Source organism: Vicia villosa, linkage group LG6 (genome assembly GCF_029867415.1).
Source record: "Vicia villosa cultivar HV-30 ecotype Madison, WI linkage group LG6, Vvil1.0, whole genome shotgun sequence".
NCBI lineage: Eukaryota > Viridiplantae > Streptophyta > Magnoliopsida > Fabales > Fabaceae > Vicia > Vicia villosa.
Window position 1 is genome coordinate 71,770,205 of NC_081185.1, and position 72,089 is coordinate 71,842,293.

A 72,089-nucleotide genomic window follows, 5' to 3' on the forward strand; every position below is an offset into this window, starting at 1 on the left:
ATCAGTGAGATACTCAGATTACGCCATCTGTTGACCAGTCCATTACTTATTGGAGTCTATGTATCGGTTTCATGTGAATAGGATTCGCATATGACATTGCGGTTAGACCCGAGACCCTTCAAAAACCATATACAAAAACCCTTACTCATGTGCTTTTGTTTTTACAAATAACATTATTTATATCATGTTGCAATACAAACATATTGATGAAAAACGGAAAATGATTTAACAGATAACATGTGATAGTTTGCATACCACATGTAAATATATGCATTCTACCCTTCTTATCTTGTACTTTGAAGGAAAAGTATAGGGCATCCTTGCAGACGAATAAGGAACCGATTTCCCTATCTCTCCTCCATTAGAACCTATTTTGAAGGAGTTCTTACTGAAATATAATAAATAATGTGTGAGTAGATTAAACATATTTCTGACCTGCACCGAGTAAACACGTATCAGTCTAAGCAGCAAGGTAATAGAAAAACAGTTTCACACACTAAGGAAGATCCGTACCTCAAAGCCAAATGAAATACATAGTTATACCTATACATCATGTTCAATCCGAGAGGAAATCACTTCAGAACCTACATTCGGGTCATGCAGTTCAGAATAGCACAATCTGCTTGCGCCAGCTCCGTACCAAACGTTCATCTTCAAATGTCCGAGGCCATCAAACCAGATCCACCAAAACAGCCTGTTGTACATATAACAACCTGCAAAATCATGTTCATTATATATCAGTTCTACAAATTCAGATCCATACAAATACACAATTAACCCTCCATACATTCCACTTCACGTTGCTAAAAATATTGAAGCTTGCAGCATTTAACAAATGGAACCCATAATTGTCCAAAGCCAGTTAACATTATGCATTTAAACCAACCTGTGCATAAAAACCATAAATCAATCCCCTAGCAGCAAATCAATACAGCCATACATCCGACCGACTAATCCGATTTCAGAACATCATACAGAGGTTAATTTGGCAAAAAAAAATCACAACCATCGTTGACAAAATCAACACATCTTCCCTAAATCCAGCAGTGTCATACGATAGCTACACTCCTACAAACAAAACACACAAACATCACAACTGTAACGGAATAAACGATATCGTTTTACAAGCTAGTTGAATGAGAATGACGAACCTTGAGGATTCACGAAGCGTGAAGAAGATTCCAGACAAAATTTTGAACTCAGGTCCAGAGGCAATTGGAACTTGGCTTGAGCTTGGATCCTGTTTGGTATTCCCTTGCGAATTGTATTTTTGAATTTCTTTCGAGCCGGTTTGTTGGCCTGAATTTATATTTGTCCATGTGTTGCTATATTTTTACGAATGGAGTCTGAGTTCTGCTACAATATTGATGTAGGTACCATATGTTTTTTTGACATGGTTTGTAGATGTTTGGATTTGTGATGGAGTCAACGTGAAGATTAGAATTTTTCCATTTGACTGGTGCTGGTGCATTATTATGCAGGTGGGTTCAATGAACATGTAGGTCTCAAGTATGGTTTAAAGCAATGAGAAGAAGTGAAGATGAATATCCATGATGAAGAATCTTGAAGATTAGAGCCAGACAGGTCCAGGATAAGATTGAGTCAAAGTCAGACTTTAGGACCAATGTATAGTTTTCAATGCCCTTGTGTTGTATTGTATTCTTGGGTATCTCGTAGTGTAGCTTGACCATTGTAATGAATGTTGGAACTCTTAGTTTGTGATGTAACTTGAAATGTAATGGATACATAATGATGGAATTTGAATAGTTTGACTTTTCAGATTTATGTGGACTTTCGAATATTTGGCTCTTTGTACTTGAAATTTGTGGTTGAATGATAAACATGATTCAAACCACTTTTGCAAATAACCTTGACTTCAAGATGAACTTATAATGATGACGGTATTTGAAGGTATTTGCAAGACATGTTGAACCTTGAATTTTTTACGAATGTGAACTAGATGCCTTTGATGCCATTTGAACACCTTATGCCTAGGGAAACAAACCCTAGGTCAAGAAATCCTTGTAGATAGGAACTATATGATCAAGTTTCTTTCAAAATGTCATACCCTAATTTTGACCCTCCTGAGATGTCACATCTCCAGATATTTTATCAACTCAAGACAAGTACCCAGAGCAATCACTTGTTCACCAAAAACTCAAACTAGGATTTGAAGGCCTATCAAGGACTAAAAATCAAGGCCCACATCTGGGGAAACCTAAAGAGATTCATGACATCACTCAAAGGGCCTAATCATCTTCAAATGATCCCTATGTCAATATCCAATGGAAATTGTACTCCAACTCAGAGGCCCCAATCTTCAATTTCATCTGGCCCACAATTAGGACTTTTGACCTAATTCACCTGGACAGTTGACTTTCAATCAGGACATGGTTCCATAACTCAAACCATGACTCAAGATCCTCTAAGACCTCAATATGATCCACTCGTATCATCCACTTAACGAGGATAGTTTGATTCACTTGAAATCTTCAGAATCACAATTCATCTGAAAAAGTCAAATGTACAACATCACCTTTGAATTTTTGAATTTTTGGTCAACCATGGGCTTTTGAAGATTAGAATCATCAATATATGATTATTGAAGTCATTTGACCAAGAAAAATCAAGAAAATCAATCAAGGATCAAAAAGTCAAAGTTTAACTTTTCATACTTAGAAATTTTTTCCAAGTGTTTTAAGGTTTTTTTTCAAACTTTGGAAGGGAATATCTCAAAATTTCAAGTACAAACTGGAAAAAAACTTCCAACATCAAAGTTGTAGATTTTGGTTCAATGAATAACTTTGTCACATATAATTATTTTGCAAAAGATCAACCATTGAAGAGATATGAAGCTTCAAAGTTGCTGCATGATGCAACAATGGTACAAACTGTTTTCACCAAAAGATCAACGCCACTTTTTCTTATTAGGGTTTTAAGTAGGCTAACAGTATTTGATGTATCAGTACGAACTACGTCGAGGGTGTATTTTGCTAGACTTTTGAGGTCTCCGCCGGCTTTCGGGGTGAGGAGATTTATACAAAATGAAGGGTTTTTGGCTTTCTGGCAAATGGCTTGAATATCAACAGCTGCATTGGAGGATGCAATGCAGATGACTAAGACAATAGCTAATATTGATGTACAACACATATTGTATTATTTGTATTATTTTTTGGTTTGATGGTTTTTTTTTACTCTTGAGGCTTTATATAGATTTCATCCAATGAAAATAACAAAATTAAGTAAGGTCATGCCCAGCCCACAATATAATTTAATTTTGTTTTTAAAAAGTGATAAATAATTTTAGGTAAGAAATGATGATTTCCATATATATTGTTATGCATTTTTACTCCCATATTTATAATCACTTAAATTGGATATTGTTTTTTACTTTGTTTGATCTTGATATATTTATTAAAATTTAAAATGAATCTTTGAATATTTGGTAAATTTCAATCTTGCAAATAGTTTGCATATTCAAAGCATTAGAGTTTTTTGTTTTGTTTTTTTTAAAATAATTTTTATACTATTAGATAATTTTGTTTAAAAAAATTTATAGTTTTTTTAGAAAAAACTTTAAATAATAAATTAATATAAATAGTTTTTTTTAAATATTAGTACTTCAAGTCCCCGTAACACTGTCATCCAATGAGAATCCATACATCAATCATGCTACACAACTAACTTAAAAATAACATGTTGACTTGGCAGAATACATGGGATAATTGATTGATAGTGTAAAATATCAGTGCATATCTTTTTTTCATAGTTTAAAATTTTTATTTTATTTTTTGTTATTAAATTTTATATATATATATATATATATATATATATATATATATATATATATATATATATATATATATATATATATATATATATATATATATATGTGTGTGTGTGTGTGTGACAGGTATCGCATGAGAATGACATTTTTAATGTGAGAACGTGAGAATAAATCTGAACCATTAAATTTTAAAATAAAAGATTGAGATTATATGTCATACGTTTTTTCTCTTTCCTCTCAAGCTCTCAAGTCCGAATTCTACTAGATACAAATAATTCAGGTGTTAGACAAATGTTCATTATGATCATTTATGTAATTTAATGGTTAGAGTTTATTTCTCTTATTTCTTATTTTAAAAATCGTTCTACTTAAATTGTATGAAATGTTTACAAAATTTAAGTTTATTTTAATATATAATATTGTCTCTTTATTTTAATCCAAATCCAAATGACTATATTTATTCATTTAACTATAATAAATATATTATAATATTAGATCAAATTATAATAAATATCAATATATTTTTTTTATTAATATTAGATCAAATTTATCTTTTAATAAGATATTTTTTAATCTCGATACTTAGAGATTCAAATTAAATCACAATTTTACTAATTTGAAAGTTATAAATATATTATTTTTAATACTATTCTAATATATTTTTCTTGAAAATATTCTATATATATATATATATATATATATATATATATATATATATATATATATATATATATATATATATATATATATATATATATATATATATATATATATATATATATATATATATATTGATTTGGAGGTGGTCTTTTTGTGGGGAAATTACTAACTCCAATTGATTTGGAGGTTATATATATATATATATATATATATATATATATATATATATATATATATATATATATATATATATATATATATATATATATATATATATATATATTCAAATTTTATATTTTTATGAAAGATAACATTTTATCATTAATTTTCAAAAATTCTTAGAAAACAATGTTTATAGAACGATTGACTATAGTAAAATATGTTTTTAATATAGAAAGAATTTAAAATTAACTCAAAATTAAACAAAATATGTATGGAAGAAAGACAAAATAGTATATACTATTTTTAGTAGAAAAAAACTAATATGGTGGAAAGTAGTTTTTAATTAAAAATTTGTTAGTTTAAAAATTTAAATAAAAAATACTTTGGAAAACAAATAATTTATTTGAAAAAAAAAGAAATAATTAAAATTCAAAATTCAAGAAAATTGCTGGATATATAGTGAAAATTTATATACACTTTATTTAGAAATTTATGCCACGCATAAATAATATAATGAATAATATAATTGTAGAATATTATCCTTTATTCAATCCACAATAAAATTACAAAATATAATAATTTATTATTGTTTGTTATAGTATTATTGCTATTGTAGTAAATATTTTATAGATGGATATTTTCATAAATTTTTTGAGATAGTAGTAAAATAATATTACCATTAGTTAAAAAGAAATATTTTATTACTATACATAAGTAGAAAGAACTTTTATTTAGGGGTAATAAAAAAAAATTATTTGTGGATATCATATATGTATGTAAAATTTGTCACGGACACCACAACAAAATGGAGTTAGAAGTCAGATATGCAAAACGAGATAAATGCTAAGATTGTAAAAGTCAGAAGTGATCATGATGGGGAGTTTGAAAATAAGTATTTTGAAAAACTCTTTGATGAAAATGACATTTTCCATGATATCTCTTGCCCTAGAGCTCTACAATAAAATGGATTTGTAGAGAGGAAGAATAGAACTCTACGGGAGATGGCCAGAACCATGATCAATGAGACTAACATGGCAAAGCACTCCTAGGTTGAGGCAGTAAACACAACATGTTATATTCAGAACATGATCTCTATAAGACCTATTCTAGGTAAGACTCTTTATGAATTGTGGAAGAATAGAAAATTCAACATTTCATATTTTCATCCTTTTGGATGTGATTGTTTTATTCTGAACACTAAGGACAATCTAAACAAGTTTGATTCTAAAGCACAAAAGTGTTTGATTATGGATATTCTGAATGCTCAAAAGGCTACATAGTATATAACACTGAAACACAAATTGTTGAAGAATTAATTCATGACAAATTTGATGATAAGCTTGACTCTGAAAATTAAAAGCTAGTTGAGAAATTTGCAGATCTGAAGATTACTTACTCAGTTCTGAAGAGAGGGAAGATGCTGCAAAAGATTCTAAGACCAACGACTCTGCAGTTATTCAAATTGAAGTTGTTGAAGCTCAAACTCCTATGAGAAGACAAAGACGAAGATCCTTTTATTATGAAGAATTGATTCTGGGAGACAATACTAATTCAAACCTTCTGAATAGACGCTTCTGGGTTTGGTGTCCTTGATAGAGCCTGCATCTATTGATAAAGCACTTTTGGACAATGAGTGGATTTTGGCTATGCAAGACGAACTTAATCAATTCTCCATAAACAATATTTGGGATCTTGTGCCTATACCCAAAGGAATTCATGTCATAGGAACCAAATGGGTCTTCAGTGACAAGCTCAATGAAAAATGAGAAGTTGCAAGGAACAAGGCTCTTCTTGTAGTAAAAGGTTATAGTCATCAAGAGGGGATTGACTATACAGAAACATTTGCACCAATTGCCAGGGTAGAATATATTTGTCTCCTAATTTTATTTCAGTTAATCATAACATCATCTTGTATCAGATGGATGTTAAAAGTGTATTTATGAATGGTTACAAAACTGAAGAAATGTATGTACATCAATCTCCTGGTTTTGAAAATTATAAGTTTCCAGAAAATATTTTCAAACTTAAGAAATCATTGTACGGTCTGAAACAAGCTCCCATAACATGGTATGAAAGACTAATCAATTTTTTTCTTAGAAAATGATTTCACTAGAGGAAAGGTTGATCAACTTTGTTTTGTAAGACATTCAAAAATGATATTCTTATAGTATAGATTTATTGTTGATGGTATTATGTTTGGTTCTTCTAATGCTAATTTGTGCAAGGAATTTTCTAAGTCTATACAAGAAGAATTCAAGATAAGTCTGATGGGAGAACTCAAGTTATTTATGGGAATCCAAATAAATTAATGTCCAAAAAGGACATTTATCCATCATAGCAAGTACGCCAGAGAACTTCTAAAGAAATTTGATATGTTGGAGTGCAAGGAATCAAAGACTCATATGCATCCTACATGAATTCTGGAGAAGGGTGAGGTAAGTGGCAAAGTAGATTAGAAGGTATGCAGAGGTATGATAGGTTCTCTCTTATACCTGACTGCTAATAGGCCTGATATCTTGTTCAGTGTTTGCTTATGTGCTCGCTTCCAATCAGATACTAGAGAATCACATTTAACATTTGTTAAGAGGATTTTTAGGTATCTGAAAGGTACTACTAACCTTGGTTTGTGTTATAGAAAATCCAATGAAAACAAATTAGTAGGTTATTTTGACGCCGATTATGCTGGAGATAAACTTGAAAGGAAAGATACTTTTGGGAGCTGCTAGTTTCTGGGAGACAATCTTATCTCATGGTCCAGCAAAAGACATCCAACAATAGTGCTTTCCATAATAAACTCTGAATGCATATCTGCTTCTGGATGTAGCACTCATATCCTCTAGATAAAGGGTAAGCTAGAAAATTTTCATATATTTTAGAGTAGCATTCCTATCTTCAGTTATAATACTTCTGCTATTTATCTCCCTAAGAATCCCATTCTAAATTCAAGAGCTAAACATATTGAGATTAAACGTCACTTCATACGATACTATATTCATAAGGGAATTTCAAACTTAAAATCCATTGATACAAACCATCAATGGGCTGATATATTTACAAAACCTCTTGCTAAAGATAGATTTGTTCTCATTCAGAAGTACTTATAGAATGATTATGTCTGAGAATGATATATGAGACTCTGAGAGTTTGCATGCTTCTAAACAAAGAGACTTCTAAAGTGTGGAGTGCTCATGTGTCATAATGTACGGTACATTAATTGTTGTCAAGCAAGAGAAAAGGTATGTGGTTCAAATTAAGACAACTGTCTTTTATTGAAACACACTAAAACGCTTTAGTGACGTCTTGGGTACAGTGATTTTTATTGGGATTAGGTTAAACTTCATTTCACACCTCCTTGTCCTAAATCTTTGCACTATTCAAGTTTTTATCATCATTACATTAAAAAAAATTCATTTTAAATCAATTCACTCAAATTTCACACTTTTGTCTCCAACCCACATTTTCTCTCTAAGAAACCCCATTTGTGCTCTCTGTAAACCTAAATCCTATTTTCTTCACCATTTTTAACATGGATGCTCAACAATCTTCATCTTCTCAACAACAAACCATGGGTACTGAAACTTCAAACCAACTTGCTTCATCCCATCAAGCAACAACAACAACAATGGCAAACTCAGTAACAAGTGAAAGAAGGAATTCCTGAGACTTATTTATCTACTCATGCCTCTCAGTTGGAATTTTTATGTGAACTTCACGTGGATTTAAAAAATATCAAGGCAAATGGAATTGATTTGATCAAGGAAGTGATTTTTCAAAACTGGGAAACTTTCTTTCCTCGTGAAGCAATTTTGGATTTTAGCTAAATCAAATGTAAAACATGTTTCAATAAATGTTCTAGGAATGGAAATCTGCATCACTAAAATTCATATCACCCATATGTTCAATCTCGATGAAGAAGGTAGAAGTTGTCTCAGTCTTTTTGGAAGTGGTAGTAAGAAAAGGATGAACCAAATCTCTGCAAATATTTTTCAATCCAAGGAGAATTATAATTATATCAAGGATCTTCACCTATACCTTAATTTACAACTTCTCTCCTAAATCCTACCTTGTACAACTTCTACCTAAAACCCTCTAGATATAATATCCCCCTCTCACTTCCTACAACCAATCACCTCAGTGATAAAATAGTCCCAATCCTGTGACTGTATTAAAATAGCAAAACCAAAAGATTACACTTCCAATACAAAATACTTAGCCTTGCTTAAAAGCTTCAACTAATAACAATACTCAACTCTTTGCTTAAAAGCTCATGAGTGAGAGCAATAACTTGAAAACCAATCAAGTAACAATTACTCTACCTCACTGTATCAAAAGATACATGGGTTACTTACAAAAATACAAGATGTAACGTCCATTTTATTTAAATTGTTTTCGTAATTTATTTGTGCGTTGATGTGTCTTATTAGCATTATTTAATTAAATTAAATTAGTTGAATATAGTTTAGCGGTGATATATATATATATATATATATATATATATATATATATATATATATATATATATATATATATATATATATATATATATATATATATATATTACGGGAATAATTAATTAAGTGGTAGAAAATTATTATTATTATTATATAGTAATAATAATTTAAATAGCATGAGAGTGGTGTAGAGATGAGGAGGGTTAGATTATAATCCTAAGTGGTTAAGTGAGGGCATAATAGGAAGTTCGTAATAAGGGCCATATTTGGGAAAACAAAAGGAAGAGGGAAACATAATTCTGAACAGAACGTGAAATTGAGGAGAGAAAGGAAGAAGAGGCTAGGGCCCAGAGAGGAAGAAGATAGTCAATAGAACACGAAGAAAACAGAATCTCCGCTAAAATTCCTAAGGTAAGTGTAGGGTTCTGACTTTTTAATGGGGGATATAATTGTAGGTATGTAGGGATTTATCATAGGTTAAGTTTTGATGAAATTGTTGTTAGAAGTTTGTTAATTGTGATTGAAATTGATGTAATGATGTTGTTGTGTGTTGGTAGATGTGTATGTGCAATTAACTGAAAAATGAGGATTTATCAATTATGTAGAGTGGCTGAGAGTTAGAGGGAATTGGGTTGGAAAGATGGTGTCAAAAACAGAGATTTTTGGTTCTGGTTACGCTGTAACCGGGTAGCAGCCCTGCTGTAACCGGTTACAGCGTTGTAAAATAGGCAAATTGGGCATTCTGGGATGTTGTAACCGGGTAGAAGCCCTGCTGTAACCGGTTACAGTTGAACGTAGAAAATAGCGAATACAATGATGGTGATGTGTAACCGGGTAACAACCCAGCTGTAACCGGTTACACCTGACAATTTTCAGAAAAGCTTAATTTTGTAAAACTCATAACTTTTGATCCGTAAGCCCGATTTAGGTGTCGTTTCGACCGTAGCGAAGCTAAAATTATTTCCTAACTGATGGAATTGAGTTAATAAACTTTTGAGAAATATTCTAAAAATGTATAGTTCCATGTTCGTTATAGACTAGTAATTAAGAATGCTGAAATGAGTGTTTGGCGTGGATTTTGTTGATTGGTGTGTGTGTGTGTGTAAACGATGAATGATTTTTTTGTTGCATTATGATATGATTTGTAATCCATAATGATTGGTGTTGTTGGCCGAATTGGCACTTTGTAGAGAGCTTATGCTCTGAGAATAATATATTTTATTGTTGCATTGTTGGAGTTACATGCATTCATTCGATGAAGGCTTATGCCTTATGTTGGCCTGATTGGCACTTTGTTGAGGGCTTATGCCCTGTTTGTTGAAGGCTTATGCCTTGTATTGCCTAGAATTGGCATTTTTGGAGAGGGCTTATGTCCTTATTGGTACCACATGCATTGGAGTCGAGTCAGTGTCATAACACGAAGGTGTTGCTGCACAATGACTGAATATACTTGTGTATGTGTTGTGTATGGAGATGAATGAGTATGATATAACTTGTTGACATATGATTCTTGAATTATACTTATGAGATATATGTTGCATAGTTACAATTATATAACTTATTAGATTGTTGTGATATCTAACCCCTTCTGTTTGAATGTTACCTCTACGTGGGTAACGTGCAGGTGACCAGGATTAGAGTAGCTGAGGTATAGAGTGTTGCCTAGTATCACGTAGATAGAGTCAGGTCATGCTCTGATACGAAACGCCGGGGATGAACACTTGTCTATTTAATTTATGCATTATTTACTTTGAAGATTTTGCATTTTGTTGAGTACTCTTTTGTCTTATTGGGAAGATACTAATTTAAATTGCATGAATGATGGTTTATTATGATTGAACTATTTATGTTGCATTAATAAAAAGGATTTGGATTTCTTTATGATTGTTATGTTGGTTCGTCTGAAATATGTGTGTTACGTATCCTTGAATAAAAAATGAGCAATATTTTTATGACGTATGATGTAGCATCCCATTTGTTAATGATCATTATATTATAAATTACTCTAATTTAATTATTTAATTACGTGTCGGGGAAACGGGGTGTTACACAAGAGACTCTCAAAACCTAAGACTTCAAACTTCCCATAATTTTACAATTTTGTAAAACTTAATTACATTAGGTTTAGGTTCCTCTTTAAATACTACTCAGCAATCCATAGATTTCGAAATCTCACCCAAATATTACTTGATCCACAAGCTGAGATTTGCACCAATTATGCATAAAAATATCCTTAAATCTTGGAACAAAACATTAAGTTTCCTAAATTGTCTCAATATCCAATTTTAGAAACTTATGTACAGTTAAAGATCAAATCACTTGTTCCAAATTAAATCTTATTGACCTGCGAAAATAAGTGAGATAGGAATCTCACAAAATCAAATCCGTCAAGAATTTAAACAATCTGTACTGATGTTCTGGTACAACATGTTTTAACATGTGTCCTTAATGAACCTGACCAGCACGTTAGAACAACTTTCATGACATCTTGATATGAACCATGTTTTAGAAAAATTGTTGTCAATCCTAAAACCATGGTACTAACATTCTACGTTGCCTCTGATGTTAAAATCAACTTTTCTACAATACTTTTTAAGTATTTAAGAGATAAAATTAAAGATTCCAGACATGACAAGTCAAATTTCATGTTTTGAATTCCTATAGGATGTCTTATCTTAGAGTTTCTAATTGAAAGAAATTTGGTAGAAGGCCTTATGCAACAGAATCTGGATCATAGTCTTAATGTTTATCTGATCACATCCTCTGGAAGATTCTTGATTGGAGAAGTTTAAAGAATATGTCTTTAATTTCTTCTATTATTGAACCTTCATATTTTTTGAACAACTGAAGATGATCAATTGTTCACAATTATTCATCCTCCAAAAACCTTGTTATCCTATCTTGAAATGTGCATAAAAGAAAGATCAAAACCTAGTGTATCATATAGAGATATTGTTAATCTCATTTATAATTTTCAAGACATTATCTCCCCACTGGTTCTTAGATACGTTTAGGCTAATGTTGTTTATTAAGGCTTTGTGGATGATCTTCCGGATGAGCTCTTTGAACCATGTGAAAAAGAAAGGAGAAATTTCTTTAGGAGTCTTGCTACAAATTCGTCTAGACCCTCAGCAAAGTTTGTAGGATCTTCTATATATTCAAGGACTCTAAAGGCTGTGAAAATCGAGGTTCCTGATGATCCTAGTGCTACGAATTCTGGTCCTCCTTCTGTAAGTCTGTCTTGCTCTAACACCTCTTATCAACATGAATTTGATAATTCATCCATTCCAACAGCTACATCTTTTGGACGTTTACCCTTTCTTAACCCAATTCACAAGACTTTTCATCTGAACCCGTTCCTCCCCAATCTTCTACCTCTGACACCCTTTTTGTTAAAATTCACCAAATGTCCAACAGAATAGACAACTTGATAAACCGAACCTTTAGTGATTCTTCAGATGCAATTCATAATATCTCATCTGATGATGAAGAGTTCTCTGATATTTCTACCCCTTCTTCCCCAAACCTTGTCAACACCTCTACCTTTGACATAAACATCCCTTTTATTTGTGAAGCCATTGACTTAACCTCTGATTCTGAATCAAGAGATGAAATCATTGCCATTCCTGATAGTCCATCCAAACCTTTTTCCACTCCCTATAACCCTATTATCCACCAAACTGATGTTTTCCCAACACCCGTGGATGAATTATTAAATCGTTTGGAGTGTGAGGTTGTTGACAGAATTCGTTCCTGTAACGCCCCGTTTTTAATCGCTTTATTTATTTAATTATGTGATTGGTAAATTTTTGTATTATTTGTGTGATTATATGTGAATTAAGTGATTACATGATTAATTGACTTTTTTTATGCTAATGTTGTTAGTAAATAACTTAAGTTAGTAAGACAATTGGCATTTGGGCCTAAGTTGGTGTTAGTAAGAGTGGGGTGTTAATTAGAGCCCATTAGTAATAATAAAATAGTAAGGGTTTAACAAAAATAGGGTTTTATGAGAAATAGAGGTTATTTGGGAAATAAGAGAAAGGGAGAAGAGAAAGGAGGAAAAGGAGAAACTAGGAGAACCCATTAAAGATTTAGAGGTTCCTTCAATCCAACCAAGGTAAGGGTGGGGTTCTTTCATTCTAAAGGGATGTATGATGATAGTTTATGGTGGGATTTAGGGGTTATATGTATTAAATCATTTTCTTGATAAATGTTAGGTTTTGAGTGAAATAAATTGGGTTTTTGTTATTTATTGTGTTGAATGATGTTATAATGATTGCCCATGAGTAGTTACATGCTAGGTATCACTAATATGTGCTGGATTTGGTCTGGAATGAGATTTTGGGTGTTTTTTTATTGGAACTCGTAGCTGTTAGTTGAACTGAAATTCTGATTTTTGTTTGGTTCGCCCCGCGAACAGCAACTTTTGATTCGTAGATCCGTTTTATATGCCGTTTGAACCTATGTGAATCTGAAATTAATTCCTATATGATGATATATAATTGAATAGCCCTTGACAACATTTTAAAAATTTTATTTCTTCCTTGATGGCTTTATGTGATGTGAAGTGATATTATTGTGCTTTGATATGACAAGTGACGTGATTGTGAAGTGATTCATTGCTATGAACAGTAATGATATTGTGGTTGTCGTTAAATTGCGACATTGAACTGATGATGTTTAGTTGTTATGTGATGAATGACGTGAATATGGATGTTGCATCATTGAGTCTCATCCATTGCATAAATGTGATGTGGCCTTAATGGCAAATGTGACAATGGCCTGAAAATGGCAAATGCAAAGTGGCCCTAATAGCAAAAGAGAAGTTGGATTTTTACTCCAAATGGTACCACATGCATGTGCATTATGTCGAGTTACATATTGAGTCATATTTTGGTATTATGTAATGATGAATATGTTACATTTGTTATATGATGTGAATGATGTTTGAATGCTATGTTGCTTGAATACTATATGGCTTGGATAATTGATAATATATATGATTGTTGCAAAAATGCATATGTTGAGAAGTAGTGAATGTGTATGATTCTTATTTTTCCGCTATAAGTATTATCATACGTTTCTTTATCGTGAATGATATCTCACCCCTTCTTTTGTATGTTACCTCTTCGGTGGTAACTTACAGGTACTGATGACGAGTAGACGTTAGCTTATTATTCGCGTCGGTGTGTCTTATGCTCTGATACGTAGCACCTAGGGGGTTTCGCCGTTTGTGTCGCTTTATGTTACCTTGTATTTGTTGGATTTTGATATTAACTCGTATGATTACATGATATTTCATGGATGCCATGTTGGCAAGTCCTCATTATGTTGAGATGTTATGATTTATGTGTTCCGCTGCTACATTATGCGATGTTTTGCATTGTTGTGATGATACTTTGTATTCCCCCATGACTATTGTTACGTATCCATTATATGAGCTTTGATGCATTATGTTGTGTTTACTTATGTTGATCAAATGTGACACTCAGAATATGCATGTTTTCGTATCTTTAATTACTCTGATTGTTATATAAATTGTGGGGTAGATTCGGGGTGTTACAATTCCTTAGTGGAATCTTGCATTGCTTGTGAGGATTCTTATAACATAACTGAAGGTGGAGAAAAACAAAAGAAATGGGGGTTTGAATTGAGTTTTCAATAATTTTCTCTTTATTTGATTACTTATGCGGAAGCTTAGAAAGCTCATATTTATCAGAAGCTTTTCTATATGATTTATCAGAAGCTTAGTGTTTTTTAGAATCATTAAGCTTTCTTCAAAATTTGAGTCATATTATCTTCTGACTAAATGATGATCCAAGTAAAATAAACAGAAGCAAACAACACACAATATATCCTGGTTCACTTGAGAAATTCTCAAGCTAGTCCAGTCCACCCTTCCGAGGTGATTTCGCCTTGAATTTAAGGTCTTAATCCACTATAGCCAAACTGATTACAATTGCACGGGCAACCGCCAGTGACTAACATCACACAGGCAACCTCCGGTGACTCACAATACAATTCATAAGCTATACGCAAGTTAATTACCCTGCACAAGCTACTCGCATGTGACTAACTACAACAAAATAAATCGTTCAGTGATCTCAAAAGATATAATGTTCATTTACCTCATTAGAGTCCTAACCTTCACTTGGTCTTCTAAGAGGATTTTCACAATGACTCACTGCCATTATCTTCTTGAGCTTCTGATCTTCACTTGATCTCTCAAGGTACCATCAACATACAGTTGATAAGATTTGTGTTACATAATTGTTTCTATTAAGCATATTACACAAATAATTTAAGCACATATTGCTTAACATAATTCTGAGAAACAACTCTTATGTTAAATCAATTTACATTAAGAATCCTAGAACTAAAACACAATCTGAGCAACAACACTTGTGTTCATTATATTGTTCTACAGAGATTTTTATAATTATATGTTGGATAACATCTTGTAGTGTTTTTCATTCTTCATCTTCTTTGTTGAGAAATCTATGAGCAACAACTCCTTGCTTCTTTTGATTTCCATCAAGGTGTACGTGATAAGAATTGATTAGCATCTTGTAGGATCTTCATTCTTCATCTTCTTGTTCATATTAGCTTCTGCATATCAACATAGGCATTAGCATCAACTAATTAACCCAGTAGCATTTCTAATTGGCGTGAGCTTCGGCTTCTCTTTTGATAGATACTTCTTAATTAATGGCTTCTGAATTTATATTCTTTTTTTTCTGTATACATTGATTCTTCTATATCCATTTGTGTTGGATGAATTTCTATCAAGCCAAGCAACGACTAACAAGTGCAATGACAACAGCCATTATGACAGTTTGAAACTTAGCATCATAATACTTGCAACAACAACTTATTCAGTTGTTGTCATACCCCAAAATTTTCCCTCCATACTTCAAGGCTCAAGCTCAACTGATTTCCAAAAGCTCAAGACATCTCAAGGATTGGCTATGCATATCTCCTCCTAATCGAGGCGTTTCAAACTAGGGTTCTGGTTTTCTTAAGAATGATGGATGTATCTGAAGGATAGAAAAACACTTAGAAAGGGGGGTTTGAATAAGTGTAGCTTTAAAACTTGTAAGATAAAAATAATTTGCACAATGATTTTTATCCTAGTTCGTTGTTAACTAAACTACTCCAGTCCACCCCCTTTGAGTGATTTACCTCACCTGAGGATTTAATCCACTAATCACACAAGATTACAATGGTTTTCCACTTAGATAACCTCTAAGTCTTCTAGAGTATTCTGATCACAACCTGATCACTCTGGGAACACACTGCTTAGATACCCTCTAAGACTTTCTAGAGAATCCGATCACAACTTGATCTTCCCTAGTTCTTACAACTTAATGTAAACAAATTCTTATAAGAGTTACAATGCTTCTTAATAAGCTATTATCACAACTATGATTTTTCTCTTAAGTTTAAGCTTAATCTCACTAAGATATTACAACAGCAATGTAGTGAGGTTGAAGATGAAGTTTGAGAGCTTTTGAATTTGATAGCGTTTCTGTAAGTTTGCGCAAAAGTGTTGTATTCAGCTTCTCTTCAGAACTTCTATATATAGGCACTTGAGAAGATGACCGTTGGGAGCGTTTAATGCTTTGCATGATCCGTACAGCATTGCATTTAATGTTTCACTCTTTTGTCAACTACCTCGAGCCTTGCTTTCGCTGTGTCTACTGAAGTTGCCTTTAATAGCTTCTAACGTTCCTTTTGTCAGTCAGCGTAGCCTGCCATCTTGTACTTGCTTCTGATCTGATGTTTGTGTAAACAACATTTGAATATCATCAGAGTCAAACAGCTTGGTGCAGAGCATCTTCTTGTCTTCTGACCTTGAAGTGTTTCTTAGCGTGATACCATGAGAACTTCAGTGCTTCTGCTTCTGATCTCAAGTTCTTCTGATGCTTCCATAGACCATGTTCTGATTCTGCTTAACCATCTTCTGATGTCTTGCCAGAGCATGTTCTGATGTTGCATGCTGAACCTTCTGAGTCAGTGCTTCTTGCGCTGATTTTGTGCATACTCTTTATGTAATTCCTGAAATGGAAATTGCATAGGATTAGAGTACCACATTATCTCATACAAAATTCATATACATTGTTAACATCAAAACTAAGAATATTGATCAGAACAAATCTTATTCTAACAATCTCCCTCTTTTTGATGATGACAAAAACATATATAAATGATATGAATTTGCAATCAGAATATCAGATGGCTAAAGACAATTACACAGTTATAGCATAAGCACATAAACATAGTGTGAATATGTCTCCCCCTGAGATTAACAATCTCCCCCTGAGATAAATAATCTCCCCCTGAAATAAATACTGGAAGAAATTTATAAATAAAGGACTTCCCTGAGTATTTTCCGTTTCAGTTGAGACGATCACATATGCTTAGATCTTCAGAACATTCATAGCTTCTGCTTCTTGCTTCCAAAGGACAGCTTCAGAGCTTTGAATTTCTTCTTGAATCATTGCATGCTAGATTGTATCAGAACATTGTTGAATGTACCAGAGCATCATCAGAGCATCTCTACATCCTGAAATGTTGCAGAACAAACTAAACGACAAAAGTCAAAGCATGAATGAATCAGAACATAAGATATGTGTCAGAACATATAGTATGTATCAGAGCATAAAAAGAATGTATCAGAGCATGTTAAGAATGTTTCATGTGTTAGAGCATATTCTGCCACGAGAATATCAGAACATTCTTCTTTCTTCTGATCTTGAAGCTTCACAGCACTCAGCTTGCTTCAATTTCAGAACATTCTTCCTTCTTGCTTCTGATCTTGAAGCTTCACAGCACTCAGCTTGCTTCAATTTTCATGAGCTTGTTTCTATATAGAATTGCTTTTCCTCATGTCCTTGCTTCTCATGTTGAGCTTTTTTTAGAATGTCTTCAACCCTGCAAAACACTCAAAGACATAGAACTTGCAAATTCTGTTAGAAATGTGGAGACTTACTCCCAGCAACAGATAATATAAATCAGATCATTTATCACATTTTCTCCCCCTTTTTTGTCATAACATCAAAAAACACAAAAGATTCATATGAAAAAACAAACAATATGAGAGAAGGATAAAGGATTTCATTCATTGAAAATAATCAGAAGATACAAGGGATGAGAAGATAAATGCACAAAGCAGATGCAAAAAGAAAGAGACAACTAAGACACAACGGACTACGACTGGCCTAGTTTGGAAACTATCTTCGCCAGAAGGTCTTGAATCCCAGCATTGCTCTCAGCTTGCTTCTCCATAAATGAGCGAAACTCATTGTTGGTATCTTCTTGCTTGTCCATGCGAGAAGCTAGTTCAGCTTGATTCTTTTGAATAGCCTCTAAAGTCTTCACCAGAAGAGAGGGTTCTCCAGAAGAAGCTTCACAACTTCTGTTCAGAGGGACAGCATTCTAACAGCAGCATCCATGGTGAGATCATCATCATGATTTTCCTCAACAGGAATATTCCCAGCAGAATGAATCTCAGCATTAGCTTCTTCCCTAGAAGCATCTTCTTCATACTCAGGAGCAGGAAGATCAGAAACTCCATTCTCAAGGGCTTGAAGAATGGCAGCAAGATTCCTAGGAGCAGTAGGACCTTCAACTTCTGGAGGGTAAACAACTTCTGGAATGACCATATTGGGGGACTTCTCAGAAGGATTCTCTCTCAGAAAGTCAAACAACCACTTGAAGTCTCCAGTCAGAACTGGATACTTAGGTCTCCAAACCACAATATCCCTGCAAGGGCTGCCGTCCAATTCATCAAAATACATCTTCTCCTCAAGAACTCTCATGTTTCTGATGGGATGATAGTATACACCATCATCAACTTCTAGACAAAGTCCAGCAGAACCAGGTGCAGCAGCCACAAGTCTTTTCTGGACTTCCATGGCTTTAACTTGAAAATCCTGTTGAAAGCTTCTCCAAAGATTTCGAGTATAAACATCAACAAGGTCGTTAAAGAAGGCATCTCGCAAGATATCCAGCCTACAGACAAAGTCATGTTTGAACAGCTCAAGGTTGATATGAGGTTCAGGTTCATGAGGGTTGAAGGTGAATCTGTAGTCAGGGTAAAGAAGGAAGTATGGGTTGGATTCTCTAGAAGGTAGGGGATGGGATAGAGAAGGTGTAGGTTCTGTGGTTGATGAGGATGGGATATCGGTGGGAAGGATTGATGAGGATGGATTATCAGAATATGGGGATGCTGTGGTGAGGGTAGATAAAAAGGGAATATCAGAAGGTGTTGGGGGACAGACATTTAGGGGTAGTGGATTAAGAATAGCAGGAGAAGGAGATGGTTGGAAAACTTCTGGGATGATAAGGGGATTTTGAGGTTTAGAAGAAGGAGGTGAGTATACTTGCCTGGAGAAATTGCCAGTTCTTTCAGCACGGAAAGAATCCCTGATGTGCTTCTCTTGATATTCCTTGGAGTTTACTTTGACAGGATCAAAAGTAATCTTCTGCTTCTTAGCTTGCTAAGCTTCTTCTTCTAAATCTTTTCTCTTCAGCCTTGCTTCTTTCTTCTTCTGTTCCTTCTGCTGCAGTTCAGCCAGAGAAGGAAGAACTCTTCCTCGAATCCAAGCAGGATCAACAGAAGATTGAGCTTTTACAGAAGCTTCCAAATACCGCTTAACAGCCTTGTTAAGTTCTTCTTTAAACAAGGAAGCGAAACCTTCAACCGGAACCCTTCTGGTCAGAATATCTGGAAATATTACTGGAACAGAAATTACCTTCTCAATGAGTTCCAACCTTTGTAGATCAAAACCATTTATAACATTCCCTTGAATGACACCAAAGAACTTGGACGTTCCAATAGTTCTCAGGGAATCCAGCAAGTCACTTTCTATCAGAATGTCTGAGATCATTCTGGCGAAGGGAACATCATTTCTAGTGATGTTAGGATACTTCTTGCGTTCTTCATCTCTTGACTCTTCAATATAAGTTCAAATTCTGAAAAAGAATATTGGAGATGTTGACTTCAATTCCTCTTCCAATGCAGAAAAGAGCAAATTTCTGATCCGGACTAATGTATGTTGAGGAAAACGATCTCCGTCTATGATGGAGAGATCCTAGAATAATATCAGCCCAAACTTGGTAGAACGGCTTCAACAAAACAGTTTGATGAGATGAAATACCAGTAACATTAGATATTTGTCTCTCAACTGTGAACCAACAAACTCTGCCAGGAAGAGGACCTGTGCTTCCTTCTTCATCAACCAGGTTGTACAGCTTCCTTATCAACTTCTCAGTTATCACAACTTCATGCCCTAACACGAAGGAGATGATTGCAGTTGGGGTAACCGTTGCATGGGCCCAGAAATCTTTCACTAATGCAGGATAAATTGGTCCAACCAATCTATCAAGGTAGTTTGACCAGCCTTGTGCCATTGTCTTAGCATCAGTGTTGAAACCATGTAATCTTAGATTTTCAAAATCTACTGAAGATTCACATAAAACTTCCATTTCAGATGAAGGAATGGAACAGGTCTTCAAGGGAGCATAACCATGCTTGCGAAAAACAAGATGAGCAGAAGACATTTCTTCTTGACTTGAGGAACTTGAAGAAGGATTCATGGAGATATACTGGGATTCGGTTACAAACTAGGGTTTATGCAATGGATGAGAAGGAAAAGAGAGGAATGAATGGAGAGAGAGAGAGAGAGAGAGTAAAAAGATGAAATGAAAGTGAAGATGGGTATATAAAAGGGTGGATTAAAAAAAATGCAATATGTTTTAAACGAAATGATTACAGAAAAACATGACATCAATTTGCATTTAATGAGATATGACGTTAGGAGAGATAAAGTGAGAAATTGACATGATTTTCACAGTTACCTAGGGCGGCGTCTCCTCAATTGTACGCATGTTTGTCCAAAAATAGTGAACACGTGTTCATTTTCTGGAAAACTGGTGACAGCTGTTTTACTTTAAAAGAGATTCTGAATCAACTTAGATAATGAAACGTTAGTAATAACAGAATCAGAACTTCTAATTGATCACTATCAGAACTTCTTATAGAAACATAATCCTAACACATTTTAGAACTTAACCATACGTAAGAACTTCTCATCTTCTCATTCTGGGCATAAATCCATACTGATATTCTTCAGAATGAACTTAAACCTATCTTCAGCAAGGGGTTTTGTAAAGATATCAGCCCATTGATGGTCTGTGTCCACAAAGTTTAAAGAAAGAACACCCTTCTGAACATAGTCCCTAATGAAATGATGTTTAATCTCATTATGTTTAGCTTTGGAATGCAAGATAGGATTCTTAGATAAACATATGGCAGAAGTATTATCATAGAAGATAGGAATGTTACTCTCATATATTTGATAATCTTCTAGCTGACTCTTCATCCAGAGCATTTGTGTGCTACAACCAGCAGCAGCAACATATTCTGCTTCTGTTGTTGAGAGGGCAATGGTAGCTTGCTTCTTGCTGTACCAAGAGATTAGGTGACTTCCAAGAAATTGACAACTTCCAGAAGTACTCTTCCTTTCAATTCTGTCTCCAGCATAGTCAGCATCACAAAATCCTACTAAGTTGTATTCTTTAGATCTTCTGTAGACTAAACCAACATTAGTAGTACCTTTCAGATACCTCAGAATTCTCTTAACAACAGTTAAGTGAGATTCTCTAGGATCTGATTGGAATCTAGCGCACAAACAAACATTGAATAAAATGTCAGGTCTAGAAGCAGTTAAATATAGAAGAGATCCAATCATACCTCTGTACAACTTCTGATCTACCTTCTTACTTACCTCATCCTTACCTAGGACACACGTTGGATGCATAGGAGTTTTGGCTTCTTTGCTTTCAGAAAGATTAAACTTCTTCAGAAGTTCTTTCACATACTTCGTTTGATGAACATATGTTCCATCAGAAGTTTGATTGATTTGAATCCCAAGAAAATACTTGAGTTCTCCCATCATACTCATTTCAAATTCAGCCTGCATAGACTTAGCAAAATCCTTCCCAAGTGTAGCATTAGATGTTCCAAAAATAATATCATCAACATAAATTTGACAAATTAAAATGTCCTTCTTAGATGTTTTACAGAAGAGAGTCGTACCCACTTGTCCTCTAGTGAAACCATTGTTCAGAAGGAAAGAACTTAATCTTTCATACCAAGATCTAAGAGCTTGCTTCAACCCATACAATGATTTCTTTAGTTTGAAAACATGTTCTGGAGACTTGGAGTCTTCAAAACCAGGAGGTTGGTGGACATAGACTTCCTCATCTATATAGCCATTTAAGAAGGCACTCTTAACATCCATCTGATACAGAGTGATGTTATGTTGAGTGGCAAAAGAAATTAATAAGCGAATAGATTCTAACCTGCCCACTGGTGCAAAGGTTTCTGTATATTCAATACCTTATTGCTGACTATAACCCTGAGCCACCAGTCTGGCTTTGTTTCTTACCACTTCTCCCTTCTCACTTAGCTTGTTTCTGAAAACCCACTTTGTACTAATGATGTTGAATCCTTTTGGTCTAGGAACAAGATCCCATACATCATTCCTTGTAAACTGATTTAGTTCTTCTTGCATGGCAATTATCCAGTTTGGATCTTCTAGAGCTTGATAAACAGAAGTTGGCTCGATCAAAGAAACAAGACCTAATTGACATTCTGCATTGTTCTTAAGGAATGCTCTTGTTCTGATAGGATCATCTTTCTTTCCAAGAATCACATCTTCTGAGTGAGCTGAGGTGAGTCTAGAAGATCTTCTGACTGTTGGCTCTTCAGAAATTCTGAGATTCTCTAAAGATGCAGCAACTTGATCTTCTGATCCTTTGCTTCTGAGACTTTCAGCATCTGAAACTTTGCTTCTTGGTTCTTCAGCTTCTGATATATCAATATCTATATCTGCAAAATTCTCAAACTGCTTTGGCTTTTCAAGACCAAGCTTATCATCAAATCTGATATTGATTGATTCTTCTACAACCAATGTTTTAGTATTGTATACTCTGTAGCCTTTAGAGCGTTCAGAATATCCAAGAAGGAAACATTTTTGGGCCTTAGAATCAAACTTACCAAGATGATCTTTAGTATTCAGAATGAAACAAACACATCCAAAAGGATGAAAATATGAAATATTGGGCTTTCTGTTCTTCCACAATTCATAAGGAGTCTTATTTAGAATGGGTCTTATAGAGATTCTATTCTGAATATAACATGCAGTATTTATTGCTTCTGCCCAGAAGTGCTTAGCCATATTGGTTTCATTGATCATGGTTCTGGCCATTTCTTGTAGAGTCCTATTCTTTCGCTCTACAACTCCATTTTGTTGTGGAGTTCTAGGGCAAGAGAAATCATGGGCAATACCATTTTCTTTGAAGAACTTCTCAAAGAATCTGTTCTCAAATTCGCCACCATGATCACTTATGACCTTTATGATTTTGCACTCCTTCTCAGATTGAATCTGAGTGCAGAATTCAAAGAACACTGAATGAGACTCATCCTTGTGTTTTAAGAACTTTACCCATGTCCAGCGGCTATAATCATCTACGATGACTAATCCATATTTCTTCCCTCTAACAGGTGCTGTTTTGACTGGTCCAAACAGATCAATGTGCAGAAGTTCCAACGGCCTAGAGGAAGAGACAACATTCTTAGATTTGAATGCAGGTTTGGAGAACTTGCCCTTCTGACATGCTTCACAAAGAGCATCTGATTTGTATTTCAGATTTGGGAGTCCTCTGACCAGATTTAGTTTGTTAATCTGAGAAATCTTTCTCAAACTAGCATGTCCTAATCTTCTGTGCCAGACCCATTGCTCTTCAGAAACAGACATAAGGTCAGTCACCTTCTGCTTCTCAAGATCAGAAAGATCAATCTTATAAATGTTGTTCTTTCTCTTACCTGTAAATAGGATTGAGCCATCCTTCTAACTTACAGCCTTGCAAGACTTTTGATTGAAGATTATGTCATAACCATTGTCACTTAATTGACTTATGGACAATAAGTTATGCGCTAATCCTTCTACAAGAAGTACATTAGTTATGGAAGGAGAGTTACCAATACTTATGGTTCCAGAGCCAATTATCTTGCCCTTCTGATCTCCTCCAAACTTGACTTCTCCACCAGACTTAAGCACCAGGTCTTGGAACATAGACCTTCTTCCCGTCATGTGTCGCGAGCACCCAGAGTCCAGGTACCATGACATTTTGTGCTTTGTCTTCTTTGCTGCCAAGGATATCTGCAACAAAAATTATCTTCTCCTTAGGTACCCACAACTTCTTGGGTCATTTCTTGTTAGTTTTCCTCAAGTTCTGATTGAACTTGGGTTTAGCATAATAAACAACAAGAGGAACAGCATGATATTCTTTAGGTTTGGCAGCATGATATTTTCTAGGTTGTGTCACATGCTTCTTAGTGTGTGTAGCATGAAAGCTTTTGGCATGTGAAGTGAGCCTAATATCATGTGAGTGGCCATACTTGAACTGATCATACAATGGCTTGTATGTGATTTTCATATCATCTACAGGTTCAAATTTGTGTGGGGTATCACCCTCATAGCCAACACCAATCCTTTTGTTTCCAGAAACACCATATATCATAGAAGCAAGATGACTTATGCCAATACTTCTAGATAAAAACTTTCTGAAACTCGACTCATATTCTTTCAGAATATGATTGAGGCTTGGAATGGATTTTTCTGACTCAGAAGGAGATCCAATATCTTTGGATAATTTTAAAACTTTTTCCTTCAGTTCAGAATTTTCCACTTCCAGCTTCTTAGTTTCAGAGTCAAATAGCTTTTTCAGCTTTTTGTATTTGATACTAAGATGAGCCTTGAGTTCCAGAAGTTCTGTTAAACTGGAAACTAACTCTTCTCTAGATAGTTCAGAAAATACCTCTTCAGAATCTGATTCTGATGTAGATTATGATCCATCATCCACTCTGGCCATTAGTGCAAGGTTTGCCTGCTCGCCTTCAGAGTCTGATTCTGATTCTGAATCATCCCATGTTGCCATAAGACCTTTCTTCTTATGAAACTTCTTCTTGGGATTCTCCTTCTGAAGTTTTGGACATTCATTTTTGAAGTGTCCAGGCTCATTGCACTCATAAAAAATGACGTTCTTCTTGTCAGATCTTCAGCTTCTAGAAGATTCTCCTCTTTCAGGCTTCTTTGAACTTTTGAAGTTTTTGAACTTCCTTTGCTTGCTCTTCCAGAGTTGGTTTACCCTTCTAGAGATCTTAGACAGTTCATCTTCTTCTTCTGATTCTGATTCTTCAGAATCTTCTTCTTCAGCCTGAAAAATGTTAGTGCATTTTTTATAATTAGATTTTAATGCAATAGACTTACCTTTCTTCTGAGGTTCATTAGCATCCAGCTCAATTTCATGACTCCTCATAGCACTGATCAATTCTTCAAGAGAGACTTCATTCAGATTCTTGGCAATTTTGAAAGCAGTCACCACAGGACCCCATCTTCTTGGCAAGCTTCTAATGATCTTCTTGACATGATCAGCCCTGGTGTAGCCTTTGTCCAGAACTCTTAATCCAGCAGTTAGCGTTTGAAATCTTGAGAACATCTTCTCAATATTTTCATCATCCTCCATCTTGAAGGCTTCATATTTCTGGATCAAGGCAAGAGCTTTAGTCTCCTTGACTTGGGCATTTCCCTCATGAGTCATTTTCAATGATTCATATATGTCATAGGCAGTTTCCCTGTTAGATATCTTCTCATATTCAACATGAGAGATAACATTCAGCAAAACAGTCCTACACTTGTGATGATTTTTGAATTGCTTCATTTGATCATCATTCATCTCTTGTCTTGTAAGCTTTACACCACTAGCTTTCACTGGATGTTTGTAACCATCCATCAGAAGATCCCATAAGTCACCATCTAGACCAAGAAAGTAACTTTCAAGTTTATCTTTCCAATATTCAAAGTTTTCACCATCAAATACTAGTGGTCTAGTATAACCATTGTTACCATTTCCATTATGTTGCTCAGCAGAGCCAGATGTAGATGTATGTGTTGGATCTTCACCAGCCATCTTGACTTAAGCGTTTTTCTCTTCTTGAATCTTTTCTAAACACGGTTAAATGCTTGCACCTTAGAACCGGCGCTCTGATGCCAATTGAAGGATAGAAAAACACTTAGAAAGGGGGGGGGGGTTGAATAAGTGTAGCTTTAAAACTTGTAAGATAAAAATAATTTGCAAATGATTTTTATCCTAGTTCGTTGTTAACTAAACTACTCCAGTCCACCCCCTTGGAGTGATTTACCTCACCTGAGGATTTAATCCACTAATCACACAAGATTACAATGGTTTTCCACTTAGATAACCTCTAAGTCTTCTAGAGTATTCTGATCACAACCTGATCACTCTAGGAACACACTGCTTAAATACCCTCTAAGACTTTCTAGAGAATCCGATCACAACTTGATCTTCCCTAGTTCTTACAACTTAATGTAAACAAATTCTTATAAGAGTTACAATGCTTCTTAATAAGCTATTATCACAACTGTGATTTTTCTCTTAAGTTTAAGCTTAATCTCACTAAGATATTACAACAGCAATGTAGTGAGGTTGAAGATGAAGTTTGAGAGCTTTTGAATTTGACAGTGTTTCTGTAAGTTTGCGCAAAAGTGTTGTATTCAACTTCTCTTCAGAACTTCTATATATAGGAACTTGAGAAGATGACCGTTGGGAGCGTTTAATGCTTTGCATGATCCGTACAGCATTACATTTAATGTTTCACTCTTTTGTCAACTACCTCGAGCCTTGCTTTCGCTGTGTCTACTGACGTTGCCTTTAATAGCTTCTAACGTTCCTTTTGTCAGTCAGCGTAGCCTGCCATCTTGTACTTGCTTCTGATCTGATGTTTGTGTAAACAACGTTTGAATATCATCAGAGTCAAACAGCTTGGTGCAGAGCATCTTCTTGTCTTCTAACCTTGAAGTGCTTCTTAGCGTGATACCATGAGAACTTCAGTGCTTCTGCTTCTGATCTCAAGTTCTTCTGATACTTCCATAGACCATGTTCTGATTCTGCTTGACCATCTTCTGATGTCTTGCTAGAGCATGTTCTGATGTTGCATGCTGAACCTTCTGAGTAAGTGCTTCTTGCGCTAATTTTGTGCATACTCTTTATGTAATTCCTGAAATGGAAATTGCATAGGATTAGAGTACCACATTATCTCATACAAAATTCATATACATTGTTATCATCAAAACTAAGAATATTGATCAGAACAAATCTTGTTCTAACAGTATCAAGGTCTCAAATGGATTTCATATAGTCTCTTATGTGTCAAAGTACCCCCATGCCAAGTTTCAAGCTTTAGTTCACAAGTTTGCTCAGTCAAATGTTCAAATGATCAACAGTCGACTAGTTTGACCTAAAAGTTAACTGTGGTCAACATACAGTCAAAAGTCAGGATTTTTGGTCAACATCAAGTATATAAGGTCACATTCATCATTTGATAAAGGTTTGATCATGAATCATCAAGGAGAGTTTAGAAATCAACAAAACTCAAAGTTTCTAAATTAGGGTTTTTGAACTAAAAGTCAACTGAACTTTGACCACCCATAACTTTCACATGCTTTATCAAAAATTTCCCAACCAAAGCTCATTTTGAAGAAAATTCAATTCTCTATAACTTTGTCTCACTAAAGGCTTGGCCAAAAATGCTTCATTTGGAAGATATGAGCTAAAAGATTACAGGTCTTTTTAGAAGTCCACCAAAAGTCATCTTTTGTCAAGGCCAATACCATCAATATAAGGTCTCCAAATGCAAAAAGTGTTCCAAAGTGGGTTTAAAGGGGACACTTTGGGCTTTCCAAAAGGTCCTAAAACACTTCTATATAATAAAAATTAAGAGTTATGCATTGATGAAGTTGACCAATTTTTGAAAAGGTGCCTATTCTTTCAAATGGGCCTATTCTTTTATGACCAAAACTTGTTTCTAAAGTTATTAAGAACCTCCAAGTCCATCCCCACGCCCATATGATTTTTATTTTATTTTTATTGAATTTTTATTCATTAAAAATACAATTTGAATCAAATATTTGAAAAAATATGAAAAGATTTGATTTTGTTTTGGTTTCCAATCAATTTCAATCATCCAAATATTTGATTCAATTTCGTGCTAAACAAGATTGGAGAGAGGATGAACAAATTTAGGCCAAATTTAGAAAGATTGAAAATCAAATTTCAATCTTTGGTTCGATAAGATTCAAATCAAGTTTGTTAACCAAAATTCATCTCATATATATATGCAAGCTATTCAAAGAACCAAAAATTGTGAAACAAGAGAAGGTAGCAGATCAAGTTAGAAGTCGATTCAAGGCAAACAAAGTATCCCAATCGTTTCCTTGGGGTTTTCAGGATGTAACCATATCCTCACCATTGATCAGAACACGCAAAATCGTCACTTTGGTACTCACGGTTTGCACCTCTAAATTCAAAGTCGATTTCTATGATTCATGCATTATAATCTTATTTTTTATTGCATATTCTGGTTTATAATCATGTTTGGAAGCTTTGTGGGTTCTTTGATTTGAGTTTTGATGCAGGGACCGTAAGTTGCCATGGTTAGGGTTTAAAGGGTGAGAATTGGGAACTCTGTTTTTAGGTATAATTGGGCCAAATCGTGGCCATCATTATGCTCAGGGGATCAAAACGAGTCAATCTATGGTCTTACTTGGAATTTCTATGGCGTGTATAGTAATTTTGTGTTTGCAGGTGTTGTAGCTACAGTGAAAAATCGCAGGTATTGGCTTTAGCGACGCTTCGTCCGTGGGTAAAGGTTTAGGTGGCGGTCGCAGTGAAGAAGATGATGCGTGGCCGCGCAGGATTGGCCAGATTCAAAACTTGTGCGTGCTTCTTTCATCCCCGTTCTAGTGTGTTTCGTTCACTCGCGTACGGTATACCCTCGTTAAAGAGTGTCTTTCAAAACTTGAGATGGATTAGACTTTAGTCATTTATTTCTTTGGCTATGTTCAAATTCAAATCAAACTCTTTAGAGAATGTATTTTAAGTTATATCTCATGATAAAGAGAATTCAAAGCTACTAAAATTTGGTGAGAAAAATAAATCTAAGTTTTTAATTTTTTATAACCATAACAAAAATAATATGATAATATAATTTAAAATATTTTTTATTATTATAATACTCCCTTCATTTCAAAATGAATGTCATTATCACTTTTCAATACAGTAATAAAGACAATTTTTTCAATTGTGTCCTTTAATTATAACTCCCTCAACTTTTGTGAAAAAAAATTATTTATTCTTGTCTACAATAGCAACGAAAATAGATATATTCCTCCATGATTAATTTTTTCTTTCTTACTTAGCTTGAAAGTTTTCTCGACTTCACTCCAAAATCCACTGAATTGCTCAAACTGAAAACACAACGCATCAAATATCATGGGTGGTGGTTCCATTCTGTCTTCTAATGGTACTATTCCTTTTCATTCTCTTCCAATAATAATACTCCTTTCTTTTTCATTTTTCTCTTTGAATTCCACCAACAAGTATTTAACCTAATGATCCATCAGGTATACATGAAGATTTTCACTTTCCCAGGTACTCTCATGATCCATGAATGATGGTGATGATGATCATAGGCTATTTATTTGTTCTTATTGTTCCACTTCTGATTTTGTGATTTTTATGTTTTTCAGGGATGATGATCTAGGCTTGGAGGATGAAGGCAATAGAGTGAATGAGAATAATGGATTGGATTTTGAACAAGTTAGTGTGGAAAATGCAAAGACTTCTTCTTGTACTGATTCTGTAGTCAGTGAGAGGAAGAAGGGAACTAGTATCGATCAGGAAATATTGCAAAGTTTCAATGAATTGAAGATTGATAGTGAGAGTTTGAAAAAGGGGAAGAAGAAAATATTGAGGTGTTGTTATTTGAACTTAAATTTTGTTTGTTTTTATCTGTTTAGCCATATATGTTTTTAACATTAAGCAAAAGGTTTCAACTTGTTTTTGTTGTTTTCTTGTTTTGAAACTCATTGGAAAAATGAATGTAGAATTCTATTAAAAAGCATGGTTTTTTTTACTTTTGATGCTTAATTTTTTCGCTTTGTTCCATAATAATAAGGTTTATGCCACAATCTTCTGCCCAAAGTAGTTAATCCCGAATAGCGGACGGAGAGTCGATCCCAAAAATGGGATAGCGGGAAAGCTTATAACGAGATGGCCGCCATTTGATTTTATTTTTGGATAAATTATCTGAAAAATAATTATAAACATATGAAGTGCAGAGGGAAGAACGAAGTGCGGAGAGATCTGAGGGAAGGTTAGGGTTTAGTCTCAACTCAAATTTGAAGGGTAGAAACGTCGGTGAAGGAATGTTAGGATTGAGTCTCAACTCAACTTAAATTTGATTGAAAAACTCAAAATCAACCTTAAAACATTTTAAATTTAAGGGATAATTTCGGTTTTTCAGAGGGGAAAGGGATAGTGGGAAAGAACCCGCTTTGGGCCGGGAACTACTCCGCCCCTTGTACCTGCTATTCACCCTATGGCGGCTACCATAGTGTTCTGCACCGCTAAGGCTCTTCCTCGTAGCAGCCGCCCTCAACCCCACTCTACTATAGCGGCATAGCGCTGGTAATCCTTCTAGTCTGTAATTGAAATTGCGTTGTGTAGTTCATGTTAATTATGAAAACAAATTTCAAATGTTTGTGTGGGAGCATATGTGGAGTTGCAGATCATAATGAATTTTATCGCGAATGTGGTTTGATTGTCACAGATATAGACCTGGAACATGGATTTGGAAGGCTAGGGGCTTAAAGGTGTGTGATTATGATGTACCAGAGACAACATGCCTCATATTAGTTGGTCCAAGTCAATCTGGGAAAAGTAGTCTCATAAATAGAATCTCCAAGGTCTTCGACGACGACAAGTTCGCACCCGCAAGAGCACAAGTATCATGTATTCATTCCATCAACATGTCTTTTTTACATGATCAGACTAAATAACTTTTCATTGACCTAAGAAATTTTCATTGCATTTATCTTTTGATGCTAGATAACTCACTAGGGAATGGAACATGCTTCCTCCATGAGTATATGATTCCAAGAAACTCAAACTCTATCTGTCTGTATGATACACGTAGTTTGTCAGATAATTCTCATGAGAACAACCAAATGCTCAAGAATTGGATGACAAAAGGTGTTCGTCATGGAGAGTTTGTTCTCAGGTTTGAATATTTAAATTTAAGTAATTAACATTCACAATATTATACAAAATGCTAATATTTACATCACGTTTTACAAATTCTCTATCAGGACTACAGATGATCCGAGACTGAGTGAAAGTTTGAGGTGGTTTAAAGGAGACAAAAAAGGTTCCGTTTCCGATAAGAGTAGAAAAGTTAATTCTGTAATATATGTCCTTGATGGTCTTTCGATTCTGAATACAATGAAGACTGGTGGTGGTGGTTGGGAAACACCGTATATTAAAATGGTTGTTTCTAGTTTCAATTGCCCATTCCTGTCATTTAAAGGTATTTTCCAAACTATCTTATGCGCTTTCCTCGGATAAATTCGATAGAATCAAGGCCACATCACTAACTGACTCCACTCCCTCTCTTTGATTAATCTTTCCTCTTTGCATATAGACCCTTGAGGACAGTAGTCAATCTGATAGTTTATTTCTATTGCCTACAGATGACAAACCTGTGCTTGTTTTTACTCACGGGGATCTCCTATCTCTCTCTGACCGTGCTCGTGTTCGTGCATATTTGGGGGATCTATTGGAAATTCCACCAACAACGCAAATTTTTGACATCCCTGGTAGACTTTCAACTTTTGTTACCATCCTTTCGTTGAATAATCTTTGATTTCGTTGAATTAATATAAATTTAACAATTTCTTGATTATCCTGCAGACTGTGATGGCCCGGAGACTGAATCTGCCATAACTGGAATGTTAAGACATACTCTTGAGCACGCTGATAGGAATTTTCCTCTGAAACCCAATGTTATGAATAAGGTATGACAGAGTGAAACCGCTCGAAAGTTGATAACAATGACTAAAGGCACATTTTAACAAAACCTCATTAAATTTTCATACTGTTGGTGTTTGCAGGTTTTTAAAATATCTGCATTTCTATTCATGATTTTGCTAATACTAGGAATAGAAATTGCCGTTGGCTCGGCACAAAATAAGTTCATGAACCAGTGCCATGCCCCTCAATCGCAAGGACCTCAACCGCAAGCTTGTAGTAGCGAAGTTCATGAGATGCATCCAAATCTGAAAGTTCCTAAAAAGAAACCCAAGATTAAGCGTCCAAAACAGAAAGTTTCTGATAAGGAACCCAAGATAGAGTGGCATAAAATTCGGCACATATGGTAACTATGAATATTACTGATATGGCTTGTATTGTAAATAAAACTTTGTTATGGAGTATTTGGCTATCTTGAATTGGAAACACTAAGAATGTGTGATGTGGTATTGTCCTTAGTGTGGATTGTTTGTAATGTAGTGGTTTAATAGCTTATCATGTAATGTTGATTAGAGTTCAATATCTGTCAACAACCTTTTATAATTAGTGCAGACATAATTAATCACATGGAATATAATCAATTACAAATTTTAAATTGTACTAACCTCTATAGCACCGAAACCTCTGAAAATATGTGTGACGAGCATCTGACACTTACCGACACCTCTGAAAATATGTGTGACAAACATCTGACACTTGTGATTACGTTTAATTTATTCATATTTTCAAATTATTAATGATGTCAACGCATTAGTGTTAGTGTCGTATTTCCAGTGTCCGTACTTCATTGGTAGTAACCATCGACATTGATTTTGAAATTAGATTTCAAATATGTCTAAATAGCATTTCTCTTTACTTAAAGACACTCTCTTTAGTGAAATCCATATGATTTTTCTTGCCAAGTACATATTGATTTCAAATGACTCAATACCATTCAATCACTAGAAATATACCCTTGAACTGAAGCATTAGCATGCAAATTGAAAAATAAAATATTGAGAACCTTCATATAAAATAATCAAAATTGATAACAATCATTCTAACTTCAACATCAAGAAACTATCAGAGCAAACTTAAACAACAACAAATTATGACCAAAGTTGGCCAGTATGAAAATATGGATTCCAGAGGAATTCCATCAATTTTTCTTCAAGCATGTAAAAGACAATTTCTTGCTATTTCTATGTAAAACTGAAACAAAATTTGAGCAACTTCTAAATCCGAAATAATTGGAGCTAGTGCTAAATTATTTCAAGCGCATTCAAACTTCAAGCGCATTCAAACAAGAATTGTTGCTCTGAAAAATAACTAACTAGAACTTGGAATACCCTGCAAGAAGGAAGCCCTTGTCTTAAGGTCGGTCGAGAATCGTCCTAAAACAGCAATAGTGGCGGTACTACTTCCAAATTTTTCAATACCCCTAGAAATCATACATGTGTGGCTTGCCTCTACAACAACTATGACATCTCCACCGATCAGCGGTGAAATCGTTTCAGCTATCTGTCTAGTAAGCCTCTCCTGAACTTGAAGCTTGAAACCGTAAAAATGTACTATGGATTGTAAGAGAGATTTTCCGATTGGACTGAACCCGTCTGATAGGAGGTAACCTATGTGAACAACACCGTGAAATGGAAGTAAATGGTGCTCGCATTGTGACCAAAATGATAAGTTCAGCTCAGAACATATTTTCTTGTTTTCCATGTCAACCATCTCATTCGTGGTTAAAGAATCTATCCGACCATTGAGAAAACCGTTCAACTTCATGTCAAAGTTGCTGTTCTGAAAATTCATTAACCACTTCACAAATCTAGTTGGGGTTCCTCTAAGCTCCTTCCTCAGTGGATCTTCTCCCAAAGATTTAATAATTGAAGCTACTGCAGTGACCATTGCAGGGTTGACCGGTCCGATTTCGGAGGAAACTTTGGCGGATTGAGAAGGACACCAAGAGGAGTCCAATGATCCTCTAACATGGATTTTTTCCATACTGATACCTCTAAATTTAAGGAGATTAAAGAAATCAGCCCATTCGTCTGCATTTTTATTTTCGAAAACTCCAGAACCGGCGGAAACGAGTATCTTAACCAATCCTTGGTGGTTTGAGTCGAGAAAGATTGATTCTATGTCTGGAAAGTGGATATGTGTACATTGAAGTATGACGGCAACACCAGCTGGCTTTATTCCATAATGCAAAGCAGAACAAACTTCATTTGCGAGACGCTGAGGATCTTGGAGCCGTTTTGCAAATACATCAGCAACACGAGATAGCTTGCTTAAACCGACAACTCTTTCGCCAGAAGGAACATAACCCACGTGACATTTAACCTGGAATGGAAGCATGCATGACTCGCAATAGGAAAACAAGTCGAGATCTCGGACAATCACAAGTCCGCCTGCTCCACCAGCATGACCAACTCTGTTGTCAAGACCAGCTTCGGGGAATAAAGCACCTTCAACAATGTCCTTTACCTTTTGCCTGTAACCTAGAAGAAGATAAACAGAAGCTTAGAACAGTACTTTGGGAATGTCATCAGTCAGGTACGAAGTAAAATATTATCTCTATGATAATGTTAAGAAAAAGTTTCAAGCTTAAGAAAACCCTTTTCCCATAGCTCAACTCTAAGAACCTGATAATCCAGAATTCTCAGAGTTCTCTCTTTACACTTTGTAACCTAAATACTTAGCATTCTCACTTGTAGATATCAATGTAGTCAATAGCGGCGTTATTGGGGAGCGGAGCGGAGGCTGCTATGGGAAGAGCCTTAGCAGTACAGAACACTAGCGGTCGCTATAGGGTAAATAGCGAGATAGCGTAGCTGTTCCTGGCCCAGAGCGGTTTTTGGCCCGCTATCCTTTGCCGCAATATGGTAAGTAGCGGGATAGCAGAGCGGTCTATGGCCCGCTATCCTTTTCCCCAAAAACTGAAATCACCCCCATAAACTTTAAGTTTCAGTTTTGAGATGTAATGGTTGAATTGAAGAGAAGGGTACAAAGATTTACCCTTTTTGGTTAAGCAAGCAACTAAATTTTCTTTTCCTAAACAAGATCTAAACAAACCTATAATTATTGACTATAACAACAGACAATAGACGTTAACTATAACAACAGACAAAAAGAAGTGAAGAAATGTTAAATTCACTATAGTTTTCCATTTTTCCATAAGAAAACATTGATATGGAAGTTGACAAGATGAGTTAATACCAATTATTCATTACCAATATCCCCCCACTTCAATTTTGTCCACTCAGAAGAAAAGGACAAACATGTACACAAAAAGTACTAGGGAATTCAGAAAGCCTGTACATAAAATACAAATAAATCCTCAACTATAATCAGCTTTTTCTCAAACTTCTTCTAAAGAACAAAGATAGAAAAAGATCCAGCAGCATATCCAGCTAATTAACATCAAAATAACATTAGATCCAAATTTTCACCACAGCATAATCAAACATAGACTTAACACTAAGTTGATAGCTATGTTTCAACAACATATATATATCTTCTAGAGTAAGAAAAAAAACATTTTTTGTTACCTCTTGTTCCTTCACGAAGGGCCTTAGCAACACGAAGTGGTGTCTTTCTAATACCTTCTCTGTTAATATCTTCTCCTAGACCCAGCAACAAAACCTTGACAGCATCTTCAATGGCAGAAGCATCTTTTCCCACTTCAGAACAACCGTTATTCATTCCATTTTCAAGCTCAACAATGAAACGCCCATCATCTAAACAGCCCATTGAAAAAACGGAAATCCCAAGGAAAACAATTAAACAAAAAAACAGAGAAAAGCAGAATCAAATCTCAGCAGGGTGACATGCACCCCAAAAGATGAAATTTTGAGGAAGACCCAGGTTTTGAAAGCGTGAATCACGTATGAAAATGATGAAGGGTTGTAGAGATCAATGCTGAAAAATGAAGACGAGGAGGAATAACGAATGAAGAAACAGAGAAAGAGAGAGGCCAGGAAAAAAGGAATGAAAAGAAAAGAGAAAAAGGGGTTGGTGGTGTAGTGCGGTGCGGTAAGTTGGTGTTGTTGGACCTGATTGGATTTGAATTGTGTGGATCACTCCATCTTACGTTGTTGTCATTGCAATTCGAAGGAATATTTAATGATCCCCAATCTAGAACAAATTAAATTGTAAATTAATTTATACTTAAATAATTAAAAAAAAGTCATGTTAATGCTAACGAGTGTTAGGTTTCCAAATAAACAAAATATTGTTTAAATAAATTAATCATTTTTATTTTTAATTCATTAAATACAAATATTTCTAATAAAACATATATTTTGTTACTTAAAAGAAGTCAATTATTTCTATTTTTAATACAATGAATACAAGTATTAATAACAAAAGATACTTTTTTAAACTCTTAACCAGTATTTCTTGAACATTCGTTAGCATTACGCTTAAAAAAAATGTACAAATAAAAAATAAATGATTGACAATTGTTATGCAATGTCACTACATAATATTTTAAAATAAATTAATAATTTTATTTAAAATAATTTTTGAACTATTGGTGTAAAAAATGAATTAAAAACCATTAATTAATTTATCTTATAATTTAAATTCATTCAAATATTTTTAAAAAATTTGAACAAGTAAAAAATAAAAGGTTTAATTGCAATATAGTCAGTGTAAAAAAATTTATATTATCACTGCATCATAATCATTTAATTGTACTAGTCTTCGATTTTTAGATTCTTTTGAGAATCAATGTATGTAGATCATATTTAATTCAGATGCATTAATTCTTTAATAAATTTAAAATATAAACTTTTTTCATACATTTAGGAACTATATTAAGGACCAAAAGAAGTACAAGTAAAATAAAAGTCAAACATCTTTAACTAATCAATAGTTATAATTAGTTAACCGTATAAAAAAATTTACATCATTAATGCATTATAACTATTCAATTGTATTGTTTTAAATAAAATTAAAATAAAATCAAATATTTTAAATTAATCAACGGTTGATTAATTGACAATGTAAAATATATTTTACACCGTGGTGTATTTCAACTAAATTTAAAATATTTTTTTGACTTATTAGTGTATTTCTATTTATCAATAAAGGTTAAAGAGAATGAATGACAAATTATTAAATAATATTAATTAAAATATATAATTGGAAAAAATAATTGATATTCTTTTAAGTATTGAAAAAAAAATCAATTACTTTTAATTCTTTTTTTAGACTAATTAATTAATTATTTTGAAACCTTTTTCTTAGTAATATTCATCCTTTCGGTATGCTTCATTCATTTAGTCTATTTAGAATAATAATAATGTAATAAGTTGAAAAGAGAGAATAAAATATGAGTTGCAAAATTTTTTTACTTTCTTCTTAACAATTTATATATATATATATATATATATATATATATATATATATATATATATATATATATATATATAGGGTTAAATAAGTTTTTAGTCACTATAAATATGACACTTTTCATTTTTAGTCCTTGCAAAAAATTTCATCAAATTTTGGTCCTCACAAAATTTTCCGTCACGAATTTTGGTCCCTCCCGTTAGATTGCTCTAACAGAGGCTTATGTGGCATGCCACATGTCTCACCACGTCAGGCAAATGTATAAATAAAGAGAAATTGGAAGATTGCAAGGGTTTTAAATCCCCTCTAAATAACTGAAAATCTTAAAGTACCTTAATATTGGTTCAAACTTACTCCATTGATCTATTCCCTTGTCTATAGTAAAGCTGTCAAATTTAACTCACTTAGATATTTCTTCAAATAAATTTGATGGTTCTATTCCTCAACACTTAGAAAAACTTGTAAATATATATGCTATTGATCTTCCAAATAATTTTTTTATTGACCATTTGGACAGCACAACCAAATGTTATTGTTTCCTATGGAAACATGCTTGACACTGGAAATTTTGTTCTTGTAAACAACAATTCAACTATTTGGGAAAGTTTCGAGTTTCCTACTGATACCGTTTTGCCTCATCATTCTCTTTGGTTAAGTAACAACTTAACTTTAAGATTCTCAAAGAACAAATTTAAAAGTGGAAGGTTCCAACTTATTTTAATGATGCCAACAAAAATCTCACGTTAAGTCCACTTGCATGGCCTACTCAATTCTGTTACGAATCTTACTATACAATCGATGTTTCTAACTCTGTTTCTTTGAGTTTAGTTTTTAGTGAATCAAGAGATATTTATGTGGAAATAAATAATGGGACTAGAATGAAACCACAAGATGCATAATGGGAAAATTTGGATTCTGATCGTAAGTTGTATTAACCTAGAGCAACACTTGAATATTATGGAGTTTTCACTCAATATTCTCATCCAAGAGACACAAAGGCAAAGCAAGAATAGAATATTGTGAGGTATGTTCCTAAGAACATCTGTAACATCGTCACCTATGAAAGAAATGGGTGGTGGTTCTTGTGGTTATAATAACTATTGTACCATAGAAAATGAGAGATTTACTTGTAAATGTCCTTATGGTTACTCGTTGATAGATCCAAGTATTCAATTTAGCGGATGCCAATAGAACTTCGCACTTGTTTATGGAGCTGATAAATGTTACATTCCAATTAACTTCGCACTTGTTTATGGAGCTGATAATGATAAATGTTACATTCAAAATTGGAAGAAAAAAAAGCAATTCCACAACACTTTACCTCCATAAGCAAGCCTTAGCCATTCACGACAGAAACTTCCATTTTCATAGAATCAAGTTCCCATAGTGCATTATCTTTAGAGCTCAGAAAACTTATAAAATTTTCCAACCAAAATAGATTAGCCATAAGTGTTTGGATTTGAATGTAATAAGATATCTAAAGATATTATATGAATTGGTTGCCCTTGATGAATTTGTGTTTTATAACTGTTGTTGCAAAACTTGTTTGCAAGGTGTTCGACAAAAGTTCAAAACCAATATTTTTCTTTTTTTATGGGTTTGTTTAGATGAGGTTTAAAACCCCCGCAATTTCAAGCGTTTTCAGATTTTTGTCTAGTTGTCTTTCACGTGGCGTGCCACGTCAGCTTCCGTTAATGAAAGTTGACGGTAGGGACGAAAATTATGGATGAAAAATTTTATGAGGACCATTGTTTGAAGAAAAATTTTAGAGGGACTAAAAATGAAAGTCGCGATATTTATAGGGACCACAGACTTATTTAACCCTATATATATATATATATATATATATATATATATATATATATATATATATATATATATATATATATATATATATATAATTAAGAGAGAGAAACTAAATTATTTATTAAAATATTAATTTAATTACTATTTCTCTTTCTTGATTAATTCAGTGGTTATGATTAATTCTCTTATCTCTTATTCAAAAATCTTCTTACTTGATACATATTATATATATATATATATATATATATATATATATATATATATATATATATATATATATATATATATATATATATATATATATATATATATATATATATATATATATATATATATATATATATATATATATATATATATATATATTCTCTAAAATCTTCACCTCTAAAACTCTCTTAAAAATCAATTTGTAAACAAATTCCCAAAATCATAATTTTTATGTTTATTAACATCTTTACATTTATGGAATAAAATTAATTTAATAATATTATACAAATTTAACAATATACATAAAAAAAGATTATTATAATTTTGAATTCAACTATATTATTCCACTTATATTCTACGATAAAATATCATTGAATAAAACTACAATCTTGTTACAGATTTATTTTACTTTAAATTAAAATAAAATATAAAAGTAAAGATTTTTGTTAAAATAATAAATATAGAAATGGAAGGAAAAATATTTAAAAAAAAACTCAAAAGTTATTTTAAATTATTTAAAAAAAAAAACTCAAACAAATATAAAAAATTACAAATAAAATAACACTTACGATAAATATTTTAAATGCATAAATAAAAATATCAAATCTTATATCTAAAAAAGTTCTTTTAATGTAAATTTTTTCTTCTATTTTTCCGTTGTTTTTCACTTCAATTTTCCATTGATTTTAACTTTGTTCTCTATAATTCCACATAAGATATTTTAAAACTTGTTTAATAATTTCTCTTTTCTCTTATAACATATTTTAATATTTCTTTTTTAAATTTATAGTTCTTTTCATTCTCACATTCTCATATAATTTATTCATTATATATATATATATATATATATATATATATATATATATATATATATATATATATATATATATATATAAAGTATAGTGAACCGGTGTAAAAGCATAGTATTATTTTTAATTTGGACAAAAACAAAATATACACTACTTGATGTCACTACTGAACCGGTGGTGAAAAAAAAACAAAATATACAAAATTATGAGTCGACATAGACGAGCAGATCTAGATCTTGGATTGGATTCTAAAGAAACCAATGTGGTGTTTTACTTGTTAAATTAAGAATTCATTTTACGTATGTTTCGAACAAAACAAAGATACTCCAAAACCACATGGGAACCTACCTAACTCAGTTGTCGGATACAGTTCATTCATTGTTCACTTTCATATTCTAGTGGGTTTGTTCTTGAACATCAACTTTTAGTATGATTAATAACAGATGTACAGTGTGTCTTTTTTACTCACTTATCAAAGTTTTTACGGTTTTTCCATTATCCAAGTTTTAGAAATACAAATGTTATATTGTGATATTTAACAGGTCTATTTATTTTTCGACAAAACTTATGTATAATTTTTTAAGTGTGATTCTTATTATTTTTTAATAAAAATATGACAAATATACTTAAATATCATTTAGTGAGTAAAAATAGGAGAAATTTGCATACGTGTAAGAGGAAGAGAAAGTTATATACTTGTCATATTTTTATTAGAAAATAGTAAGAACCACACCTGAAGAATTATACTTAAGTTTTGTCCTTTATTTTTATACACTATTCCCTCGGTTGCTTTTTAATTGTCACATTTTTACTTTTTACACCTAATCAAGAAAACTAATAACGATTGTTACTTTTTAAGCTATAATTTTTCTTTTGTCTATAATATCCTTAACTTTTAATCATTTCAATATACTTTTTTCTCTCTCATACTCCCTCCGTTCCTTTATAAGTGTCACTTTTGTGAAAAAAATTTGATTCAATTTAATTGTCACTTTCAAATTTCAATGTAGTAATCATTATAGATTTGCCAAAATTGTTCCTAACTAATTATTATGAGAGAAAAAATATATTGAAATAACGGAAGAAAATTGCCCCTAACTAATAATGGTCTCGATGGATATAACGTTCATTTACTCCATTAGAGTTCTGACCTTCACTCGGTCTTCTAAGAGGATTTCTACAATGACTCACGGTCACTGTCTTATTGAGCTTCTGATCTTCACTCGATCTCTCAAGGTACCATCAACATACAATTGATAAGATTTGTGTTTACATGATTGCTTCTCTTAAGGAGATTACACAATAAATTAAGCACATATTATTTAACATAATTCTGAGCAACAACTCTTATGTTAAAACAATTTACATGAAGAATTCTAAACCTATAACACAATTCGAGCAACAGCTCTCGTGTTCATTACATTGTTCTACAAAGATGTATATAATTTATATGTTGAATAGCATCTTGTAGTGTTCTTCTTCTTCATCTTCTTTGTTGAGCAAGTCACGAGAGATCGACTCCTTGCTTCTTCTAATGGTCTATGGTAGGCCTGCATCTTGATCCGTCTGATCTGAGTTCGCTGGAGATCCATTAGCCCGTATTGAGGGTGAACCGTACACACGCGCTAGCCTGTAGCGCTGGATCTGAAAATGACATAAATATGTAAATGGTGAAAAAACTTGTGCACCGCTGGGGTTCGAACACACGTCTTATTTGTTACCAGCTTGTCTCTGTTGCCAATAATGTTGTGATCGTTAGTTGTTAATCAAACAAACAACCAACCAATCAGAACCAAAGAGATTGTTTTGACAAATTGACCCGCGAACAGGAAGACGCCACGCATGGTCAGCAAGTCCAAAGAACTGTTCATCGTCTTCCCTCAAATATTTGCTACGATTTCGCTTCAAGGTAGCTACGGATTTTTATATGCTTTTCGTAGCCAATTCTGGATTTCTCAAACCTGAAAAATATTGCACATAAATGAAAACAAAAGACCCTACCCCCTAATTTGAACCTTGCGATCTCAATGGTGGTCATGGTTTGAACCATAGAGGCATGTATCTACGAAACCGAAGAAAAGAAAGCTTGTGCCCTAGCCATGGTGATTTGAGTTCTACACGTAGAAGCTCCACTCCAATGATCCAAACCTTCTTAAAATCGTGTCAGGAACTCAAAGAAACAGTTAAATTAATTCAAAACACAATAATGAGCAGAAAATGAAAATTAGATGTGGAAGAACATGAAGAATGTGATGGGATCGTTCCGGGTGTTTTAGGATGCATGTGATGATCAATACTTACTCTCTTTTACCTCAGGAATAGATTGAAGTGATTGTTTGTAATTGATAATGGCTGGAACTTGGGATATGGAATTGCACCTCTTCTTGAAAAGTTTGAAGTTTGAGTAGGCTTATGAGGCTAGGTTTTTCGTCCTCTGAGGGTCTGATGACGTAGAGTTTATATGGGGAAGAATTAGGTCAAAGATATTTGGAAACAAATCATGTTTTGATTGAAGGAAAATTGGATTTGATTTTTGCATATAATCTTTCCAAATTTGACCAATCCTATTTCCATGCCCTTCTTTTCACGTGTTATGGTCTTCCAATATAGATTTTGGGTTGATAAAACATTGAATGAATGAATCATAAAATTTTATTTCAATTAAGTGTGATTTCTTTTGATTTATTTTGAATTTTAATGAATAAAATCAAAGATAAATAAAATAATATCATGAAACAACTAATATATGACCAATGGGCTTCTTATGGACTTGAATTTACGTGGGCAACTTGAAATTGGAGGCCCAATACTCAAAATCTCTCAATTAAAGTTTCATGCCTTTCTTGATTTTTACCCAACTTCTGTCGATCATAACTCACCCAATTCTTATCACATGGAAATGTTCTTGTACTTTCTAAAAAGCCCAAGAAGTCCTTTATAACCCCCTTTGGAACCTTTTTTGCATTTGGAGATTTTATTTTGAAGATATGGCTCCTGATAAAAAATGACTTTTTGTGAACTTCTAGAAGAAGCTGTAATGTTTTGGCCCATATCTCTCAAATGAAGCATTTCTTGGGTTTGGGCCCAACATCAAAGTTATATAGAATTAAATTTCCTTGAGAATGAGCTTTGGTTGGGAAATTTCTGAAAAACCATGTGAGAGTTATGACCATTCAAAGTTCAGTTGACTTTTAGTTCAAAAACCCTAATTTGGAAACTTTGACTTTTATTAACTTTGGAGCTTTTTCTTGATGAATCATGATCAACCCTTGATCAAATGATGAATATAACCTCAAACTGTTGATGTTGACCAAAAAATAGGAGTTTTGACTGTAAGTTGACCATAGTTGACTTTTAGGTCAAATCAATCAACTTGTTGATCATATGAGCAATTAATTGGGCAATCTTGTGAATCGAGGCCTGAAACTTGGTATGAGGATACCTTAAATCATATGAGATGCCATGAAGTCCACTTAAGGCATTGGAAGTCCAAATTCCTTGAGAGGAGTCAAAACCCTAGTTGGAGTTGACTGCTTAGGAAAGGGTTTGTCTAATCAACCCTTGAGGAACCTCTTGAGTATGGAGATATATAGGAGGGCAAATTTTGGGGTATGACACGTTGATTCTTCTCCAGCTGTGTTGGTTGAATTACACTCAAGCCAAGCAACAACTAACAACTATAATGACAACAACCATTATGACAATATGAAAGTTAGCATCGTGATAATTACAACAACAACCTTCTTTTTTTAGTTGTCGTCAACATTGTTGGGATGCTTTGTTTTTATTTATATAGTTTCTAAAAAGATACGTTTGAGGGAAAGAAGGTCCTTTTGACTTCCAACGGCTAGTTCCCAACAGATAGAATCAAGCATAGATGTGAATGGTGAAGTACGTCTTGTCCGTCCTTTTATGCTAATGGAACGAAACGTTCATCTGTACCTTGTACATCGTACTTCATAACTTTATCTTCTATTCTTCTTGAACTTCAGAGGCTGGCAACAAGAGTTGGAAGAAGGAAAATAAGCTTTTGAGTTTTCAGAACTTCAAGTCTTCAGAACCACGTCTTTAAAGTCTTCATCACTTGGTCTTCAGTACCCTTGGTCTTCAAAAACATGAATCTTTAGAGCTTCAAGTCTTCAGAGTATTCAAAACTGCATCTTCAGAGTCTTTCAGCACTTGGTCTTCAGATTGGTTTCTTTAGACTTCATATCAGAATCCTTTAAGAGTTGGAACACTGTTATCAGATATGTGAGCATTTGAAAAACACGTCCTTTCATTGTTTTAAGATACTTCTGATCTTATATGGCTTGACTAAGGATTGCAGGCAGACCCAAATCTGCGGGGGCCCACCCGCATCTGAGCCCCAATCAACGGGTGAAAACCTGAGTTGATTGGGTTTGGATTTAAGTTTGGGTTCGGGTGCCACCCGATATTTTGGGTGCGTGTTTAGTAGTGTGAAACCCGCACCCGGATTCTGAAATCACACCCGATTATATATATATAGTGGAAATTTGTAGGAAAATGTATTTTATGTATTTTGTTGCGGGTTCGGGTTTGGGTGAAATAACCCGAACCCAACGGGTGTGGGCGTGGGTGTTATTTTGCCACCCGAATAGCCTTTGGGTTCAGGTGGTGATTTCGGTGCGAATTTGGATAGTGTGAAACCCGACCCATTTTTCCATCCCTTGGCTTGACCTTTGATGTATTCATAATCTTGACTTTGTCTTCAGAATTAGAAGCAACAACTTTTCGTATTAACAAATCTTGACTACTGAACTTGATTTGAAAGCTCGCTCACTGAATTTTGATCTCTGAGAAAAAGCTCTAACAGAGTTCTTTCTTCTAATTACTTGTGACTTCTTGAAGCAACAACTTATTTGAGAAGCACATTGTAACTCCACTTTCTGATGAACATTCAGTATCTTTCAGAACTGCTGATATTTCTTTAGAATTGCATGCAAATGATGTTTCTCAGGCGCCTTGCTTGTTTTGATGATTCTTTATGGAATAACAATCCAAAATCTCTTAGAACCCAATATATGCACTCTCAAGAAACTATTAGAAATTAAATTGATACATATAAAATACATGTATTGTTATCGTCAAAACATAGAGACTTATTGTCGCAACAAATCTTGTTCAAACAATCTCTCCCTTTTATATGATGACAAAACCATGTATTTTGATGGAACAAATTCACATGGTAATATCATAAAAATATATATATTGAAAACAATACTCCCCCTGAGATGGAAACTCCTCCTTAGTTTAAGACTCATGATGTCCTTCAAAGGAACAAAGTATCCTCAGAGATTGAACAAAGAATTTGGAATATACTTATCAGAGTTGCTTTGCCAGAGGGTACCTACAGTTAGGGGTGAGAATAGGCCAGGCCGGCCTACAGGAGCCTATAGCCTAGCCTACTTAAGGCCAGATCAAGCTAGGCTTATTTAATAAAGAGGTCAGGCTTAGGCTTTTGTAAAAGCCTATTTTATTAAATATGCCAGACTTAGGCTATTAAAAAAGCCTATGAAGCCTTATAGGCCGGTCTATATTTTCATATGTTAGTGTTTACGGTGATTTTCGGTAAACAACCGCTAGTCTTTCAAACTATAATAAATATGATTTGGTTACTTGCAGGATCGACTAGATTGATCCTAGGACACATAGTCAAGAAGATTGTTATCAATGTTCATTTGAATCATATTCGTAATTTGTCCTCTTCGATGAGTATTGTTCGATTCAAGAATCTTGGTAATTGCTTCGTTATATGTAATTATAACTTCAACAAGAAAAATAAATAACATAACATATGAAACTTAAAAATTGTTAAAACATAAAGAATCTTAAACTGCAGAAACGTTAAGGACTTTAAAAGTAAATGATCATGGAAGTAAATTCGAAAGTAAAATAAAGATACAGGAATGTAAATGACAAGAAATAAATGGAATGCGGTAATTCAGAAATGTATTCGAAAATGAAATACAATACACATGTATTAAAATGGTGGTGTCATACGTACATTTTCTCAGCGAACTCTTTCTCGTAACACTTGATACTTGAGTAAATATGTGAGTGATTTGTACAAAATGAACACACGGAATCCTAACATAAAGACCCCTATTTATACTGAAGGATAGAAAAACACTTAGAAAGGGGGGGTTTGAATAAGTGTAGCTTTAAAAACTTGACAGATAAAAATAAATTGCACAGTTATTTTTATCCTGGTTCGTTGTTAACTAAACTACTCCAGTCCACCCCCGCAGAGATGATTTACCTCAACTGAGGATTTAATCCACTAATCGCACGGATTACAATGGTTCTCCACTTAGTCAGCAACTAAGTCTTCCAGAGTCTTCTGATCACACACTGATCACTCCAGGAACAACTGCTTAGATACCCTCTAAGACTTTTCTAGAGTATACTGATCCACACGATCACTCTAGTTACAACCTGCTTAGATAACCTCTAAGACTTCCTAGAGTATTCTGATCCACACGATCACTCTAGTTCCTTACAACTTAATGTAATCAATTCTAAGAGTATTACAATTGCTTCTTAAAAGCTATAATCACAAACTGTGATATTTCTCTTAACGTTTAAGCTTAATCTCACTAATATATTACAACAGCAATGTAGTGAGCTTTGATGAAGATGAAGATTCTGAGCTTTGATTTGAACAGCGTTTCAGCAAGTTGATATTCACAGAATAGGTGTAGAATTGGTTAACCTTGCTTCTCATCAGAACTTCATATTTATAGGCGTTGGAGAAGATGACCGTTGAGTGCATTTAATGCTTTGCGTGTTCCGTACAGCATCGCATTTAATGTTATACGCTTTTGTCAACTACCTCGAGCCTTGTTCACGCTGTGTCTACTGACGTAGCCTTTAGTAGCTTTTAACGTTCCTTTTGTCAGTCAGCGTAGCTTGCCACTTGTACTTCCTTCTGATCTGATGTTTGTGAATACAACGTTTTAATATCATCAGAGTCAAACAGCTTGGTGCAAAGCATCTTCTGATCTTCTGACCTTGAAGTGCTTCTGAGCGTGATACCATCAGAACTTCAGTGCTTCTGTTCTCTCGTTCTTCTGATGCTTCCATAGACCCATGTTCTGATTCTGCTTCGACCATCTTCTGATGTCTTGCCAGACCATGTTCTGATGTTGCATGCTGAACCCTTTGAGACAAAGCTTCTGAGCGCTGAATTATGCATACTCTTTATATATTTCCTGAAAAGGAAATTGCATTGGATTAGAGTACCATATTATCTTAAGCAAAATTCATATTATTGTTATCATCAAAACTAAGATAATTGATCAGAACAAATCTTGTTCTAACAATCTCCCCCTTTTTGATGATGACAAAAACATATATAAATGATATGAATTTGCGATCAGAAAGAGCAGACGGCAAAAGACAAATTACACAGCTATAGCATAAGCATATGAATATGTCTCCCCCTGAGATTAACAATCTCCCCCTGAGATAAATAATCTCCCCCTGAAATAAATACTCGAAGAACTTTAATAAAAGACTTCCCTGATTATTTCGGTAGAGACAATCATATAAGCTTCTGTCTTCAGAGAATTCATAGCTTCTGACTTCTGCTTCCATTGGACAGCTTCAGAACTAGAATTTCTTTAGATCCCTAGAACACTCACAGCTTCTGATTCCTGCTTCCATCTAGGACAGCTTCAGAACTTGAATTTCTTTGATCTTCTGAACATTCACAGCTTCTGATTTCTGCTTCCATCTAGGACAGCTTCAGAACTTGAGTTTTCTGGATCTTTAGAACATTCACAGCTTCTGATTTCTGCTTCCATTTAGGACAGCTTCAGAACTTGAGTTTTCTGGATCTTTAGAACATTCACAGCTTCTGATTTCTGCTTCCCTCGGATAGCTTCAGAGCTTTGAATTTCTACCAACATCACTTCATGCTAGATTTGTATCAGAACATTGTTGAATGTACCAGAGCATCATCAGAGCATCTCTACATCCTGAAATGTTACAGAACAAAAACTAAACGACAAAAGTCAGCATGAACGAGTCAGAACATAAAATGTATATTAGAACACATGATATGTATCAGAGCCATATAGGCTAAAATAATGTATCAGAGCAAATAGAATTTTGTCAGAGCAAATAAACAAATATGAATCAAATTCTATTATCAGTGCTTCTGATTCATTCTTCTTTCTTGCTTCTGATTTCTGAAGCTTGACAGCACTCAGCTTGCTTCAGTTTCCATGAGCTTATTCTTTTTACAGAATAACATTTCTTATGGTTTTGCTTCTTGTGTTTGCTTTGAAGATTCTCTTCACTTCTTTATACCTGCAAAACACTTAAACCATATAGAACTTGCAGTTCTTGTTAGTAAATGTGTGGGAGCTTTACCCAGCAACTGATAGATTAATCAAATCATTTATCATTTATCTTCTCCCCCTTTTTGTCATATCATTAAAAAGAATATTTCAAAAGATTCAGATGAATAAAACGACAAATAAAATCACTGGAATGTAAAAACAAAGAAACTTTTGAAGAATATAAAAAGAAAAAAAACTGAAAGAGAGTAAATGATGAAAAGCATTTAATGTTACGTGACGTGAGGAAAGATAATAAAGACAAATGAGGTGACTAGCACAGTTACCTATGGTCGGCGTCCCTTCAACTGCACGCGCGCTTATCCATGAACAGTAACGACAGGTTTACCATCCCGAGATAGAACGTTACAGCTGTTTGCTTTAAAAGAGGTTCTGAATCAACTTAGACAATGAAACGTTAGTAATAACCGAATCATAATTTCTAAAAGATTTCAATCAGAACTTCTGATTAGAAAATAGTCCATTTTCATTTCAGAAGATACTCATACATAAGAACTTCTCATCTTCTCATTCTGGGCATAAATCCATACTGATGTTCTTCAGAATGAACTTAAACCTATCTTCAGCCAGGGGTTTTGTAAAGATATCAGCCCATTGATGGTCTGTATCCACAAAGTTTAAAGATAAAACACCCTTCTGAACATAGTCCCTTATGAAATGATGTTTAATCTCAATATGTTTAGCTTTTGAATGAAGAATAGGATTCTTAGATAAACATATAGCAGAAGTATTATCACAGAATATAGGAATGTTACTCTCATATATCTGATAATCTTCTAACTGACTCTTCATCCAGAGCATCTGTGTACTGCAACCAGCAGCAGCGACATATTCTGCTTCTGTTGTTGATAGAGCAATAGTTGCTTGCTTCTTGCTATACCAGGAGATCAAATGACTTCCAATAAATTGGCAACTTCCTGAAGTACTCTTTCTTTCAATTCTGTCTCCAGCATAGTCAGCATCGCAGAATCCTACTAAGTTGTATTCTTTAGATTTTCTGTAAACTAAGCCAACATTAGTAGTACCTTTCAGATACCTTAGAATTCTCTTAACAGCAGTTAAATGAGATTCTCTAGGATCTGATTGGAATCTAGCACAGAAACAAACACTGAACAGAATGTCAGGTCTAGAAGCAGTCAGATATAGAAGAGATCCAATCATACCTCTGTATAACTTCTGATCTACCTTCTTACTTACCTCATCCTTACCTAGGATGCATGTTGGATGCATAGGAGTTTTGGCTTCTTTGCAGTCTAGAAGATTAAACTTCTTCAGAAGTTCCTTTACATACTTGGTTTGGTGAACATACGTTCCTTCTGATGTTAGATTTATTTGTATTCCAAGGAAATACTTGAGTTCTCCCATCATGCTCATTTCAAACTCAGCCTGCATAGACTCAGCAAACTCCTTTCCAAGTGTAGCATTAGATGTTCCAAAAATAATATCATCTACATATATTTGACAAATTAAAATATCCCTTTTAAAGGTTTTACAAAAGAGAGTAGCGTCCACTTTTCCTCTAGTGAAACCATTATCCAGAAGGAAAGAACTTAAGCGTTCATACCAAGCTCTGGGAGCCTGTTTCAATCCATACAACGATTTCTTTAGTTTAAAAACATGATTAGGAGACATAGAGTCTTCAAAACCAGGAGGTTGATGGACATAAACTTCTTCATCTATATAACCGTTTAAGAAGGCACTCTTAACATCCATCTGATAGAGAGTGATGTTATGTTGAGTGGCAAAAGAAATTAATAGACGAATAGATTCTAACCTGGCCACTGGTGCAAAGGTTTCTGTATAGTCAATCCCTTCTTGCTGACTATAACCCTGAGCCACCAGTCTGGCTTTGTTCCTTACCACTTCACCTTTCTCACTGAGCTTGTTTCTGAAGACCCATTTTGTACCAATTATATTGAATCCATCTGGTCTAGGAACAAGATCCCAAACATCATTCCTTGTAAACTGATTCAGTTCTTCTTGCATAGCAATTATCCAGTCTGGATCTTCTAGAGCATGATCAACAGAAGTTGGCTCGATCAAAGACACAAGACCTAATTGACAGTCTGCATTGTTCTTAAGGAATGCTCTTGTTCTGATTGGATCATCCTTCTTTCCAAGAATGACATCTTCTGAATGACCAGAGATTAGTCTGGATTATCTTCTGACAGATGGTTCTTCAGAAATGCTTAGATTCTCCAGAGAAGCTGATACTTGATCTTCCGATTCTTTGCTTCTGAGAAGCTCTGCTTCTGATGCGTTGCTTCTTGGCTCAACAACTTCTGATATATCAATATCCCAATCTGCAAAATTATCAATCTGCTTTGGTTTTTCAGAACCAAGCTTATCATCAAACCTGATATTGATTGATTCTTCTACAATCAATGTTTCAATATTGTATACTCTGTAGCCTTTTGAGCGTTCAGAATATCCAAGAAGGAAACATTTTTGTGCTTTGGAATCAAACTTACCAAGATGATCTTTAGTGTTCAGAATAAAGCATACACATCCAAAAGGATGGAAATATGAAATGTTGGGCTTTCTATTCTTCCACAATTCATAAGGAGTCTTATTTAGAATAGGTTTGATAGAGATTCTATTCTGAATATAGCATGCAGTGTTTATTGCTTCTGCCCAGAAATGCTTAGCCATATTGGTTTCATTGATCATGGTTCTGGCCATTTCTTGCAGAGTCCTATTCTTTCGTTCTACAACCCCATTTTGCTGTGGAGTTCTAGGACAAGAGAAATCATGGGCAATACCATTTTCTTTGAAGAATTCTTCAAAGGATCTGTTCTCAAATTCACCACCATGATCACTTCTGACCTTTATGATTTTACACTCTTTTTCAGATTGAATCTGAATGCAGAAATCAAAGAACACTGAATGAGACTCATCCTTGTGTTTCAAGAATTTTACCCATGTCCAGCGGCTATAATCATCTACGATGACTAATCCATATTTCTTCCCTCTGACAGATGCTGTTTTGACTGGGCCAAACAGATCAATGTGCAAGAGTTCTAATGGCCTTGAGGTAGAAACAACATTCTTGGACTTGAATGCAGGTTTGGAGAACTTGCCCTTCTGACATGCTTCACAAAGAGCATCTGATTTGAATTTCAGATTAGGGAGTCCTCTGACAAGATCCAGTTTGTTAATCTGAGAAATCTTTCTCAAACTAGCATGACCTAATCTTCTGTGCCAGACCCACTGCTCTTCAGAAACAGACATAAGACAAGTCACCTTCTGACTCATAAGATCTTGCAGATCTGTCTTATAAATGTTGTTCTTCCTCTTGCCTGTAAATAGGATTGAGCCATCCTTCTGATTTACAGCCTTGCAAGACTCTTGATTAAAGATTATATCATAACCATTGTCACTCAATTGACTGATAGATAAGAGGTTATGTGTTAATCCTTCTACAAGAAGTACATTAGAAATGGAAGGAGAGTTACCAGACTTTATAGTTCCAGAGCCAATTATCTTGCCCTTCTGATCTCCTCCAAACTTAACTTCTCCTCCGGACTTAAGCACCAGGTCTTGGAACATAGACCTTCTTCCTGTCATGTGTCGTGAGCATCCAGAGTCCAGGTACCATGACATGTTGTGATTTGTCCTTTTTGCAGTCAAGGATATCTGCAATAGGAATAATCTTATCCTTAGGTACCCACATCTTTTTGGGTCCTTTCTTGTTAGATTTTTTCAAGTTCTGATTGAACTTGGGTTTAACATTGTAAGCAATAGGAGGAACAGCATGATAATTTTTAATGTGAGTTTCATGATATTTCCTAGGTTGTGTCACATGCTTTTTGGTGTGTGTTATGTGAAAACTTTGAGCATGTGAAGTGTGCCTAATATCATGGGAGTGGCCATACTTGAACTGATCATACAATGGCTTGTATGTGAATTTCATTTCATCAACAGGTTCAAGTTTGTATGGGGTTTCACCCTCAAAACCAATGCCGACTCTTTTGTTTCCAGACACAGCATATATCATAGAAGCTAGCTGACTTCTGCCAATACTTCTAGATAAGAACTTCCTGAAACTTAAATCATATTCTTTCAGAATATGGTTTAGACTCGGAGTGGATTTTTCTGAATCAGAAGGAGATCCAACATTATTGGATAATTTTAAAAGTTTTTCTTTTAATTCAGAATTCTCCAACTCAAGCTTCTTTGTTTCAAATTCAAATAGCTTTTTCAGCTTTTTGTATTTGAGACTGATCTGAGACTTGAGTTCCAGAAGTTCAGTTAGACCGGAAACTAACTCATCTCTAGTAAGTTCAGAAAATACCTCTTCAGAATCTGATTCTGATGTAGATTCTGATTCGTCATCTTCTGTCGCCATCAGCATACAGTTAGCCTGCTCATCTTCAGAGTCTGAATCATCTTCTGACTCATCCCAGGTTGCCATAAGACCTTTCTTCTTATGAAACTTCTTCTTGGGATTTTCCTTCTGAAGATTTGGACATTCATTCTTGAAGTGTCCAGGCTCATTGCATTCATAGCACATGACCTTCTTCTTGTCAAATCTTCTGTCATCAGAAGATTCTCCACGTTCAAATTTCTTTGAACTTCTGACGCCTCTGAACTTCCTTTGCTTGTTCTTCTAGAGTTGATTCAGCCTTCTGGAGATCAAGGACAGTTCTTCTTCTTCTTCAGATTCTGATTCTTCAGGATCTTCTTCTCTAGCCTGAAAAGCGTTAGTGCATTTCTTGATATTGGATTTTAATGCAATAGACTTACCTTTCTTTTGAGGCTCATTTGCGTCCAGCTCTATTTCATGACTTCTCAAGGCACTGATAAGCTCTTCCAGAGAAACTTCATTCAGATTCTTTGCAATCTTGAATGCAGTCACCATAGGACCCCATCTTCTGGGTAAGCTTCTGATGATCTTCTTTACGTGATCAGCCTTGGTGTATCCCTTGTCAAGAACTCTCAATCCAGCAGTAAGAGTTTGAAATCTTGAAAACATCTTTTCAATGTCTTCATCATCCTCCATCTTGAAGGCTTCATACTTCTGGATTAAAGCTAGAGCTTTAGTCTCCTTGACTTGAGCATTTCCTTCATGAGTCATTTTCAAAGACTCATATATGTCATAGGCCGTTTCCCTGTTAGATATCTTCTCATACTCAGCATGAGAGATAGCATTCAGCAAAACAGTTCTGCATTTATGATGATTCCTGAAAAGCTTTTTCTGATCATCATTCATTTCTTGCCTTGTCAGCTTTACGCCACTGGCATTTACTGGATGTTTGTAACCATCCATCAGAAGATCCCATAGATCACCATCTAGACCAAGAAAGTAACTTTCCAGTTTATCTTTCCAGTATTCAAAGTTTTCACCATCAAATACCGGCGGTCTAGTATAACCATTGTTACCGTTGTATTGCTCAGCAGAGCCAGATGTAGATGCAGGTGTAGACTTTTCACTTTCATCAACCATCTTTTACTGAAGCATTTTTCTCTTCCTGAATCTTTTCTAAACACGGTTAAGTGCTTGCACCTTAGAACCGGCGCTCTGATGCCAATTGAAGGATAGAAAAACACTTAGAAAGGGGGGGTTTGAATAAGTGTAGCTTTAAAAACTTGACAGATAAAAATAAATTGCACAGTTATTTTTATCCTGGTTCGTTGTTAACTAAACTACTCCAGTCCACCCCCGCAGAGATGATTTACCTCAACTGAGGATTTAATCCACTAATCGCACGGATTACAATGGTTCTCCACTTAGTCAGCAACTAAGTCTTCCAGAGTCTTCTGATCACACACTGATCACTCCAGGAACAACTGCTTAGATACCCTCTAAGACTTTTCTAGATTATATTGATCCACACGATCACTCTAGTTACAACCTGCTTAGATAACCTCTAAGACTTCCTAGAGTATTCTGATCCACACGATCACTCTAGTTCCTTACAACTTAATGTAATCAATTCTAAGAGTATTACAATTGCTTCTTAAAAGCTATAATCACAAACTGTGATATTTCTCTTAACGTTTAAGCTTAATCTCACTAATATATTACAACAGCAATGTAGTGAGCTTTGATGAAGATGAAGATTCTGAGCTTTGATTTGAACAGCGTTTCAGCAAGTTGATATTCACAGAATAGGTGTAGAATTGGTTAACCTTGCTTCTCATCAGAACTTCATATTTATAGGCGTTGGAGAAGATGACCGTTGAGTGCATTTAATGCTTTGCGTGTTCCGTACAGCATCGCATTTAATGTTATACGCTTTTGTCAACTACCTCGAGCCTTGTTCACGCTGTGTCTACTGACGTAGCCTTTAGTAGCTTTTAACGTTCCTTTTGTCAGTCAGCGTAGCTTGCCACTTGTACTTCCTTCTGATCTGATGTTTGTGAATACAACGTTTTAATATCATCAGAGTCAAACAGCTTGGTGCAAAGCATCTTCTGATCTTCTGACCTTGAAGTGCTTCTGAGCGTGATACCATCAGAACTTCAGTGCTTCTGTTCTCTCGTTCTTCTGATGCTTCCATAGACCCATGTTCTGATTCTGCTTCGACCATCTTCTGATGTCTTGCCAGACCATGTTCTGATGTTGCATGCTGAACCCTTTGAGACAAAGCTTCTGAGCGCTGAATTATGCATACTCTTTATATATTTCCTGAAAAGGAAATTGCATTGGATTAGAGTACCATATTATCTTAAGCAAAATTCATATTATTGTTATCATCAAAACTAAGATAATTGATCAGAACAAATCTTGTTCTAACAATCTCCCCCTTTTTGATGATGACAAAAACATATATAAATGATATGAATTTGCGATCAGAAAGAGCAGACGGCAAAAGACAAATTACACAGCTATAGCATAAGCATATGAATATGTCTCCCCCTGAGATTAACAATCTCCCCCTGAGATAAATAATCTCCCCCTGAAATAAATACTCGAAGAACTTTAATAAAAGACTTCCCTGATTATTTCGGTAGAGACAATCATATAAGCTTTTGTCTTCAGAGAATTCATAGCTTCTGACTTCTGCTTCCATTGGACAGCTTCAGAACTAGAATTTCTTTAGATCCCTAGAACACTCACAGCTTCTGATTCCTGCTTCCATCTAGGACAGCTTCAGAACTTGAATTTCTTTGATCTTCTGAACATTCACAGCTTCTGATTTCTGCTTCCATCTAGGACAGCTTCAGAACTTGAGTTTTCTGGTTCCAAGACTGCTGACTAACGTCATAATCACTGATAACACTGTTTCCGAAACGTCTTGTCATTTTCAAAGATGTCTCCTCATAACTTACATTCCCACGTTTTAACCTTACTTCCTGATCATTACTCCTACATACTAGGAGTGAAGCTAACTCATTCGACCGCCGTTGGATTAAATCACCAGCCGCCATGTGTCTCTCGGGTTTTACCCAAAAGATTTAAAAGGGTTTCCGTTAAACCTTTAAATATTTGACCTTGTGCCTTTATACCACCTTCCATTCATCTTCTACACCGAGAAAACTAAGAATATCTTCACTCTTTCTAAAATCTTGCTCTCTTTAGCAAAAACTCTTCCATGGCTTCATCTTCAAATGTTCTTCAACCCGCTGTGAAGCTCCAATCAACAACACGTTCTGGGGAACGAGAGTTCGTCCCAAACCCTAATACTGAAGAAATACGCGCAATCTACGCTTCCCAGGTAATCATACCTTTTGATCTTTCTGGAAAAACTCTTGCCTTTATGGGTCCGTTACCGAGTGAAAATATCCAATCCGTGAATAAGTTTTTCCCTGCTTACTATAAAACTAGACCAATAGTTAGCAAAGTTAGGATAGATGAAGACGGTCGTTCTCCTTTAGGCAAATCTACTAATGTAGAGAAAACTTCAACTGCAACCCCTTTAGCTTTAGCCAAAATTAGGTTAAACTATATGACCAATTCTGTAAAAGTGTTTAGGTCATTTCCTTTAGCCAAAGATCCTGATTTGTATTATGCTTGGCTAGAAAAGGTAGAGAAACAAAAAGGATCCTTTTGGAAATCGTTAGGGATATACGATTTGATCCAACTGTCAAAAACAGGTTTAGAATACAACCAACCCATGTTAGTAGCAGCGGTTCATTTCTGGGATGCTTCTCACAATACCTTCCATCTTCCCTGTGGAATGGTTACCCCCACGCTTTTTGATGTGGCTGCTATTACGGGACTTCGACCAACTGGCGAAACCTTTGATCCCAATGACATGGATAATGACACTATAGGTTTCAACGATTCGCAAGTTACTTACACGGCATTCATCCAGAAACACCATATTACCACCGAAGCGACAGTATCTGACGAAGAGCATATTGCTTTTCTAGCATTATGGCTCTCACGGTGTGCCTTCTGCTCAAGATCTATCCAGGTTGCAAAGAGGTACCTTTGCATGGCTAATCAGTTGCATGCTGGTAGAAAACTCAACCTCAGCCAACTACTTCTAGGGTCTCTTTACGAAAACCTTAGTGAAGCTGCGAATCTTACCAAGAATTTCAAATCTGGCAGTTTACTTTATGCTGGTCCTTTTTGGTTATTGCAACTGTGGCTCAATGCCACATTCGAAACTTATCTTCCTTTTCGAGGAGATGTCAATGAGGAAGATAGCACAATCAAAAATCGAACTATAGAAGGGACCAGGTTAGCTTACCTAACTCCAAAAGAGGAAATGGGAAAGCTTCATGAACATTTCTTGGCGTATTCAATGATGTTTGCTCGGCGTGATCAGTTCGATCCTTCCATGGCCCCATTTGTACACAGAATAATAGGTCCTGAATGGTTTACTAGAAAATTTCCACCAACATCTCAAGATCAGCAAACTGAATCCATGGAAATTTGGGAAGCCTTTCTGACTCCAAGATTATTTTCCCACCGTCTTCGACCATCAAAGGGTCAATGTATCCTCATGTGTTATCAACCAAATTTGGTCTCGAGGCAGTTTGGGCTAACTCAAATAACACCCAAGTGCTTATATGAGAAAAGGAACCATATGTGTTTCCACACTTTGTATTTGACTGAAGAAGAATGTGAACAAAAAATCGACAAATACGTTGACGTCACCAATCTTTCTCCTATTCCTTTTGAACCTTCTTTTTACTCTACACCAGATTTCCATCAATGGTGGACAGAGTATTATAGCTCTCAAATTTTTGATGCTGATAGCCTTGCTCAAGAACTAACCGCAGCTTTCACTGATGTGCAGGAGAACTTCAAAAAAGGTACTTCAACTCATATTAAAGAAATCCAAGCTTTTCAAAAATTCTTTGAAACTATCTATAGGCCTGATGATGTTAGTCGGACCGTTCGTGAGGCTGCAGTCGCTTTGCGCGAAAAGTTTTCCACCAAACTAAATAAATTGAAATTGCCCTCGTATGTTCGACCAGAACTACGTTATGAAGTGGCTTTCAAACTTCATCCTCCAAAATTCCCTCCACTACCAAGTGCTGATTTTGGTGTGGCTCTAAGTCCTCCTTTCCCAGACTGGTTTGTGTGTGGGAATGCTCTCAAAATTCTTCGAGAGAGTACTAAAAAACGCGCTGAACGAGTGGTCCCGAATAAGCATACCTTGGATACTTTCAAAGGACATATTCATATAGATCTTAAACATGTCCGTGTCCTGACTCCAATACCTGAAGGTTTGAATTAAGATAATCTTTTTCGACTGACTTTTCTTTTCTTTTACTGATATACTGATTTCAGTCTCAACTACAGCTGTTGCACGAAGGAGGAAGATTAAAGAAGCTTCTGCCCCAAAAGAGTCTGAGACATCTAAAAGCGACAAACCAAACGAAAGTGATTCGATCGTCACGGATAAGAAGCCCACGGTAAATACTTATCTCATACTCTAAATCTTGTACAATTCTGTGATTGGTACTCATCTTTCTCATCTTTCACTTGCCAGAGCTCGAAACCCCCAACGGGTTCGAAGCGTAAAGCTTCTTCGACCAATGCCTCAGATGGTGAAGACAAATCTCCTCCTCAAACTAGACAAGGACAGAAAAAGAAACACAAAGCTGTTACCCCTTCAAGAAAAGGGAAAAAGGCAAGTCCTTCAAAAGCTGCTTCTCCTGGCAATAAGGCGTCTTCTGAAGAGTCTCCTTTGAAGACTGCCAGCAATGCTCTTGTTTTGGAAAGTCATAACTCAAGCCCAGACAATAATCCACCCAAGGTATCTTGCGTTTGTCTTACATATTATCTTGTAATTTTAACTAACTAATTGCACTGGCATTTTACCTTGTTATTGCAGGATGATGCTGGCACTGCTACTTCTGGTTTCAAAGACCCTGGCCTCACCATTGATGTTGATAAAATTTATGGTAATTGTTAAATTTCAACTTTCGTCAATTAAAACTTTCGAAGGCTTAACCTCACGATTAACTTGGCTTCGTTCGAAACAGATACTTCTCAAGCTAGAACCCATGTTCTCTCACCAGTCTTCGAAGACGTTAGGCCAATTGCCACTATATTGCCTAATGAGCCAATCGAAGAAAGCCAATCTACTGACGAATCCCCACCTACTCATCAAGGCAAAGATTTGGAAGAGGATCATCCATTCTCCGGCAGCGACAATGTGAACCAGCAATCACATGGCAACGAAGATTCTGCATCGGAGAAAGATGCCATGGAGGAGATTTCTCAACCAGAAAAACCAATTTCTCAAGGAACTTCGACTCCCGATGTAAAAACTATTCCTGAGACAACTTCGACGCCTGCTCCTACGAAGCCTACTCCTTCGGAGCTTGAACAACTTAAACAAACTGATCCTCTTGGGTTCCTAAGGGCTATCATGAATGTGAATACTTCTTCACTTTCGGAGCCTGATGTCTCTCCAGCTGTAACTGCAGATTCTAGTGACAAGGAAGATACTCCTAATCTTCTTCGACAGATAAAAGAGAGATTCTTTGGGGTCAATCTTGTAGATGTTCTCAACCGGGACCCTGTTAAAAGCTACAACTTAAATCAACTTTTAAAGAAAGTAGATTTGCTTCAAGTTTCCCCAGAAGTCTCAGAGATGATTGTTCTGCTAGGCTCTCTCCTTGAACAACTCCAAGCTGACATTCTTCGAAAGCAAAACGTCGAGAAAGAATTATCTGAGATAGTGGCCTCTCATGACTCTTCATGGAATTCTGCTGTGGAAGCCACAAAACAAGGTGAAGCCCTCAAGCTTAAACATTCGGCGAATCAAAAAGCCATTGATGAATATGAGAAGAAAATCAGCTCCTGGAAACAAGAAATAAAAATGCTCGAGGGCAAGATAAAGGAAGCTGAAAGTAGCCAAGCAGCCCTCCAAGAATCTAACCAACAAGATTTGCTCGAAGTGGTGCAGTCAGGAATCAAACATTTCGAGACTGCACAGAAGTTAGTGCCAGAGATCGAAAAGTTGAAGAAACAAAGGGCACTAATTGAACTTCGAATGTCCTCATGGGAAACTCAATATCTGAAGATCAAAAGGGATCTTCCTGAGGACTTTAGCTAGATGTCTTCAATCTTGTTTCATTTGTTGGATTTTTATTTTGTAATCGAGACATATAATATTTGTACGCCTGACTCCCATTTCTATCTATAATATTTGCTTGCATTAATTTTAACAAATCTTTCAATTTTCTGCCAAATATATCTTTAGATTTCCTACAGTGCTTTTATTAAATACAACATGTAGAACCTGAACATCCTTCGCAGCACTCTTACCTCTAGACTTGACGTTTCCACTTCTTCTAGCCATAATCATTATTAAAAGTGACGTCATTTTCTCCAAAACGTCGGTTTTTAAGACGTGCGTGCATCAGTTTAATGATTACTTCTCAACTTCCAAGGGCGGGAAACGGCGGAGGCCATAACTTCTTACTTTGAAAAACGAACCGCAGTCTAATCACTCATTAAAAATGTAAAACCAACCTTCAGTATTCTCCTTCTATATAAAGGGTTTCATATCACTTTTATTTCTTCATTCAAGTATTTCTTCCCCAAACCAAAACACAGAAAAAAGAGAAAACACAACTCTTTCCTCTCAAACACCATTTTTCCCTGAAATGGCTGGAATTCTCTCCTTTAACGATCTCAAAGCTCTCATCAAGGGTGAGTTCAGACTTGATGAGGATGAACTCGTTCGTCATTTCATTAACATTGAAAATCTCTTTGCTAATCAGGAACTGAACTTCTACTTTGAGGAAGTCCTGGAGGGTGCCATCTACCCTAATATGGTGGCAGAGTTTTGGATGAATGCGTCTTTGCGCATGGACCCTGAAGGTAGAGCCACCATTGATTCATCCGTTCGACATGCTCACCTTAGCATTACCCCCACCACTATTGCCAATCTCATAAGATGCAATAACTCCGGAGCAACTTTTGATGATAATGTTTTCAGCATGACTACTCATATCATGTTGAGAACACTCATGGATAGTGATCGCTACAGCGCACAAACCATCAGGATTTGGCACCAAATGCTCGTAGGCAACTTTCAACCTCGGGTGATTGATGAGAATAACATCATGGTTGAAGATCTGGAGTTTATTCTCTGTGGTATTCGGGGAAGAAAGATTAACATACCTTTGATGATCTTCAAAGGTCTTGTCAAAGCTGTTGCTATCGGCGTGGACCGTCGAGAAAGTGTAACTTGTCTTCCATACGGGAGACTCCTTAGTTACATTTTTCTCAAGAAAGGCGTAGTGAGAAGAATGCGTGATTCTGGGGCTAGGGACATGTTCGAAGCTGAACCTGTTCCTGTGCTATCTCTGGAAGGTCTAGACGCCAGAATTAACTAGCGAGTCTAGGTTTAATCTTTTTATATGTCTATGCCTTCCTCTCTTTTTTGTAATCTCAGATCCTATTTCTGGATCTTTTTGTAATGAAATGTATTTCCATGCTTGCAATGAAAAGAATATTTTGGTGTTTTGATTTTTCTTTCCATAATTCTTTCTGATTCTAAAGCCATTTTGATCAATGTGAAGTATATTTTGACACATGCCTGACCATTTTGGCTTTTCGTAGTACTTTGAGTGTCTACGTCTTTGCAATCTTTACTTCATGCATGCTAGGTTTATATCTCTTCAAGTATTTCCCGTTTACTCTTAAGATCCTGCGATCTTCTGCTAACTCTTCTATTTCGTAGGCATTGTTCGAGAATACTTTTAAGATTCGAAAGGGTCCTTCCCAATGTGGGGACCATTTACCAAGTGCCTGATTCTTTCGATCTATAGGTAGAATAACTTTCCAAACTAGATCATTATTAACAAAAGTTTTACCTTTCACCTTTTTGTTATATGCTCTGGACACTCTTTCCTTTTGCCTCTTTATCATTTCCAATGCTCGAAGCCTGTCTTCGTCCAAATCTACTAACTCGTTCATCATTAATTCCCAGTATACGTTGGGAGGAATGTCTGCTTGCCTTTGTATTCTTACTGATTGCAAACATATCTCAATTGGAAGTACTGCGTCATGTCTAAACGTTAATTGAAAAGGAGTTGTATTTGTGGCTTCTTTTGGAGATGTTCGACAAGCCCAAAGTGCCTGATCTAAAGTCTTATGCCAATTCTTGGGTTTCTTTCCTACATGTTTCTTAATAAGGCCAATTATTACTTTATTTGCTGCTTCAACCTGGCCATTTGCTTGAGCATAATAAGGTGTAGAAGTAAATAATTTGAAACCTATTTCTCTGGCAAAGTCTTGCATTTTTCGTCCAGTAAAGACTGATCCCTGATCCGTTGTTATGCTTTCTGGGATTCCAAACCTATATATAATATGTTTTTGAATAAACTCAATCACAGCCTCTTGATCCACATTTGCCAGCGGTATTGCTTTGACCCATTTTGTGAAATAGTCTATTCCCACCAAAATGTATCTTTGACCTTTAGAGGACTTGGGGTGAATTTCTCCAATCAAATCTAGTGCCCATCCCCTAAAAGGCCATGGTTTTACTATCGTACTTAGTTCGTTTGCTGGGGCGTGTTGGATACCTGCGTGTTCTTGGCATTCTTGGCACCCTTTTGCAAATTCTATGCAATCTTTTAACATCGAAGGCCAATACATCCCATATCGAAACAAAAGCCATTTCATTTTGTGCCCTGCTTGATGTGCACCACATGCCCCACTATGTACGTTCGACAGAGCCAAGTATGCTTCTGCTTCTCCCAAGCATTTTAACAATACCCCTTCAGGAGTTTTCTTGAACAATTCATTTCCCATCAGATAATATGACAGGGCTCTATACTTGATTTTTCTGTCTGTATCCGTCGAAGGATTTTTCAGATAGTTAATAATTGGACTCCTCCAATCTGTGTCTGTTAATGAATCTATATTCAGTACCTCGAATTGTTCTTTGTTGACATAACCCAATCGTGAGTTCTCCAGATCACTTGGCGAAAGTTTAGTAAACATTGCTCTTCCTCTTACTTCAATCAATTCTTCCAACTTTTCTTTTGATACTTTATATCCTGAGGCTAATTGTGCCAAGTCGTTTGCTTCCTGGTTATTCACTCTTGATACGTGTTTTAATTCCACATATTCAAATTTCTTGAGTAGCCTATTTGCAATAACAAAATACATGATCAAATTCTCTTTGATACACTTGTACTCTTTTGTCAATTGCTTGATGACCAATTCGGAGTCTCCTTTAATTTCGACTCTGGTTGCCCCCAATTCTAACAAAGCCTCAAGTCCAGCAATCAATGCTTCATATTCAGCTTCATTATTGGAGCATAATGGACCTTCAATTTTATACTTGAGCTTTGTTGGAATTCCATCAGGAGAAATTATCAATATTCCAACACCAGTACCCTCTCTATGTGTTGAACCATCGAAATATAACTTCCAAGGTTTCAAATCCACATAATGCTGATGATTCTCAACCACCGCATGGTCAACAATGAAATCTGACACAATTTGACCTTTCATTGCCTTGAGAGGCTGAAATATTAATGAATATTCAGTAAGGGCTAAAGCCCACTTGCCAATCCGACTGTGTAGTATTGGCTTAGATAACATGTGTTTAATAACATCACAATGAGATGAAACGTAGACGTCAACTGGCTTTATATAATACTTAAGTTTGATACAAGAGAAATACAAACAAAGGCAGAGTTTTTCTATATCAGTATATCTAGTCTCTGCATCATTGAGTACTCTACTTAAGTAATAAATGGCTCTTTCGATGCCGTTCTCATCTTCTTGGGCTAACATGCTGTCTATTGTTTTATCTGATGCTGAGATATACAGGCGCATGTGCTTCTTCCCATTCGGGGGAATGAGAATTGGTGGACACGTCAAGTATTGCTTTATTTGATCGAAAGCTTCTTGATGTTCTGCACTCCATTCGAACTTTCCTTGCTTAAGCCGTAATAGGGGCGAGAAAGCTTGGGTGCGTCCACTTAAGTTAGAGATAAATCTTCTCAAGAAATTTATCTTACCCAATAAAGACTGCAATTCTTTCTTCGTGGATGGAGACTTGGTTTCCATAATGGCTTTTGTCTTGTTTTGGTTGATTTCTATCCCTTTTTTGTGGACTACGAAACCCAAGAAATCACCTGCCTGCACAAAGAAAGCACATTTAAGGGGATTCATCTTCAAGCCATATTTCCTCATTCTTTCGAATGATTGGCTTAGATGATCGAGATGACTCATACCCGAGGTAGATTTTACCACGATGTCATCTATATACACTTGCATGAATGTTTCTATAAAGTCATGAAATATAGAATTCATTGCTCTTTGATAAGTTGCCCCAGCGTTTTTCAAACCAAAAGGCATCACAATCCATTCGTAAGTGCCTATTGCTCCTGGGCAACGAAATGCTGTCTTGGATACATCATCTTCTGCTATAAAAATTTGATTGTATCCTGAATATCCATCTAACATGCTCAAATACTCAAAACCTGCGGCTGAGTCTACTAGCATTTCTGCTACAGGCATAGGATACTCATCTTTAGGAGTAGCTGCATTAAGGTCACGAAAGTCTATGCATACTCTTAATGAGCCATTCTTTTTAATTACAGGTACTATATTAGCAATCCACTCGACATACCTTGTAGTTCGGATAAATTTGCAACGCAAGAGTCTTTCGACTTCTGTCTTAATCTTCGAGTGAATCTCTGGCGCGAATCTTCTGGGAGTTTGCTTTATTGGCTTCTTCCCTTCTTTTATTGGTAATTTCAATTCGACTAAATCTCTTCCGAGACCAGGCATCTCATCATAATCCCAAGCAAAACAATCTCTGTTGTCTTTCAACATTTTGATGATCGTTGCTTTCAACTCAGGCTCTAGTTTCGCGCTGATGTATGTTATTCTCTTTTGATCATTGTCTCCAAGATTTACTTCTTCAAGAGGATCTTGGGCCAACATCTTTATGTTCGACGCCATTGGGTCTTTCTCGAATCCCAAAGGTTCTTCGTCGTATATTGCATCTAACCTCTGACTTGGTTCTTCTCTTATGATCTCTTCAACTGGAGTCGTGTCTTCAGGGAATTCGAAACTCGTACGTATCTCCAATTCTGTTGTTCCTTCCTTGATTGGAACTGTATCTATCTTTGTACTTGATAGTTCGGCTTCGAGAGCCGCCTTTCTTTTGTTCTCGGCCACATAGGCCGAAATCTTTTCGAAGAACACAGACTCAGACATTATTACCGTCATCATCCCAGCCTGTTGGCCGTACTGTCTGATAATTCTCCAATGGTGCTGTATCTGGTGGTCCATCCATGATCTCTCTATCCCATTGGAATCCATTTGGATGCAAAGTCAAATAGTACAATGCATTTCTATTTGGAGCATACATCTCTTCAGCAGCATGACAAGGACAAGGACCTATGTTTGCCAGGTTCCTATCGAAGTTGGTTCTATTTACCTGGTTGACTTCAGCCATGTAGTAACTCTGATCACCTTCGATATTCTCCACTATACCATCTTCTCTCCAAATCGTCACCCTCTGATGCATCGTTGAGGGTACAGCTGCTACACCATGAATCCATTCTCTACCAAGCAAAAGGTTGTAGTTTGCTTTTGCTGGTATAACCATAAACATGGTTGGCCTCGTAACTGAGCCTACTGTCAAATTGACTTGAACAACTCCCAGTGTTTGTCCTATTTTGCCTTCATAATTAGATAAGACCATGTTATGTGGCCTTATATCTGTATCGAACATACCAATTCTTTTCAGCATATATTGAGGCATTAGATTCACTGCTGCTCCTCCATCAACTAAGACTTTATTAATACCAACATTCTCAATCTTCGCCCTGATGTAAAGTGGCTTCAAGTGGTTTCGCATACCCTCATCTGGTCTTTCGAAGAAAGCATTCTGTTCTTCTACTGCACCATTATTCAGCACATAGTAACACACAGGTCTGTATTTTGTCATTTCTTCGATATCAGCCTCTTCGCAGTCTTCTACTTCAACTTCCTGGTTAAACTCGTGAGGGAGTACAGATACTACATTACAATTAAGATTTATGGATGACACTCCATCGGAATCAAAATCATTTGTCATTCTATCCTCTTCTTTCCAGGAATTTGAACGCATCTTCTCTTCTTCATCTAAGAGTTTCTCAGCTTCGAACAACCTGCGTTCCACCGGAGGTTTGTTTAACTTTGCCCCCTGGTATGAGACTTGGTTGCTACTAGATTCTCCAACTTCTCTTGGCCTGTATTCCTTCTGAGACTTTTTTATCCTCTGATGCCTTCTCCACTGGGATCGAGACATAGGATTTTTTCCCTTATAATTCTCCAATCGATTCGCCTCTCGATTTGGTCTTTGAAATTGTTTCCTATATGCCATTGCAGTTCTTCCTCCTTGGTCCCAGCTTCGCCATTTGTTGGTTCTTGCATTAGCTTGTATCCACCTATCCCTGGGTGCATTCGCAGGGACTTTGAAAGTCACTCTTCGAGCTCTAGGGTGTGGACTATCAGGCCTCTTTGTCGGAGTCCATATGTCGAAACCATAAAGGTTAGGACGCAACCCCTGAGTTTCCCTACTCATATGGCAGTATATGCGTTCGAATGATCGTGCGAGTCTTTCATCATAGACTGCCCCACATCTGGGACACAGAGCAACTTCAGTGTTTCCTTTGTGGCATCTGACCAAAAATCCTACCAAGCTTTCATCCATCTTTGGATATAGTTGTAGCAGGGGATTTGGCTCTCTTCCTGGATGTTCCCATCTTTCGCGCCGAGCCCTCTCGAAGTTGGCTTCGACTCTTCGATTCAGCATGATCGAGCACCTTGGACACATCCATTGCTTACCACCGCTTCTCTCGTGACATTTCCAAAGATATTCTTTGAGGCTTTCAGTTTTTTGTGGAGCTTCGATGCCCCCATTTTGCCTTGTTAACCAAGTCTCTAATTCGCCAAACTCAGACACTGGGCGTCTGGCACTGACCATGTTAACTGCTACTGGAGGAACTTCAGAGATTTGTATTTTCTGGAGTTTCATCCTGAGGTCTTCAGTGGCCTCGCTGCTTTCTTCCTTCGATGCTTCAGTTATCTCTGCCTTGGAAGATTCTTCAACATCAGTATTGAAGATTATGTCACCATTTAGGCTTTCAGTAGCCTGCTTTCCATTGAACTTTGATTTAGTTTCTACAACTTCGACTTCAGACGCCTCCACCATGTTGATATCTTCTACCTCACAGAGGCTAGCGTCAGCAATGTTCAGAGGATTTGAATCTACCCTCATTTGATTCTTGGTTTTGTCAGCAAACTTCAACCTTCCATCATTGAGAGCATTTTGAATTAGATCCCTGAAAAGAAAACATTGAGAAGTTTTATGGCCTAAAAAACCATGATATTTACAGAAACCTCTTTTCTTCCGTTGTTCCAACGGAGGAATTTTGGAATTTGGGGGTAGTATCATTTGGCCATCTTTTACCAGTAAATCAAATATTTCATCACATTTGGTAATGTCAAATGTATAAGTTTTCTTAGGGAACCTATCATTCTTATCATTTTCTACTGGGTTTTTTCCATTTGCTGGACTTAACAATTTGCAAGCATAAGGTGGCGCTTCTTTTAATTCAGCCAAGTCTATTTCGACTTCTTCAGGGCTATATGAGTCATTGAAAGACTCCTCGTCAACATTCTCGGCTTCGACGTACGCCACTCTTTCTTTCTTATAGCTTTTATTTGCCCTAGCTTTTTCCGCCTTCAGACGTTCGACCTGTCGAACCCTATCCGCTAATTGGGCCATGTCCCTGAGGTATTGGGTATCTAGTTTCTTTCTTATTGAATAATCCAAACCACCCGCAGCCATTTCGACGAGTTCATGTTCCGGAACCGTTGTAAAACATCTTGATTTCAACAGGCGGAACCTATTTAAGTAGTCATCAATTGTCTCTGCGAATTTTCTTTTAACACTGGCCAATTCTTTCAGACTTATCTTAGTTTGACCCATGTAGAATTGCTCGTGGAACAACCTTTCTAAGTATGCCCATGCGTCTATCGAATTTGGTGGCAAAGTAGTGAACCAAATAAATGCATTTTTTGTCAGCGAACTAGGGAAATATTTAATCCTTAGATCCTCGTTTCCCGCTAAGTCTCCTGCTTCTGTTAAATATCTAGCAATATGTTCCACAGTTGACTCATTAGTTTCGCCAGAAAATTTTGTGAATTTAGGAACCTTAGTTCCCCTAGGCAATTCTGTTTGCATGATATAATCTGATATAGGGGATGTATAATTTAGACGTCTGAGTCCAGTACTAAGGCCATTATTGGCCATAACCCTTTCTATCATGGCAGTTAAATTATTTTCTGTGGCCAGATTTTCTCTTCTAACTCTTTGGACAATCTCATCTGGATGATCGTCCCTACCCAAAATCCTCAATCTGGGTCGTTCTTCCTCCATTTCTTGTCGAAAGGGGACGGTCCTTTGACTTGAATCCTCCAAGTTAATTACCGGAGTCTTTTCGAACGACTCCGTCCTTCGTGAGGGGCCTATATCCCTAGGAACCGTCCTAGGTGGGGGAACCATATCTTGCACACGTTCCAAAATAGGCCTCTCCTCTTGACTCACAGGCTGTTTTTCTTTCCTTTTAGGTGGTGGTACTCCCATGAATTCTGCCATTCGATTCATTTGCGATGATATCTTTTGGAAAATTTCTACGTTTTCTCTATTTGTCGTAGTAACATTTGCCATTAGTGGGTTCAAGACTGAAGTTAGTTCTCTGGCCAAAACCCCTACCATATCATGGTTGCTTGCATCCATTTCTTGTCGAAATGCTGCTTGGTTATTTGTGGTGAAATTGGGTATTTGGGTAGAAAAATTAGTGTTGCGTCCACTTCGACCCACTGAACTAACATTTGGTGAAAATGTCGTATTATGAGTTGAGGTGTTTATAGGTCTTGCCCCTCGGACGTCTGTTCCAAATGGGAATTGGTATGGCATTCCATATGGACTATTTGGTCTCCATTCGAAGCCAGAACTTGTGCCTTGACCCATTGAATTGTTTGCAGCGTTTGTCCAGGGATACAGTACATCATCTGCACTTGTAGATGAGGGTGCGGTTGTCGATGCCGAAACTGGAACAGTTCCTGAATGTCCTGTAGTATTTTCAGGCGCAGTCTGGGAATTGTCTGCAGGTCTCAATCCATTTGGACCCGTTGCATCTCGTGCTTCTTGAGTAGAAGTCGAATTTGCCGCTCCTGATCCTGAACCTTGTGGGGGATCTTGATTACCCCCTGAACTGGCCGTAACGACCATTTTCCTGTTGTACCTTCGTTTGGGAATCGGTTGTGCACTGTCTTTTAATTTACCGTTCCTAAGGTTCATACAAGGTCTTGATATTGTCTAGACAAAAACAAAACAATTGATTAAAACAATCCGCGTGACACTGTCCCACCAGGTGTGCCAATTTGTTTACGGTGATTTCCGGTAAACAACCGCTAGTCTTCCAAACTATAATAAATATGATTTGGTTACTTGCAGGATCGACTAGATTGATCCTAGGACACATAGTCAAGAAGATTGTTATCAATGTTCATTTGAATCATATTCGTAATTTGTCCTCTTCGATGAGTATTGTTCGATTCAAGAATCTTGGTAATTGCTTCGTTATATGTAATTATAACTTCAACAAGAAAAATAAATAACATAACATATGAAACTTAAAAATTGTTAAAACATAAAGAATCTTAAACTGCAGAAACGTTAAGGACTTTAAAAGTAAATGATCATGGAAGTAAATTCGAAAGTAAAATAAAGATACAGGAATGTAAATGACAAGAAATAAATGGAATGCAGTAATTCAGAAATGTATTCGAAAATGAAATACAATACACATGTATTAAAATGGTGGTGTCATACGTACATTTTCTCAGCGAACTCTTTCTCGTAACACTTGATACTTGAGTAAATATGTGAGTGATTTGTACAAAATGAACACACGGAATCCTAACATAAAGACCCCTATTTATACTAGTTTCGACCTTAACGGTCCTACACTAATCTGCTGCCACGTTTCTCATCAGAACTTCCAGCGAAGCCATCTGTTGTTGAACGGTTACGAAACCGTCTTCGAATTTCAAATCTTCCCGCCTGAGTCCATCTTCGACGCGTGGCAGTGTAAAAACACTATGAAAACACGCTAAGTAGTAACGCTTAAATATATACTTTATAAATTTTGTCTAAGTCCCGAAGACATATGCTTTCATTAGTCTTTCAGTGTTCACTATCTTCAACGAACTTAGAAGTCTGTATCTTCGAGGCATGACCATCAGTAGCCATTCTTTCACTTTTTAAGGGATGGCCATCAGTAACCATCTTTCCTTCGATTCTCAACTCCTTCGAAGGACAAACAATATAAAACGAAATCTTCAGCTAACAGTTAGATATATGCTAAATAGGTTGACCCATATATATATATATATATATATATATATATTATAAAATAGGCTAAATAGGCTAGCCAATGTATGCATATATATTAGAACAAAGGCTAAATAGGTCGGCTTATATATGCATATATAGGCAAACCTATAAGTCTTCTTAAGTAATATGGATTAATTGAAAATTTTGATGACGGGCTTTAAAATAGGCTTTCAGGCCAGGCCAGACTTTTAAAAAGGCCAGGCTAGGCGAAAAAATGAGCCTATGATAGGCCATAGGTCAGGCTTAGGCCTTTTAAGTTTATCGTAGGCCAGACTCGGGCCTTCTAAAGCATAGTCTAGCCTAGCCTATTTCTAACAAACATATTCTAAACCTTTTCAAGTATGTTAGGATGTAAACAATGATTTATTGTAAGAGTTAGGTATATATCAAAATCATTATCTCTTATCTCCCTTTTTATCACAATCAAAAAGAATATAACCATTGATAGTTAAGAAATAATCAGAAACATGATGTTCTAAAAAAACACAGACTCAAAACTTTCATTAAAGTCTTGATAAATGAGCTTTCTTATTTTTAGAGCCTGATTTCCAATATCATTTCTAGATTATGATTGTTTAAACGAGATTTTGAAGAACTCAGCGTTTGATTGTGGATAGCATCTTTTTAGAGTCTGATTGTCAAAACATTTTCTTAGAGCATGATTCCAAAAGTTAGACACACATGTTGTTTATAACTTCCAGAACATGATTAGCAATCACGGTTCATGCTATCCAAGAATGCAAGTTTCTATGTATTTTCCATAATGAAAATACTCAATTATGATAATAGGAGAAGATAATCAAACAAGTATTAAAGAAAAGGAGTAACTATTAAGAACAGTAAAATACTAGAAAATCTGACTCGAGATTCTCACCATTTTTAATGTCTCATCAAATTGGTGTGATAAAAGATTCTTTGATCATTTTCAAGACATGTGTGATAAATGAATTGTAATGGTTGTGTATAGAAATCAAGAAAATATTTTCACAGGAGTGAAAACAATCAATTGAGTGTATCTTCTTCCAATAACAAGGGATAGGAGTAGAGTAGAATCTTACCTATTTTCAATAAACTTTTATTGCTCAGAATTAATTTTAAAATTAATGTTGCTATGGATAGGAAAACTACATGCTTCTGACACAAATAATATCCCTTCAAAAAGTTTTGAGCTTCTAAGACATTGTCATAATTAGAATACAGACTTATCATTCTTTCAGAAGATCATTCAAAATATTATTATGATAATTATTAATCTTCCATAGTTTTAAGTTATTTTCTTCTCACTATATCAGTTTATGATGATGATTTAGTAGCAGATAGTGTTGTATACTTGAAAGTAAGCTACTTCTGGAAATGAAAATGATTAGCACACAAATATCCACTTTATTTAGATATGAGAGACAAACAGGTCATGGATAAAATTAGAAGGAAACAAACAAACTAAACAATAGATTTAGAAAACATAATGTTACTTTCGAAAGGACTTTAATCTCCATTGAGTATGATTAGAGGCATGATGGAGAAGCGAATGAACATACAAGAGTGAGAACAGGCACAAAGAAACTGAGTGACACAAATATAGAATAATATATTTGATTAACTGAAGAAGTTATGCTCCGAAACAAATA

General features: G+C 35.4%; 2 protein-coding genes across 7 annotated transcripts; one reads left to right on the top strand and one right to left on the bottom strand.

Moving 5' to 3' along the window:
* The first annotated feature begins 28,117 nt into the window (after window positions 1-28,117).
* On the top strand, window positions 28,118-32,683 carry LOC131609214 (uncharacterized). Of its 6 annotated transcripts, none has more exons than XM_058880874.1 (12): window positions 28,119-28,500; window positions 28,629-28,687; window positions 28,798-28,979; window positions 29,412-29,515; window positions 29,616-29,643; window positions 29,742-29,966; window positions 30,824-31,005; window positions 31,102-31,273; window positions 31,362-31,579; window positions 31,743-31,868; window positions 31,963-32,066; window positions 32,163-32,683. In XM_058880874.1, exons 4-12 carry the CDS (start codon window positions 29,485-29,487, stop codon window positions 32,427-32,429), a joined length of 1,353 nt encoding a protein of 450 aa, XP_058736857.1. In that variant the 5' UTR covers window positions 28,119-28,500; window positions 28,629-28,687; window positions 28,798-28,979; window positions 29,412-29,484; the 3' UTR covers window positions 32,430-32,683. The 6 variants fall into 6 exon arrangements, with proteins under 6 accessions (XP_058736853.1, XP_058736852.1, XP_058736857.1 ...); XM_058880873.1 differs by having other exon boundaries at window positions 28,119-28,491; XM_058880872.1 differs by lacking the exon at window positions 28,629-28,687.
* A 420-nt stretch (window positions 32,684-33,103) lies between these two features.
* LOC131609213 (GTP cyclohydrolase 1-like) lies at window positions 33,104-36,158 on the bottom strand. Its single transcript, XM_058880868.1, has 2 exons — window positions 35,610-36,158; window positions 33,104-34,559 (listed from the first exon to the last, which is right to left on the bottom strand). Exons 1-2 carry the CDS (start codon window positions 35,809-35,811, stop codon window positions 33,388-33,390), a joined length of 1,374 nt encoding a protein of 457 aa, XP_058736851.1. The 5' UTR covers window positions 35,812-36,158; the 3' UTR covers window positions 33,104-33,387.
* Between the last annotated feature and the right edge of the window lie 35,931 nt (window positions 36,159-72,089).

Bases quoted from the DNA above. Each gene is read 5' to 3' on its own strand.
- LOC131609214 (XM_058880870.1), top strand. From the start codon at position 29,485: ATGGGTGGTGGTTCCATTCTGTCTTCTAATG. The intron at 31,006-31,101 runs GTATTCATTCCA...TTTTGATGCTAG, and splicing joins CGCAAGAGCACAAGTATCAT to ATAACTCACTAGGGAATGGA. The intron at 31,274-31,361 runs GTTTGAATATTT...ATTCTCTATCAG, and splicing joins CATGGAGAGTTTGTTCTCAG to GACTACAGATGATCCGAGAC.
- LOC131609213 (XM_058880868.1), bottom strand. From the start codon at position 35,811: ATGGGCTGTTTAGATGATGGGCGTTTCATTGTTGAGCTTGAAAATGGA. The intron at 34,560-35,609 runs GTAACAAAAAAT...ATCTTCTTCTAG, and splicing joins CCTTCGTGAAGGAACAAGAG to GTTACAGGCAAAAGGTAAAG.